We start from the raw sequence: 71,014 nt of genomic DNA on the forward strand, positions 1-71,014 counted from the left end.
GCACAAAGCAACGAGTCATTGTTGTGACACCTGATATGATGAAACACGCAGTCAATTTCTGAATGATCTTCCTGAACAACAGGCAGATAATTATAGAGCTCCGACAGTTCACTGACCAGTCAAGGTCATCCTCTCCCTGCACTCACAGCACACACTGAGAATGGACCTCTTGTTGCACCCTCCATATCTCTATTTTATTCTTTATATCATTATATGTTGCACTGTCGAAGTACTGTACTTAAGTAGGTACTTGTACTTTACTTGAGTATTTCCATTTTATGCTACTTTATACTCTCCATACCTTTACTTTAATTTCATTTTTGAATGCAGGACTTTTACTTGTAGCTGAGTATTTTCTACTACTTCCACTTAATTAAAGATCTCAGTACTTCTTCCACCACTGTGCATCAGTGGTGTCGGTCTCACCTTGGAGGATAGAGCTTCGTCCTCGCATCAGCAGCGAGAGAGTTTTCACTCAACAGGAAACCAGTCGCCACCGTTCCCGCGCCCAAGCTGGCCAACAGCACAGCCGTGTTGCGTCCGGAGATCATACGTGTGAAAGGGCCGGCCATCTTTCTGATAGTTGGTAACTCTTTGTAAGAAGCAAATTAGCTGGAGGAGGAGGAGGAGGAGGAGGAGAAGGAGAAGAAGAAGAAGAAGAAGAAGAAGAAGAAGAAAGACAAAGGTCAATGAGACTGTTGAACTTTAGATAAAACACACATAGAACTAAAACTACAAGAAATGTTCCAATCCTTTACGAAAGTCTCCGATTGAACTTTAGTGCACATCGTTAATTACACCTGCTGCTCTGACGACCCCCGAGGGTTTTACGTGTAATACAGTAACAAGCTTAGAGTAGAGTAGGTGGGGCCGTGGCAGATGCTCTTAGCTTCTTAGCATTATCAGTCTCCCACCAGACGTCTGTCTTAGGCTCACAGGAAAAAGTGGGGCAAGAAAAAGTGGGACTCGAGACAGCTCAGGAAGAAATCAGTCTGTAGTTACCAGGCAAAAAGTACATATTCAGTATTGTTAATATCCTCTAAAGATCCATCAATATGGATTTGAAATGTTAAATGTAATTACTTGTTCTTAATGAAAGGTCATATTCTAGCTTGTCCTTCGCAGAGGGTGGGAAGTGTCCACGAGACTTGTGTCTTAATATAGAAGGAAGCTGCGAGTACATCAGTACTCTCGTTAATCCAGGTCAAAGGAAAGATGGCCGACCTGCACTGCACTGATACCTGAGGAGTAAAACATTCCTCCAATAAGTCACAGGACTTTTCATCTACTGAATTTATCCCACTGACTCAATGTTCCTCTCAGTCTGTGGGGGTTAATGACGGTGGACTGTGTGGGTCAGTGGTAACATTATTTATAGATCACTGGAGGGCAGTTGTGCTGCCAGGATACAGTGCCAAGAAACAAGCCATCCTTGGCTCACATCACAGTGACATTACGAACTAGTCACAAGACCCTCATGAGAGGAAACCAGGACAGAGGTGAAGCAACAAGCATCGACATGATAATGCAAGAAAAAGATAAAGTTTAGATTAGAGTAATTCTCCATAGACATCCAGGGTCTTGTAAAGCCTCCCCTCCCTCCATACGGACTTATGGTCAGGATTATACCAAAACCACCGACTACTGTGACCTTTTGAGTGCGTTCAGGATGTAAGAGCAGTTTCGCCCTCTGCAGAGGACACAGCAGAGTTAACATCGCCTCAGATAGTTAGTAAAACATTAAGGAAAGATGAAAATGTATATACATGTTCATGCAAAGTGCAATAAAAAGCTGCTCGGAGAGATTTGTTTGACTGCAAAGAGTTCTAATTTATAAATCAAGTCATCACTCATTCAGATACATATCAGTTTGAAGTCATCAACACATCCTGTCTTCAGCCTCCATTAACCTTTTCTATCTAAAACATTTAGACTTTTGAAACATGCACTAAAATGATAAACATCCAAAGCATGCTAAAAGATTATAAAGTAAAGATGGTGTATAGCCTGCATCTTCTTTGATACAGGTTATACAAATTATTTTACAAACAACTTGACATGCATGTAGCTAATGAGGTTCTGCAAGAGAAATAAGAAGCGGTACTGTACCTGTAGACGAGCTTCTCTGCCTTCTTGCTGAAGGTCTCTCGTTAAAGAGCTTTTCACTCTCCTCTCTCATTGGGCTCCACCCCTTTTTGCAGGATTAAAAAGTGGAGGCCAATCACAAGTTCAGAAACAAACCAATGGAGGGCCACCAGCATGAGCTACACCTGCACAGACAACTCATGTTGAGCCACTATAAACCAGCAGGGGTCCAATATCACTGTGCAGTTTGACCTTGATATGTACACTCTCTACACACTTCAAAAGACACACAAAAAGAAGATTTTCATCCATTTAAATACAAGGCATAATGAAACGTGCTGCAAAGAAAGACGACAACCAAATAACAAAGACGAGAGCAAATTAAAAATGTAAAAACCTGCAAGTTGCACAGAACAAAACAGAATTATGTTGCAAAACAAAATGAGTTTATAGAAAAAACTAAAGAACATGCACGACACGCAAGTTCTTGCCATGGTTTATGGAGGGAAGCTGGCATCCCATCAGTCGTATTGAAATGACATATTATAATAAAGCAGATATTTGCTGTACAACTAGTATTACCCTTAGTAGCCCCCAGTCCTCATTCATTGTTAGCTCACTTTCCAACAGCATTAACCGGCTTATAGACTTCAGTAACTCCTTGAGCCACAGAGCATGGCAATGGTCGTGACTAGATGGTGATTTGCGCAACTCTCGCAAGATGGTTAAGATTAGGCATTGACATTGAATGGCTTTGTGCTCAACTTGCAACATTTCTGTAGCACGTTTCTGTATTTACTTGCATTTTCTATATCTGTGGTGCGTTTCTGCAGCTCGATTCTGAAACCTATTTGTAGCATTTGTCTGTATTTGATTGTTTAGCTTGTTTTCTTGAGTTGCGTTGTTGAGCTCACAGCACCAAACACATAAGCTCCATAAAACTGTGACCACATTATAATAGAATTATTTTTGCTTTTATTGTGTGTAAATATCTGTACATTAAACAGAGAAATGCCTGGAAAAATACAACAGCAAAGCTGGAATTCAAAGTATACAGTAATGTAAGAAAGCAAGGGTCTTATGATACTAATGCATTGAAGATCCCCGACATCAGGAATGTGCCAAAATAAAAGAATCTAATAAAACTCAGCAACTATAAGGATCACAGTTATGGGACATCGTGCTATATTCATGCTATAAACAAGTTTAGCGTCTATTGACATTCTTGAGAAATCCATAGTGCAAAGATATTACTATTTTACTATTACAGTCAACAAGGTTTAACATATGAATATGATTTAAAGATCACATTGACAAGGAATTAATAATAAAAGTGATACATGTAAAATACATCTTTTACTGTAGGGCTTTGTATGTCGGAAACCTTTTAGGCCGATACTCTTGAAAAAGCAGAATGAAGATTATTCAAAATCAGAAAGTACAAAATCACTAACAGTACAAAACTGAAGAGACATGACTTGTAGCGGAAACACTTTCGATTGTGAAGATTAATAAATCTTAAATTTGTTTGGAATGTGTGGAAATTAAAAAGACTTTACTGTAACATGCAAATGCAATACAATACAATAGCAACTGCAACAACATAAACTTTGCGTGTTAACAGATGAGCAAAGATGTAACAATGCTCAGACATCCCCTGTAAACATCAACGTCACAAAGAACCCGGCGAGCCAGTAAGTATAAAGGTAGATAAAATATTTTAACTGTACTCCGGCCGTTAAGGAAACCCCACGTATCTTACTCAAGGCTGGACTAAACAACAGGGTCAAGTGGGGAACCCCCCCCCCAGAGCTGTGCACCCCCAGGGGCCCCAACTGCTTGAGGTTTACTGTGTGGAGAGTTTGGTTTGTGGCGACTCCATTCGTTGTCGTTTTGTTATACAAGACTAAAGCTCAAAATCAACGGACATGATACAGTAGGGCCTTTAAGATACTTTACTACCTGATCCTCTGTGTTAACCTCCCTGGGTCAAATCCTCATTACATCAGCGGACATCGTGACCAAAGGTCGCCTTTGAGGCAATATCAAAAGTAGTGGCCAGTCAGTATTGCAGGTCACTGTGACCCAAAATACTTTATCCCCGTTCACAATCATAACACAAGAAGCTGCTTTAAAACAGTACGTACTTCTGAGGGTTGCAAATTATTCTTTGTACTCAATTTAAGCTGTTATGTCCAATAAAACAATATTTTCAAGCAGCTGAAATCGATTGTTTTTTCCACACAACAGTGACAAAAGGTTTCTATGATGCATGTTTGCTAATTCACAAATCCAAGACATAAGGCGACATTAATTTGGAGTTGTGTTTGTGATTCATTTTGGTCACATTTTTACTCTTTTAGCTCCATTTTTGGTCTCCATCCATCCATCCATCCATCCATCCATCCATCCATCCATCCATCGTCTAGCGCTTATCCGGGGATCGGGTCGCGGGGGCAGCAGCTCCAGTAAGGAACCCCAAACTTCCCTTCTCGGGGCCACATCCGCCAGCTCCGACTGGGGGATCCCGAGGCGTTCCCAGGACAGTGAGGAGATATAATGCTCCCAGCTGGACGTGCCTGGAACACCTCCCTAGGGAGGCACCCAGGTGGCATCCTTACTAGATGGAGTCGTTCGTTCAGCTCATCGTTTTGAATGTCGGCCGATGTCCCGCAACTTTAAGGTTTGGTTGAGTCTCACCACTCTCATCAACCTCGTTTCCAGCAGCAGCAGCAGGCGACTGTTTACAGTGAGTTACAGGAGTGGAGGACAAAAACAGAGCTAAAAGGAGAGTGGAAGAATTAAAGGTGAATGTTTACAGCTTGTTTCGCTGCCAAAAAGTGGCCAAAAAAAGGTATTTTTCTGCACCCACTCCCAGTGAGCTAAAATAGTGTGGAAACTACCACACAGCAAACCTGGAGCCCAGAGGCTCATTTTGGCCGCCGCCGGGGGCCGCACGCAGGTTAATCCGGCCATGATCATACAAATAATGTAAAACTCATCTGACAATGTTTATGTGCAAGACTACAGAGGCAGATTGTTTAGTATTTACAATGTGATAGCAGCAACATGTTACTCTCTAGTGCCATGTTTAGAAGCTAACATGGTTGTTTCTACAGTCATAACTGTACGCTGTATGGCAGAGTTGTGTATGTTATACAGTTCATTCTGTTTACTAAATATACACATCAGATATTCATACACAAAAGGCACATTTTCTCCCGAGTTTCCTAAGCACAATAACGGGTGGTGTTTTATGAAACAACCCCGGCTTTATTAAGAAAGAATCTCAAGTTGTGGTAAGTCTTGGTTGATATTTCTAAGATGGATGTATATCACGTCTCAGTGAATGTTCGTGTGGGAAATGAAGTCAGCCAGGTGGTACTCGGGGCTCGATCTTCAGCGAGAGATCGTAGAGGGTATCTTCATCCATCACTAGCGTCTTATCCAGGAGGAACTGAGTCACCTGGAGGGAAAAGACTAAATCATTTGGATGAATAGTTCAATACTAATCGCTGTCATGCATTTTATTACACGCACCTTGGGTTGGTGCTCTATCCGGTAAGGTGCTTGCTGAAACTGACGAATCTCCCGGATAATATGAGAAATCTGAAAGAGCAGAATTAATAGACAACTTAAATTGATGGTTCATTAAGCCCCGTAGCTATGCCTGTCAAGCCAGCTAGCTATTAAGCTAACGTCAGCTCCATTGAGTTGCTTGAACATTTAGTCTCCAGCTGACTCATTTCATAACAAGAATCCTGTCAAATTTAAATGTGCTAAAGCAGGCTTTACATTTCTACCAGCAGTGGGGAAATACAGCAATGTATACAAATATTAATCTTAATGCGACCGTGCTGCTCGGTCGTGGAAGTAATGCTTGGTCACTACTGTCTGTAGTAAGCTAGTTAGCATGAGAAGCTAACGATAGCAGATTACATTGGAACAGTTTAATTCATTCCTTACAATTTAGTTGTTGTGTTTTTGGTCTTCAAACTACTTTAGCAAACAGTCAATTGGGCTTTAATAAGGATTATAAAACAACAGGGGAAAGGGAATTAATATATTCTTTACCATCCTCATCTTGGAGAAGTTGACCAGACCCTCCTCCGTGAAGTTGGGTGTTCCCTCCTCGATGAAAGCCAGGTCAGTGAGGTACATGCCCAGGTACGGGACACATGGAGGGTTACAGCTACACACACACACACACAGACACACACACACACACACACACACAGCACATTAGACAGTTTTTAAAAAGGGATTTAGACACCAATTGTTCTGGTAATAAGCAGCATTTACTTTTTCAGTGTCTCTCTGAGATTCTTGAACCTTCCTTCTGTGGACACAGTCTTCTGCAGCCTGTCCATGAGCGCCTTCGTCTAAAAACAAACAAACAAATAACTCTTAAAGGTTTTGTGCAGAGAGTAGGTTGTATTTTTAACAACCTTTAAATTGATTCCAACCTGTTTGCAGACTTTGGCCCACGTCTTCTTCAGCCTGTAGATTGCGCTGCGGTTGAGAGCAGACGTGATCTCCAGAACTCCGTTGTAGTTGTTGAGGCAGCGGCAGATGTCGGCCACCGCGAGCCACTTTTCTATGGAGTTGGCTCGGGAGCCCACGTCAGTGTGGGTCATTATCTGAGACGCCACCAGGTTACTCATCTGTGCACGCAGGATGAGAGGAAGACTTCCATTTTACTGACAAAAAGACAAATATTATTCAAATGTTTCTCACTATGAAAACCCCGTTGAGTCTCACATCATTAAAATGCTGGCTGGTCTTCATGATGTACGGCGTCCTCTCGGTTTTGTCGACCTTCATCCAGCCCTGACCGAGGAACTCCCTGCAGGAACACACTTCAGTCAGACGTACAGTGTGTCTTCAGTGCATTTACTGTGGTGTCTCCTTTATACTACTTATACTTCACTATATTTGAGACTTTTTACAACACTTCGTCACTTTACAGATATGGATTTGACATAATATTTAATATGATGTATTGTTGTACAATATATAAAGTAGTTAAATGATTTCTAACTCAACCAAGTACAGCAATACAAGTATGCTTTTAATACATTAAGTACATTTAGCTTTTCTTTTTTACCTAGATACAATTCTGAATGCAGGAATTTAACTTAAAATAGAGTATTTATATATTGCATTATTAATACTTTGCGTATCTGACTTTAGACAATACATATAGAGTATTATAGTACATATTGTTTACCTCAGCACCTGCAGCTGAAGTTTGACGGATGGTAGGTAAATAATAGCGAATAAAAGAAAAGTTTTATTTTACAGGACCTGAATAACTTCTTAATAATTTCTGTATTATCTGTAATTTAGATAATACTTATAGGGACAGTTGGAATATTCTTGAAAGAAAAACTCAAGTAATTATACATTTTTGTATTATTGAAAAATGTATACTCCATATATCTAAATGCATTTTCATGTTCAGCTGCTGTGAACTCACTAAAATAGTATTTATTTCCCCAGTGATTATTAACAAATAGTTATTAAACTTTCAGGGAAATTATTTGTAGAAATGACAGACCTGTAAAATGTACAATTAGTTTTTTTAAACAACGCTGATGCATGATGTACTCACTCGTAGGGAATACTCCTGAACACAATGTGATCCAGCAGCGTGATCTGTTCAGCCAGCTCCATCGCTGAGAGAGACTCAAAACACTCAGCTTTAGGACTCTCGGCCTGGAAACACACACAAACTATTTGTAGTCCAGACTTCCAGACTGTTTTGGAAGAACTACAATACCAGTACACTAAGTAAACGCCATATACTGGGACTTCACCACACTACTGTAACTACTGTAACTACTGTACAGCTGCAGGGCGTCACTAAGGGAGCAACATTATTCTTACCACAATGAAGTGAAGTAGGGGACAGCTTTTCTGGAGATAAATTATTTCAACAATTGCTTAAATATACTCAAAATAAAGTCAAATCTAAAGTTATTTTTGCTGCCAACAGGTGTTAATACTGACCATCTGTAATATGTCCTCGATCTTCAGTTGAGCATCATCTTGTTCTTCTTGAGAAAGGGCACTGACGAACAACAGACAGCGTCGTTACAGCATGTGTGCTTAGCATTAGTACTACTGTAGTAGTTAAAGAACATTTACACAAGTGCTGTACTTAAGTAAAGAATAAGTACTTGAGATGTGTTGATTTTGAATGTTTGTGATAAACTGGAGGAGGAAGTGTTTCTTCGTGTGTTGGATCAGCTGCAAAATGCATCGTCATAAAGCGGCTTTCCTGAGAAACTCATGAAAGGTTGACTTTTCTTTAGAGACATGTGGTTCTTACAGGAGAAAACTGCTGCAAACACACGATGATCTTATAGAATATGATGCATCGCTGTAGATTAAACGACACAACAAAATATAAAGGAGTTAAAATGAGCAGAACCTTAAATCTACAGCTGTAAAATGCAGCAGTAATATTAATCCAGAAACATCATATATATTAAATAATAAAGCAGTAACGGGGAACATTTTACTGCATATTGAGTACTTTCACTTTTCATACTTTAAGTACACTTTGCTGATCATTGTATACTATTACATAAGTCAGGTTTGGAAAGCAGGAACAATCACAGTGTAGTATTAGTACTTTTACCCAAGTAAAACTTATTCCATGACTGTACTCCTGTAGTAGTGGTGGTGGTATCGTGTACTCATGTAGCACATCACATAAAATGCATGTGTACGGCGCTACATGTTCTTCAGTTTTATCAGATTTCATTTCATAATGCTTGTATAACACATATAGATGTGCTACATACAGAAAACAAGTGTGTTCCTAATTCTATAACACTTTTCTGACTTTGTACCTTAAAATGTTTGACGTTGCTTTCCTCTCCTGCGGCAGCAGGTCTGGGTCTCGCAGCACCTCCTCCAGCAGATTGATCACCCCCATCTTCAGGTCAATGTTCATGTCAAAGTCCTGATGGAGAACACATTATACACATTATACGAGTACAAACAGAGACAGACAAAAACACAACAACAAACAGGAATCAGAGGCAAATCAAGGCACTTGATAAAAGCACACTTCTGTAACAGCTGCTTTTAGAGTATTAAAGTACATTACATTCCCCACTGCCTCTCGGTGTAGCTGTAGACATGAGAAGGGCGCCCTCTAGAGGACATTTACATCCGGTGGCGTATTTTCACTTCAGCCCGAACAGTACAAATCAGAAAGTGTCGTAAATGTAGAGACGTGTTAACCGTTACCACAAACTGGGCTGGCACATTTAACAAAGGTTACAAAATATGTAAAATTATAAAGCATTGTTATTACACTGAATGATGTTTTCTTATGTCATATGGAGAGATATTCCCGTGGATCCTGCAACACTTACACTACATATCATACACTCATACATATATGTTTGCAAATGTGTGTTCGGGTACACGCATACACACTTGGGAGGGAAGGAGCTGCGTTAAAAAGGTCACCAATCACAGATTTAGAGCATTTAAATATCAATTAGTATTTCACATGTGTTACAGCTGGAGTCTCTAAAACACCAAACAGCAGTACAACGGTTGTGTTACCATAATAACTGCTGCTGTGTGGTAACACTGAAGGTCATAGCTCACACACCCAGTGTTCATCAATAGGGACCAATTAATACATAATAAATGTTCACTTTTCAGGCTACAAACATCCAGGTACAAAAATAGGATCTTATATAATCTTAAAAGAAAAAGATAGTCCTTTCAGTGTCCCCGGGAGGACGCTGACCTTTCTGCTTGCCTCCTGGGTGGGAGAAAAGACACGCAGAGCAAAGAGCACCTCCATCGGGGAAAAGAGTGACAGGAGAGGCCACACACACACACACACACACACACACACACACACACACACACACACACACACACACACACACACACACACACACACACACACACACACACACACACACACACACACAGAGGGGAGGGGGGGGGGTGATGGCAATGAAAACAGACACAACAGACTCTTTCAGGTGGGCAGTTCTCGAATTGTCCTCGCTGTGTTCGGGGGTTCTGGACGCATGCGAAGACGCTTTGTTGTGGACTCACCTGCGAGTGCTTGGAAACCCAGTGTCGCAGCACATTGAGAACTCTGTTGGTCGCAGCTCTCCGGATGATGAATTCTTTGTCACAGACTTTTTCAGAGTTACTAAAACCTGGAAGGGGAATAAAAGCTAAAGATTAGGACAACAATTTTAAATGTCTGAGGTCATTCTTGACATTTAGCTCCACGTTTAAAGCCTTTAATTGTGATATCTGGAGATTCAGGTCTCAGGAAAACAACAGTTGGTGGTGGAAGAAGTACTCGTAATGATATTTTACTTTGGTAAAAGTAGAAATACTCTGTTACAATAAACATGCATTAACAATATATTGTATTATAATTATTGATGCATTCATTCGTTCATCACTTTAATGTTGGTAGAAGCTGTGTGTCTTTTGACCTTCACGCTCACCCTGGGAGCTGCTATGCCCCGCAGCAGCGGTGGCGATTGCAAACGCTGAAGCCGACGACATCGTGCAGCGAGAGTTCTCCCCTGGTGTGACTGCAGAGAACAACATGACATATAACATAACAATGGCATTAAGAACGGCATGAAATACCACAAGTGTGCATCTGTGTGTGTTTGCACTCGACGTACCTCCTGACTGTCTGTAGCGGAGATGCCTCGGCGTTGAAGGCGAGCGGCAGGGAGACATGTCGCCCGGCTCGCTGCTGGCCGGTGAGTCAGGGAGAAACTTGTCCAGAGAAACTGTCTCCAGGACAACTGTTAGGGGGGCAGAAAAGTCCCACCTCAAACATCTGCAACATGACATCCTTCATTCTCCTCCTAAACTTCTTCTACTCTTTTCTTTGAGCTTTGCTCTCACAAGTCAAGTTACTGGATTTACCAAAACTCTCTTAACCGGACAAACTTGTCATAACTCGCTCATTTTAGTAATTCCGTCTAATCAACGGCCCTAACATGGACATATAAGGCTGTAAATATAATATACAATACATATGTTACAATAGTGATCTAAAAATACTGTGAAAAAGATTCACACTATAACCTTGGAAGGACTTTTGTTTATGTGCATCTTTGACCTGCTCGGTCATAAGCTGCTGTATTTTGAGAGCTCTCCATTTCACCCATTCAACGTGTCATTTTCCTCTTTGGAGGCACTCCGGCTGCCACGTAAGAGCTTTGTTTATCTCTTCGTTTTCTTTCTCGCCTCCCAAATTAGTTGTCAGACATTTTCTGACCCGGTGCTCCGCCGCTGTTTTTATAGTGAACAAGCCGTCTGCTGGAGCCAGATGGTGATCCGAGAGCACGATTATTCCTCCGTTGGGTAACAGTGACCCATTTATGTCTCTCGCTCCCGAGTCCGTTTGGGTTGGCGGGCCACTATGTGTGACGTGTCAGATTTATGTATAATATTAGTAATTAAGAAGTCATAATTATGCACACTTTTAAGTCATTTTGAAGTTGTGCAGTAGATCGCAGAGCTACCTCAACGCTGGATTAACCTGTTTTCAAACCATCATTCTGTAACACTACAACAGTCGTGTGCCCACACATGTGCTGATGTTCACATGAGACGGACAGAGTGTGAATCATGTGCTTTTGTGTTCCAGCTACATACCCCTGCGGATGCTGCGCCTCAGCTTCCCACAGAAGGCGTCGAGGCGAGGCAGCTCTCCGCTGACATCCTCCCCTGCAGATGGGCTCAGCTCTGGGGAGCTGGGACCGCGGCCGAAGTCTGTAGGGGCCTTGGTGGAGATGGGGGGCGGGGAAAACATCCCAGAGGCCTGGGGGAGGCTGGGAGAGCGCGGGGCGGTGGGCGAAGGGGAGAAAAAGCCAGAGAGGGGCCTGGTTGAGTTAGGAGGAGGAGAGGAGATGAAGGGGCAGTGACTGGAGGTGGGGGAGTTGGCTGCAGAGGAGGTGGGGGTGGTGGACACATCCAAGGCTCCTGCCTTCCCACTGATGGGGGAACTGAGGGAGAGCTTGCGGCAGTGGACAGGGGAGGAGGTGCGAGAGGGGATGGTGAGAGGTGGAGGAGAGGAAAATTTGCGGCACAGCCTCGGCGATTTGTTGTTCAAAGGGTCCGTCCCCCAGGAGCCCTGGTTAGTTGCGAAGAAGAGCTCCAGAGACCTGAGAGACAGAAGAAGAGTTTATCTGTAGATGTGAATCTGACAAATGCTGACACAACCCTAACTCTAACTCTACAGATGGTATTTACTTGGACTGGTCCAGTGCCAGCTGTGTGATCTTCAGACTGTAGTCGGGACAGAGGGACATGATGGACAGACGATCACATGAATGTTGCTCGATCCTGGGACAGTGACAGGAAGAGGAGGAAGAGGAGGTGCATGGCAGAGTGATAGATGAAGAAACAAGGTGAATAATGAGATGAGGATGAAGAACAATTGAAAATGTGGAAATGGAAAGATTGAGTGAATGTCCTGCAGTCTGTTACATGAGAGGAGAGGGAAGGACAATGAGGATGGATGAATGTGCAAACACATGAACACAATCAGTGTTGTTTGTCATGCAGACCTTTACCTTTACCTTTAAAACTCTAATACCACCCTGCACAAGTCCGGCATTGATAAAGCTACTTGAGTAAAAGAATGTATTCAGGAAAAGTACTTAAAGTATTAAGTAGGAAAATGTCCCCTGTGACTGTTTATATTAAATCATTAAATTATTTTTACTCATGCATTAATGTAAAAGCAGGATTTCACTTCTGTAGTTGGTTGAGGTGGAGCTCATTTTGAATTTAAATGTATGGATTGTTTTCATTATGGATTCATATTCGGATTATTTTATTTATTAATTGATTAAATGTTATTTTATTTTTATTATTTTTACACATTTTGTGACACCTTCAACATTTTTGTTTTGAATGTTTGATTACAAACTTCCAATACATTACAGTTATTAAAAAGGAAATAAGCAAATTAAACTCTACGTGTTAGTTCCTTTTGGTTGGGTAGTTTATTTTAGAACAAAACATTATATTTTATACACTCTTTATATACTTTGTGTGTAAAAATCTTAATGTGTAAAGTAACTAAATCTGTCAGATAGTTGTAGTAGAAGTAGAAAGTGGCATCACAGTAGTACGTGAGTAAATCGACTTAGCACTGCAGAAATGTACCTCACCTACAGTCGGTGGGAGGAACGCCTTGGCGCAGTGACATGTACCTGACGGGTATGGAGGTAAACGGCTTCTTGTAGATGTCAGCCAGCTTGTCGATGACCACGGCCGCTGTGGTGAAGATCCTGTACGTGTGGAGGAAGGTGTTGAGGAAATCTATGGAGAGGAATCGCAGGTCCGTCAGTCGTTCCAGGAGGCGCTCCACGCTGGCATATCTGATCTGAGGGACCTTGCAGGAGTTGAGCGTCTTGCTGAAGCAAATGTCGATGTCGTCTTTATGCAGTCGGGCATCGGATCTTAAGGAAACAAGAAGACACGTTCAGTTAAAGGATGAGGAAGAAAATCAACAATGTGTTAGTCCGTCTCTCGGCTCTGAAGTGTTTCATTTCTTTATAAAGTCATTTCCCAAAACTTACTCAAACAGCAGGAAAAGGTGCATTTGTTCGGGAACATTTGCAGATAAATCCACATTTGGTGTCCTAGTAAGTATTTGGGGGCAGCAGGACGATGTATGAGGGATTGTCATTATAAATTACCAGCTAAAAAACCCAGCATACTTAAATGTAATGAGAAATCCTCTTTTCTTACTTGATCATATGTGGCACCGAAACTTTGGAGTTCTCCTCAAACACGCTGGTCATCAGGCCGTTACATCGGATATTATCAATGCACTGAAAGAGACATTTTTGCGACACGTTCAGTCCTCTTTCATCCCACGTTTGAGAGATCTTTAACAGCTTTTTAAAACAGTCAGGCCTACCTGGCTGATATCGCTGGTCCAGGCAGCCTTTTCTTGGCGAGACGGAGCCAAGAGGACGACAGAGAAGGCCTGGCCGTCGGGAGGCTCCACCACAATCTTGAACTCCAGGTGGTTGAAGCCTTGACCTGCTGCGTTGTCTGCAAGTCCACGTCTCAGTTAACAACACATGTTTACGTTAAGAAACAAAGAAAACAAGAAATTATTTGGTATAAAAAGATACTCACAGTCCTCATCGCTGGCTTCTAGTTCTTCGATGAGAGTGCACTCTATCAGAGACAACGTGCCTCCTTGCTGTTTGGGGAGAAAAGATTGAACACAGAGCATGTTCATCATTTGATGTGCAGCGAAATACTACCTCACTAGGAAGTTTAAAAAAAAAATGGATTGTATTTGGATAAATATATCTGTGGCCAGGTGAGGCTGACCTTCAGCAGGTGAAGCTTTCCTCCTGACGTTCGTGTACAGATCAGGAAGTGTTTGGTGAACAGGAAACACTGTCGTTCTCCTTCCTTCCTCAGAGAGAGGGAGCCCAGGCGGACCTTACTGAGCATGCCCCGCTCACTGCTGGACGGCAGCTGGACGAGAGTGCCTGCTCATGGAGACAGACGGGAGTGAGTGAAAGGTGATGGAATAATACGACTTTCTTGCACGTGTTGAAGAGGAAGCTCACCTTGTCGGACGAAAGTCTGACTCGTGTCTAACAGGATGTCACAGCCCTCTACAATCATCCTCTCTATGGCCAGATTCTTCCTGATGTTCTCAGTGTCGCTCACTTCATCGTGCATCATCCTGTCAACACGGCCAATGGTTACCATCGTCAACATTATCACCATCTACCATCATTACATATTGCTCTGAGATGTGCACACGCTTACTTCGACAGCTCCTCCAGTTTGGATTTGGCAAATTCCAGGCTCTTGCGCTCCACATGCTCATGAGGCGTGTGAGCCAGCAGCTCATGAAGAGTGATGATGTATCGAGGAATCTGAAATACAGAACAAAACACACATGACAATGGTGACACGGCTTTGTCTGGATATACTAATATAAAAAAGGATATTAGACACTGGATATTAGAGGATGTTTGTGGATGAGCTCAGGGTTTTTAAAGAGTTTATTTAGCTTAAGAAGTAGGAACATTTTCTCAACCCATAAGGGAAAACTTCATCCTTCAGTATTTGCCTCTGAAATGTTGTGGAGTAGAAGTATAAAGTTGCCTAAAATGGAAAAACAAGAACCTCAAATGTGTACTTAAGTACAGTACTTGCGCAAATGTACTTGTGTCGTGTGGACTAACCTACCTGGAACATGGGATAAGTGAGGAAGGTCTCCAACATCCGGCTCTCACAAGCTGCGTTGGACTCGTACTGTTTGAGCAGCTTGTCGAAGTCTCTGTTCTGCTTACAGTTTGCCAGAACCTGCAGACTGTACTGGTGGTTACGCACAAACTCCTGGTAGATGTTCAGCATCGGCAGCAGGATATCAAACAGGTCCGCTGCGTGTGAAACAAAACATACAATAACTTTGAGATAAAAGGCATCATAACTAAGCGGACGTTATTCACAACATCAAATATGTTTTATGTTTATGATTTCCTTTGATAACTACTCCACTCCACTTTTTTTGTATGCATGTTCTTGTTAAAGTTAATGTTAGAAATGATATTAAGATGATGTGAGCAGGTAATTAATCAGCCACAACATGCAAACTGTATAAAGAGACGTGACAGTCATCTCTGCAGGACTCACCCAGAACCAGCGTGGGCCAGTTAGCGAGCCGAGCGTTAAGACCTTGATGGAAGATCTCGTGCAAAAACATGATGGTCTCACTGGAGAGGAAGAGATTCTTACTGTAACTATAAACTGTTGGAGAAAATATCTAAAATAAATTCGCTGTAATGCAAAATAAAAAGAAGATACCTGTTGAGGAATATGGTGCTGACGTCATCGTGGCTGATGGGAGGCTTCTTGGAGCTGGCCGCCATGCGGAGCGGCCGCAGGAAACAGTTCACCAGGATAGAGAGCTGGTGGACGTATTCTGTCTCTGCTTCCACCATGTTGAAGACAATCTGGTTCCTCTTCCTCATGCTCTCAGCGTGAGGGGAACAGATGTAGTCCTGGACGATGATCTTCCACTTCCTCCGGCACAGCCAGCCACGCATGAAGCTTTGGACCTGCACAGCCACAGCACACTAGACGTCTCTCTTTGTTCTTCCGTCTTTGTTATTATGCAAAATCAACAGTGGTGGCAGAAGCATTCAGATCCTTTACTTAAGTAAAAGGACTAATACCAAACTGTGAAAATACTACACGACACGTAAAGGTCCTGCATTCAAAATACAAGTATGCAACAGCAGAATGTATTTAAAGTACTCACTGTGCAGTTAATGATGCAGTAATTAATGTGCATGTTGTATTTCACTGCTGTAAGTGGTTGTGATATTTTAACTCCTTTATATTCTGTTGGGTAGTTTAATCTACAGCAACGCATTCTATGATGCCCCTATAACAGCCTGTTTTCAGCTTTGTGACGACGCATTTTCCAGAAGTAAGATCCTTTTCTCAACACATCCTTCAGTTCGTCACAAACTTTCAAAATCCTAGTGATCTGGTGGCACGCCTTCCGAACCAGAAGGTCGTGAGTTCAATACCAGGGCTACTGCCACCCCTGAGCAAGGTACTTAACCCCGAGTTGCTCCAGGGAGACTGTCCCTGTAGTTAGTTTACTGTAAGTCGCTCTGGATAAGAGCTAAATGACCTGTAATGTAATAATATAACACATCTGGAGATGTATGGTTTCACTGGACAGGAAGGGAATAAAAAATATTTAATTCGACTAAAGCTAAAGACAAATGTAGTCGAGTAACAAGTACAATATTTCCCTATAAAAAGCATAAAGTTTAGTTCAGCACTTGAGTAAATGTACTTCGTTACATTCCACCAATTGAAACCATCAACTTACCTTTTTGATCTTTTTAATATCCGGGTCTTCCTCCTCTTGGTTGTTCTGGTAAGGCAGCATCCTCTCCTTGGTTTTGTTCAACACAACAATCTGTCTCCATGTGAATATAACGGCACAGAGGTTAAAATATTCATGAAACGACTTTGGCGGTTGAAAACAACAAATATCTTGTTGCATGATGAGAAGGTAATGTTCTGGGAATCACTGGAGCCCTGCTGTGCTTTCATTTAAGAGACACATGCGCTCCAAACTCAAGTGTTTTCCCAACATGCCAGATGCACTTGCTTGCTTTGATCTGCATCCGAGTGTCTGTGCACATGCATGTTTGTGTGTTTGTGTGTTTATGTATGCATGCACACGCAGATGTGGATGCACTCATGCATACCTCGGCTTTAAGCCTCTCGATCTCAGTGTCCTGGTCCTCCAGCTGAGTGCGGAGCTGATTGGCTGCGATCTTCTCGGTCTCCATGATCTGGACCAGGTGGATGTACTTCTGCATCAGGATCTCACGCTCGATGATGATGTCAGAGTAGCTAAAAGGGAGCATGTGTGGAAAGGAGACGAGTGGGTGAGAAACATAACACAACACAAACAAAGAGCTTTGTCTACTGTCAACTACTAATCTACCCAGTAGTATACAAAGTATTTCAAATTGGCTGTTAAAATTAATAGAAAATGTGAAAGGATTCATTCTGCATTACGAGTACTTTTACTTTTTATACATTAAGTGCATTCTGCTGATAAAACTTGGTTGCAGAACTTTTACTTATAATATATTATTTACTCAAGTACTGTATCATTACTTCTACTCCATGTGTTAGTAATAACAAATATATATATTATTTGATAATATAAATTGGTCCATTTAGCTTTTAATTCAAGACTTTCACTTGTAATGAGTATCTGAGTACTTCTTCCACCACTTTCAATAAGCAACAACCTGACATTATGTGTTTATGCAGTAAATGCATCATGCAAGATTAAATGAAGCCGGTTTGAGGTGCTTTATGTTTCCTACCGAATGTTCACAGAGACAGAAACAGAGAAGAAAAGAGGTTGAGTGGCTAAATCAAGTCTGTGATGTAACCAGGGGAGCAATACAGCACCAGTGTGACCTAAATGTGAACCGCTGCGAGCAGAACACACACACACACACACGCACGCACGCACTCACACGCACACGCACGGTCGTTATGTCAAATGTGCATCAGCACAAAAAGCAAGTGGAATGTAGAAAAACAGTTATTTTACACCTTAACTCATAAAAATTTAAGAATGACTGTGTGTTTACCAACGTAAATGTACTCAACTGTAAATTAAACATTTTTTACCTGGCCTGCTGGACGGACTCCACCCACTCGTTGCAGTCTGACTCTTCCTCCGTCCGCAGCTCCAAAGGTTTCTGTCCATCGTGGCCAAAAATCACCAGGAAGTAGTGCTGCAGTAGAGAAAACAGACGCAACATAATCAGGAGGTGAATTTCATTTTATTTAAAAGTTGTAACTTGCAGGAAATCTATACCACTTTTAAATGTGGATATGTGATAATGAGACAAGAACTTACTAACAGCCGGATTTATTAAAAAGGGAAAATGAGGATGAGAGTAGGTTACTGGACTTCAAGTCTTTTATCCATCATCTCTTTAACTTCCAGTAATGACACTTCCAGTATTCTCCTCCATCGTTCCCATTTTACACTCAACAAAACAGCATCCGTCATTTTAATTCCAACATCAGAAGCTTAAACATCTACATCACCAACATAAACATCAACGACGCCACAAGCAGTCACAGCGGCATGTCAACACACACGAAGATTAACTTAAATAGTGCTTATAATATCAAGTGTGGAGCCACAGCACTCCAACAGTCAACACTGCTAAATATACCAGAGCTGAGTGCAATGTCAACATTTCAGCCTTGGCAATATTATGAGTACTGTGAGGATCGATGCTTCCTGCTGCAACAGTAATGCCTATTGCATTAAAATGTTACTTGACCCTTGCAGATCAAGACTTGCATAACGTTAGTGCATTGTCATTCAAGGTGATGATGAAACCTGTCAGCTATTGTAAGACAGTTGAAGTCCAAATTTCGAAGCAGCGTTACCATGCAACACATTTTCTTTAATAAGCTCTTTCAAGATATCTCTGTTTCGTGCAGCAATTCAAACAATCTGACATTCTTCAAATTAAACTGACTGAATCAGTTTATGGAGCTCGTCACTGGTGACAGAACGTTACTCGCTCCTTTAAAGCTTATTTAAAGACTACAAAAGCCACAGAAACGATAGAAAATTAACAGCACTGTTGCAAATACTTGCCTGCTGAGCCGTTATAAACAGTGTTTGTATAGGCCCAGTTTAGCGCCTACAGTAGGCTGTGTGCGTAATTATGTACCTCCACCTTAGTAGTAATTACAGCCACAATGATCTTGTGTTATTCGGCACAAGTTGCTGCTCCTGTCATTTAAATCTCATCGGAGTGACGTCCTGAGATGCTTGTTTTTAGACTATATTTAAACTGTAAACTTCCTTTGTGACTGATCAGAAGGTGCATTCCTGCAGCTCAATGAAAGTGTTAAAGTGCCATGATGTTTTTGTTGTCTTTTGTACGATCAATCCTGCAATGAATAACTTGATTTGACCAAAATCCATCTTCTATTTTCTCCTGCAGAGCTGGTTGTGACGCCACATTGTTGTGACATCTCACACAGTGTCTGACAACATCTTAAGACAAATGTAAAGCGACAGTAATGACTTCATTAATATATTAATAGAATTATTCTATCACCAGAATCTAAATAGACAAGTAAACAACTGAGATAGTGAGCATAACAAAGGACCACCACAAGCAAATGATATACTGTTCGTTCCCAACACACTGCAGAGTGATGAGCATGCGAACAGTAGTTTTTAAACGTTGGGTGTAAACTGGAAAATTAGTAATATGGAAGATAAATATAATATTAATATGCTTTACTTCAAATGTTGATAGAAAGTTAGCAAAATAAATGTAGTTTTTTTTTGCTAATAGAGACTTTTTCTCTGTGTTTTAATAATTCTTTGCTTATTTCAAATAAAAAGTAAGCCATACATTGATAGCGGTAACTTTTCTTTTACGTTGCATTATAACATCTGACAATATACTTTACTCTTAGGCTACCACAGGGATAAAGTAGGCCTGTATAGTAATGATGTAACGATAAGTGGGTGAGAGACACTTGCTAGCGTGTGCCGGCTACGGACCAGAGAGGCTTAAGGGCTTGTTTGTGTGTGTTTGTACGTGCATGCGTGTGTGTGTGTGTGTGTTCAGGGGGAGGGGTTGGAGGGTTTACATAACCACCAGGGCTCGTACAGCTCCTCGCATTGCTAATGCGGCTTCCCCAGCCACAAGCCTGCTTTAAGCTAGAGGATAACAATGAGAGAGAGAGAGACAGACAGACCGAGGGAGCTTTAAGCCCTGCCTTGCTCCGCACTCAGCCTCACTACGCCCAGTCACTAAAATCATCATCGCATCTGTCTGGCATGCACAGACACAAATGTGAGAGCGTCTACTTGCATCCAGCTCACAGTCTTTGAGACTCACTTACAACACGACCTGCAGGACGATGGTTTTGTGTTTGAATCATTCGCTTCATCGCACTTACAGAGAGAGCAGACGACAAAAACTAATGAAGTATTGTGCCTGTATCAAAGCCTGATACATCTTCTTCCTCTGAGCCATAGAGCTCCGCTGTTGTCCAAGAACTATTGAAAACACATCAATGAGCCTCACTGAGGATGACCTGCTCCTTCACCACCATGAACACACACACTGTAGTTTATTTTGACTCATCCCATTTACACCGTCCTGCTGCCCCAATAACTCACTAAAGCACCAAATGTGAATTAATCCGCCGCTGAAATTAGTCCCCAACAAAAACTATTTACTCCAGTGACCAGCAGATCATTGTCAATGTTTTTGCTGACTAAACCAAACCACATGAGTGACTCAGGATGAGGGTTGCACAATATATTGTTTTTTTACATCATCATCGCAATGTCAACTTAACACTTGTGTTCAGTTCAATGTTTAATTAGTTTAATAAAGAAGTTATTTCCTTTTAATTCAACAAGCAAGTAGAAGCAGCAGAAAAGCAAAACGTAACACTTTAATATCCGTTTTATTTATTTTAAGTAATACCGACACTGCGATATTCAACAACGTTATTGCATATCTTCCTCACAGCGGGCAGCCCTACTCAGGATGCAAACCCCGTCCTCTGATACCAGAGTCCAAACATCCACCCTGACCTCCTCCCTGCAACGCTATTCAAAAACATAACACATCCTTCACGGGAAGAAAAAAGGTTGAACATAATCCAGGGAGCAAAAGCATTTACCATCAACATGTAACTGGCTAAACAGATTAGTAGTGATTGGGATTCAAATAAAGAATAAATTAGTAGTATATAAACATTATAGGAGACCGGGTTGCATCTTCTAACTTATTCCTTTTGAGATGTGTTCAGTTCATTTTTCCCCCAACTCATTTCCATTTATTGTAATAATCTTACGTAACTCGACAGAACACAGCATCTGCATATAGTATACGTGCAGTACTTGATGATCCGCAGACTGCACACGCTTCTATTGAGGTTATCGTTCAATTTCAAGTGAAGAAACATAGAGACACAGAGACAATGTTAACACCACTTATGTAAAGTCACTGGTGCATGAAGACGCACACACGCGCGCACACACACACAGACACACGCACAGAAGTCAATGTGTCTCGTGGTTTGGAAGGCTCTACACATGTATTGCTCCCAGAGAAAGACAGACATATCCACTCACTGTACAGTTAAAGATGGGCTACAAATAGCACAGGTACCAGCCGTGTGTAGTGCAGTCTGTGTGCAGTTGTGTTGACTATGTATTCAGACAGTGACTGCAGGCCAGAGGACCAGAAAGGATGCTATTCTTAGTCGAGCACTGCAGCCTCCCAGAGCACCGCCACACGTTAGCTACAAACTCTCAAGCACAGACGGCCAGAATACTGCTTTAATATCCATTTTAAATGTGACTTAACACATTAAACATTTGGTTTTAAATGCAGTAAAATCTAAACTGTTCTCATATATTTCTATAACTAAGAGCAGAGCAGTCAAACTTAAATCCACAACAATTTGAAGCTACATCTAGCACACTCTTAAATTCCCTTTTTAAAGATCAGTCTTTGTGATCACTGATCGCCTCGACTTTAAAATGACTCCATAAGTCTATTTTCACATGTCTCTCTTTGCTTCTACCACGTTTAACTTTACTGTATCGTGCAACAGGACATTAACTATAACTTTGGCGAGGTTGACTAAATATGATAAAAACTAACGGGGACATTTGGCACAGGATTACTAAATAAATAAAAATACTTTTCTCAGGGGAACTAAAGTTGATGAACGTAAAGTACGGAGGGAAGTTTTTATTTTAAAGGGTGAAATCTATAAAAACGTTCCTCCTGCTGCCCACTGTTTTAGCTTTATGCTAACGCTGCTGCCCACTGTTTTAGCTTTATGCTAACGCTGCTGCCCACTGTTTTAGCTTCATGCTAACGCTGCTGCCCACTGTTTTAGCTTTATGCTAACGCTGCTGCCCACTGTTTTAGCTTCATGCTAACGCTGCTGCCCACTGTTTTAGCTTCATGCTAACGCTGCTGCCCACTGTTTTAGCTTTATGCTAACGCTGCTGCCCACTGTTTTAGCTTTATGCTAACGCTGCTGCCCACTGTTTTAGCTTCATGCTAACGCTGCTGCCCACTGTTTTAGCTTCGCGCTAACGCTGCTGCCCACTGTTTTAGCTTTATGCTAACGCTGCTGTCCACTGTTTTAGCTTCATGCTAACGCTGCTGCCCACTGTTTTAGCTTTATGCTAACGCTGCTGCACACTGTTTTAGCTTTATGCTAACGCTGCTGCCCACTGTTTTAGCTTTATGCTAATGCTGATGCCCACTGTTTTAGCTTTATGCTAACACTGCTGCACACTGTTTTAGCTTTATGCTAACACTGCTGCCCACTGTTTTAGCTTTATGCTAATGCTGCTGCACACTGTTTTAGCTTTATGCTAACGCTGCTGCCCACTGTATCCTACCTGACTGATGTGTTTCCATAGTGACCAGGGTTGACAGTTGAAGTGGTTAAATAAAAGTCTGGTGATTTTATTTGTATGTTATTCAAAGAAATACGTTACTATTTTAATATAGTTTAAATCAATGAAAACTCTCGACGTTTGTTTTTTTAAATCATCAGATTATATTGAACATTTCACTCAATCTAGTCTATACAACATATCACCTTGTCTCCTTCTCCCAAGCCCTTTATTTAGTTATTGTCATTTAACACATTCAACTACTTCTCTTGTTAATGAAATTCACGCTGGTTGAATCCACCGACGGTATTTTAAATTGCTTTGGATAAAAGCAGACAGTTAGAGACTCGCTGCTGAACATAGTGGAGCATTAAGCGGTGGTGTTGATGCGTCAAGTGTTTCCGCTGCATGTTTAAGTTTGACTTCTGATATTTAAAATATGTTTAGAGTTTAAAACTTCCAGCAGAGATTTAATCTTCCAATTTATTATGAAATAATTCCTGTTACCTAAACTGAGTAGTGCACAGCTGTCCTTAAAATGTCATGAATCATTGGGGAAAGACTCAATTTGAACAGATTTGACTTTCACCATCACTTCCATATAATCTGTACATCACGACATGATGCAAGTCACTGCACAAAGCAATCACAGGCTTCAATGAGTTACATGAGCTTTGAGCCCCTCTTATAATGTTTCCAGTTAATTAAGCAGTAAATTGTATCGTTACTCACTGTTGTTCATATGTAATAGCCTATTTGACTAATCTTAGTCTAATCCAATTAAAAGGGGATTTTACAAACATTGTGTTCAGTGGGTTAACACTACCTTAGCTGTCGAGTACAACAAAGAAACTCATGTAACATCTATGGCTCTAAGACAAGACCCCACAGATTAATAAAGCACCACAAATACAGATGCTAAAAAGTGAAGCATTTGTCAGATAACATCAAATTGAAAACGAAAAAAACGTACAAATAAAATGTTCCACAGAAAAAGCTTTCCGTCGTTAAACACAGCTCAAGTCTTTTACAATAATCCAGCCAGAAGGATTTATCAGAAAGAGAAGAATTGCCCTTAAATCATCATATAATGAGCAATAAAACAAGTGTTATGCTCTTCTCTTCGAGTGTCATCTCGTCATTCAGCCTGATGAAATATCTATCATTCAGCCGTGCAAAACAACATCGAAACTAATATGGAAGCAAATAATAAGACATAATATTTTGAAATTAAGACCGACTGTGGTGGAATACAATAAAGTATTTTACAGTGTGGTATTGCAAGTAAAGTAATTCCAAAGGAAGTACTTCTCCTCCCACTGCCTCCTAGTGAAATTATAACTGAATTATTCATATTGAAATATTTTATATTGAACATTTACCAATCGGACAAATTAAGTATTGTCTAATCTTCACTTTCTTATACAATTCTAATTATTGTGGCTATTATTTGCTTCACTAACTTACAATTCCTCTCACTCACTCTTAAAATGAGTTAAATGCATATAAAAAGGATAAAAGCCACTTTAAGAGGATGAGATCTTGACTTCTGCTCACAAGCGTCTTTAGTGTATAGAGATCAATGATCTGATCACAGTCATGTTAATAAACAAGATTATTACGACCAGCCACAGATACAGACTGAATAATTAATATCTGTAAAGAGAGTGGACATCAAATGAGCCAGGTTACCAATTGTACAAGAGTGCTTTGATGCCGTCTGATGTTTTATCTGACTTTAATGTTGCTCCATTAGAAACCTGCTTTAGATTTAGCTCCGCAGTGGCCTTCATCAGCCGGAGATCAGACAACGACTGTTCGTGTTGCGAGTCTAGTTACTTTGTGTCAGAAGAAGCTCGTCTCACGTCCAGACTCAAGACGACTGCGTCTCCACACATGAAGGACTACGTTACAAAGCCACTCATTACAATATATACATTTAAGGAATCCTCACACATGTTTACTCATGTGATAATGTAAAAAATTAATTCTGAATATATATTATATCAACATCGGTATCTCAAAGATCCAGGAGTTGAAACAAAAATCTGTTCCCAATGCAAATCAACTTATTGTCTAAAGTGAAACTTCCTATAACTTCTAGTGCAGCGTCTTTCTTTATTCCGAGATACAAACACTTACTTCCAGATAGTGCTTGAAACCAGTTTACTTCTTTTGAAAAATTCTTACAAAATGTATTTAAAGAAAATAAGGTTTATAAGAGATTTGTTGCAGTGCAGGAGAAATAATGAGCCATGATAACTACATGAAGGTAAGAGGAAGTGTTTCTTCTACAAGCATTGATTCATGCTTTGTATGTCGCATTAAGATACATGACATTAAACAGACCAAACACACAGCTCTGTGTGCATGTTAAAGTTTGACTAACATATGACAGAGTTATGTCTTCCTCTGTTTCACAGGTGAGCTGTTAGTCTCTCACACACACACACACACACACACACACATATATATAGAGAGAGAGATAGATATATATATATACACACACATATACATACACACACACACACACACATATATATACATATATATATATATATATATATATATATATATATATATATATATATATATATATATATATATATATATATATATATATATAGATAGATAGATAGATAGATAGATAGATAGATAGATAGATAGATAGATAGATAGATAGATAGATAGATAGATAGATAGATAGATATAGATATATATAGATATAGATATATAGAAGAGTACTTTAAAAGGCCAGTAAATAATGAAAGATATTGTAGATACGAATCAACCTGAAAGGCAAATTGATGCTTAAAATGACAGATATCATTATGTAGGTTGTTAAGAGTAGAAGCTGCCCTTCTGGTTCTTTCCTCATTCAACCAAAATGACTAAACTCCTTCATCTGCAGACGAGCAGCTGTGTGAGTGTTTCTCTGCAGGAGAAAGGATCCAGGTGTTGCCTGCAGGAGACAACAACGGACAAATACTGACCCTGCCGATAATACAGCGATTGCTCTCAACTGGGAACGCACAGAGAGCATTAATCCAGACTGTGTTTCTAATGGCATGTTTAGATGTTAAAAATAACAAGATGCATTTGAGGAACCCCCGAAGTTTGCTTTTTACATTATGGGACACTGACACGCTTGTGAGTCTCAGTCTCCTTTTCTAAAAAAGCAAAGCCCTCACCAGTGTTATTGTCTTTCAACCCCTCCCTTTGAATAAACAAAAACAGTCCACAGCCATGTTAGTAGCTCTGTGAGGATGAAAGTAACTCCAGGTAAGTGTTGAGGAGTTATTAGTTATTATTGGGAATCCAATAGCTGAGACATTTCACTTGAATGTCAATATTATAGAGAAATACGAAGGTTTTCAGGGGCTTCAACTTCACTGTAACAGCAGCTCTGCTTTCTGACGTGATGCAGAATATAGTGAATATACCGTCTTTCTCTGCTAAAGAGTGTTAAACCTCTTAAAGTAATCCATACACTCACATATTGGTCCCATTAGCTCCTTGTTTGACTGTGATGGGGGAAAGCTGTGATACAGAGCCAGGATTATTGTCCTCTGCATACTGTATAGACACACCTTTATGACCCGTGGTGCACACAAAAGTGATTTAATCTCTTTTTTTATATAACAGATCTCACAAGGGGAAGCCTGAAATTAAATATAGCTATGTGGTGAGAAAAAGAAAGAACCTCCCCTGTCAGACTGCTCTCTCCTCAAAAATAAAAAACAGTCTCCTTACATAATACCAAATATTATATCTTAAAATAAAAGGTCTAACCGTGTTGCTTTTATAGTCCGACCGATCCTCGACTTCTGAGGTCGCTACTGATGCAGATGTTTTTAAACTTATGGTAAGTAACCAAGATATGCCCTGAAGAACACGCTCGTCAGTGCTGCCTGGAGGACAAATGCAATGGTGACAACACCCTTTTTCTGACACCCCCTAATTATTGTCATACAGCCCCTTTCTTTGCAATTGAAATGCCCAAAACATGAGAACAAAACGTACAATAACAAAACCGATTTAAGCCTAAATGTAAACATGTGGAGTGATTCTGACTGAGCTTCAAGATTTAACTAAAGCAATCATTAAGTCCCCTTGTGTGTGTCAGCAGATTCTCACCCCACTGAAGCGCGTGAGCACATTAATCGTTGCCACATTAAAAGCTGTGAATACAACATGTCCGCTCTATAAACGTGAAGCCATGACTGAGTCAGGGTGTCAGTGGCAGCGTGTGTCCGACGAGGCGTAAAACAGATTACCTGCGTATCAATGAAAAGATTAGATTTAACAGATATAATCCAGTTTGTATTTAAAAAAAAAAAAAAAAAAAAAGGAAATAAACTGTATCCATGCAGGATCTGTGGACCGGAGAGAAAATGAGCTTTTATAGTTTAGAAAATAAATACGCCAGCTGCTGATGGGATGAAACGCATCTTCAGACCCTGCAGCAGCAAAATATGGGTCATTTAAAATTAGCTTTCACGGAACAAATATTTTCATAAGGGCTAATTCTGTTTACAATTCAATTATCAATATTATGCCGCTCTTTAGGTCTACCTCGTTGCTCCGGACATTCTCTATGAAGGATGTTTCTACACAATACAGACTCCAGGGTATCACAGACATATGAGAGAAGAACGAGATGATGCGACGTGTGCAGGAAGAGGAAGAGGTACATTAGAGAAGTCAGTTAAACGGCACTTATTTTGATAAACTTGTTATTTTTAAGCAAAAAGAGCAAACATTTACTAGTTCCACCTTCTCAAATGTGAATATTTTCTTATTTTCTTCATCTTCTATGATAGTAAATTTAATATTTTTTGAGTTTTAGACTGCTGGTAAGGCAAATCAAGACATTTAAAGAGGTCACCATGGGCTCTGGGAACTTCTGATGGACCTTTTTCACATATTTGCATTTTAAAAGAGTAAATGATTAATCGAAAAGAAGAAAATGCAAATTCAAAACTCATCAAAAAGGTCAAGAATTGTGGTTTTTATTCCCTCCAATTACTATCCTTCACTGATTCTACAAGAGGAGAAACTAAACAATGAAATCAGCTGCTACTTCTCAGTGAAAACCACTTTAATAAAACTGTCATTTTAGTTGTTGCTTTATAGGAGAGATTAAATTAGGGCTGAGACTAAAGATTTTTCTCATTATTGATTCATCCAACGATTATTTTCACCATTAATCAATTAAGTGTCCATCCAAGTTCTCTAATGTTTGGTTGTGTCTGACCAATTAAAATTAAAATGGATTAATCCATTATAAATAGTTGCTGGTTACCTTTCTGTCAATATGGAATACGTGTTGTGGAGTCTAAACATCTGTGAACACACGGAGCATCTTTTCTTAATAGAGACATGTATTTATACTTCACGTAGAGCCATGTGAATAATTCATATTTTTAGTTATTAAAGATGTAGACATTCAATAAATAAGGTGTAAAAACAAGTCACTTTACATGTAAACAGACTATATTGTAGTTGTATTTATATTTTTTGCTGTATGCATAATAGTGAAACTATATTTTTTACAATTTCACTTATAATTTGAGTGATTTTCTCTAAAGATTTGGACATTTTAATAGCAGCATGGGTCATTTTTCTTGTACGTTGGGTTTCTGTCAGCTTTGCTAACTTACCGCTGAGTTTGTGCTGAAATATGTATACGATGCATGTGGAGCAAAGACTGTTTAAAAAGGTAAACAAAGACAGAATGCATAGAAAGTTGGCACAAATGAACCATAAATGAAGCTCCGGATGGATAATTAATGATAATGGAGTGATTAAATATCCTAAAATCAAAAAACAATTGATCAGCAGACTTCTTCAACTTGTAACTGTCCAACTGGGGTCTCTCTCCACTACTGCCCTGCCTCTTCCAGTACAGTTCATGCGCGACTCACCTGCTGTTTCTCCATGGGCTCCTTGCTGATGGCGGAGACCTTGGGGGCAGGTGCCCTCTCGCACGTGCATCCCTCCAGCAGGTATATCCCGGAGGGCCTCGTGCTCTGGTCGTTCTCGAAGTAGAAGAGCACGTTCTGGTAGAGAGCGAAGTACTTCTCGGTCCAGCGGCTGTTCTCCGTGGTCTTCTTGCTCAGGAAGCCGCGCCTGGAGCCCTCTTTACGCGCAACCACCGACAGATACAGAGCGTGGCCCTCGTTGTACCGCACGCCCTTCTGCATTTTATGTCCACCCGGATTTTGGTTTTTATTTTGGTGCCAACTTCAAACAGTAACCCGCGGCATCACATCTCCAGTAGGCGGTCACTGCCGTTATCACCGGGAAGAACGCGGTTCATAATTCCGTTACCAGGGAAAGGTAATCCAGGCTTACCATGGTAGAAAAAGTTGTTGAGTCCGTGGTGCAGCGCACATCACACTCACCAGCTCACCGCCAGATTAGGGCTTTAATGTCGGCTTTCCCAACGAGCAGAGCCGCAGGAAACACTTCACGACGCTTCCATGCTCCAAACTTTGGCGAGGAGTTACCGGGCGCTCGAGCCGACGACTGTGAATATGTATCAAAACGAGAAAGCTTATCGTCCCGGCAGCAACGCAAAACAGAAATAGATTGAGGGAACAGACGGTGAAAACAGAATCACGACGGAGATCAACGGTAATCGGCTTTGACACCAATTTAAAGAGACAGGTCACTGCAGCCTGCCCGCCGCGCGCTGCTGTCTGCCCGCTGTGCCTCACAGGAGCGCACGAGCCCAGGAACGCCCCTCAAGAGTGCAGCTGAAAAGGGGCGCGTGAAGAGGCCAAAAGTTTAACGGTAGTATCGCAGACAGGTGTTTGGCTGACCTCCATTTTAGATTTAGGGTCAGAGTCTAACTTCTCAAGCATGTCGTAAAACAATAGTAATATTCCAATGTGTCATTTTCTTTTATCATTTGTTTGCTAAATACAAATACATATTTTCTTCACGCAGTTTCAGTGCAAGTGCTTGGGGATGATGAGGCTTCTGACTTAATCAAATCAAAGTTACAGTATTTTAAGTGCAACATTCCTTCTTTGTGTTGCGTTTGTGTCTTGAAGCACAAAGAGGGAATGTGTTACTAAAGAGACACTAGCTAAATTTGGATGATATACACTTGATCTTTCAGAATGAAGTTCAAATAGCATTTTCACACAGAAAGGACTGTGGAGGATGACTTTCAGCCATCTGCAGCTCCATGTTTTTCTTCTCACTTTGCATTCATAGTAGACCTGCACAAAGTAATGCTGCCTTTCTCTATGTTGTCTCATCATTGAGGATGTGGTTGTCTTGTTTGAATAAACTTGTGTCCATGGACTATTGGAACTGTTAATGGACAAACGTGACCCGGGGTTAAGTTGTGGCAGGATCTGTACAGTGTAGGGTCTGTTCACAATAGAATCAATGATATTGCCCAGCTGTGACACTAACATAATGTTTAAAAACAATTGCGACATGTTTTTGAGTCTCTCTCTTTCCACACACACACACACACACACACACACACACACACACACACACGAAAGGTGCACAAAAGCAGAAGTTTCTATTTCTGTAAATAGGTGATATGCTTCAGAAGACGGGTGTTTGTCATCCAGCCTGAACGCACTAACAGATGTTGTTGTGCTTTAGTAGACTGTGCGTGTGTGTGTGTGTGTGTGTGTGTGTGTGTGTGTGTGTGTGTGTGTGTGTGTGTAAATGCATGGAGACAGATGTTATGTGTGTGTGTGCATATATGTGTATTTTTTTAACTAAGCTGCCACAGAGTTGTTTGCCTTTCACTTCTCTTCACGCTGCATGATGTAGTGGTTGATTGGGTGGGTGGGCGGAGGCATATTAAACCCTAAACACCCTCCCTGTGACCTCCACCCCCTACCCTCCACCCACAGGTCAAGGTCCGGCTAATGTCAGAAATATGCAACACTTGTGAACATCATGAAACAGAGAACACATGTATCATACCATCAAAAGACACAATGTCACACACAGACTATGCCAGTCTAATCTGTTAGGCAGCTTAGTATCAGTTTACTGTGATGAAGTCTGCAGCGACCTGCTTACAGTGTGGAATGTAACTAAGTACATTTACTCAAGTACTGCAATTAAGTACAACATTTGAAGTACTTGTTCTTTGTCTTTTCTTTTCATGCCACTTTAAGCTTCTACTCCACTACATGTCAGCTTTAGTTACTTTCCAAATTAATATGGTATACAACACACATATGAAGAGCTTGTAAAATATGCTTTTTTATAAGTTAAACTCCAACAGTTTACGAGTGCAGCTCAAACAAGCGACAGGAAAGCAATGGCAACTGTAATAATGCCAAACATTTCATGGTTCCAACACTCAAATGTGAAGATTTGCTGCTTTTCTTCTATTTATCACTTAGTTTTTTTTATTAATTTAATTTTTTTAGTTATTTTAAATTCATTAATTAATTTTTTTACCTACACAAGTAAAATACTGCTTAAAAAATGAATGCATATAATAATAATAATAATAATAATAATAATAATAATAATAATAATAAAATGTTATAATAGTATAAGAGTCACAATTGTTCTGCATTGAGTACTTTTACCTTTAATACTTTGCTGATTATACCTACATCCCTTTACTTATGAGTTCTTCCTCCACCACTGCATGTTGAAGCTTTATTTCATTGTGATAATGTCACAAAAAACACACTTTCAGTTTAAGCCAGAGTGCATCTTTCCCACATCAGCCGATGTTTTGCCACCCACATCAGCAGGGCTGTCGGAGAATAATCAAGCCCACGCTGGTGCAGATCTGTTCCCACCGGGATGCTAAAACAGGACTGCCAGGTAAGGGACGGCACGCCAACTCTTGTAACCCACCTTGATCCTGAAACTCTTCTGCACATGGTTAGATGTATGAAGCATGCTCCAGGAAATAAATGGCAGAACAAATAACAATACATTTTATCTATACAGCACTTTTCAAAATAAAGTTACAAAGTGATTAAAATATTTCAATTAAAATAAAAAGCAACAATCGATTATTTTCATTGTGGATTAATCCGGCTGTGACTTTTAATTTACTGAATAATCATTTGGTCTACAAAATTATTCATTATCTAATGATAGACTACATATAAAAGCAGCAAATCTTCACACATGAGAAGCTTGAACCCGAAGATGTTATTTTGCGTCGATACATGATCTAACATGCTTATATAGATAGATATTGTTTATGATAAATGATTTATCGTTTCAGTGCTCAATAAGAATAAGGTCTTAAAAATTGAGCAGTTAATGTAGAAAGCGAAACAAATGAGAAACATTGTACGTTTCAATCCAGGGCTTTGTATGTAAACAAGCAACTATAAAGTCTTGGTGAGCGATCACATTAACTAATTCGGTAGATTAACCTCATCCTGTCGTGCCTTATCAGTTCCAAAGCTTTAAAGACAGACATCTGATGGCCACAGGCAAACGGTGGGAATGCTGACAAATGAAAAAGTCTCATTGCAGCTTAATATCATCAGTGAAGCTGCACAGGGAGGCGCAGAGAACGAAACAATCCCTCCGAGGTTAAAGGAGAGGGCAAGGACACATTGCATCACAGCCAGGCACCAGACTACTGCTCAGTTTCATCCGCTTTTCAGCCTGAAGGGGAAACAGTTTGACAATCTGTAGGCTTACAGAGCAGAAGGGAAAAAGTACTCCGATCTTTCACTTAAGTAAGTTCAGAAGGGTCACCAGATAAATCTGAGGAATGGTAAGATGATTAATGGGAGAGAAACAAGAAGAAACCACACACACACACACACATCTTTGATTTTGTGAAATATTGGATAGTTTGATCTTTTTGGTATTCAAACAGTTATTTCAATTAAATCATCTTAAAACTTTAGAGGGGAAATGTAAAAAAATACATTTGAAAAGTAAATATAGTATCAAATAAATACAGTGGACTAAAATCTGAAATATACTGTAGAAGAGTATAAAGTATAATAAGTGAATTACAAGTAAGATGAGTTAGAGAAGCTTTTTTTTAGGGAAGATTTGTGCAGCAGATGTAGTAGAAAGCAGCAAATAGTGCAACTTTAAATATGAAATATTGATAAAGATGCAAAAATATAACCAGGTTTACAGTAAGGATCAGTTGTTCAAACATGTAAGCAAAAGGTTTCACAGCCTGCAGGAAACAATGTTGAGAAGAACCATGAGACTGAACCAAAACAACAAGATGAAAGATGCTAAAGAAGCTCCGCAGAGCTGAGGGGAACTGCAGACTCTGCGGATTCATCACTACGAGCGACACCTTACATTGCTAATATAAAATATAGCAATTACTTTACCTTTTAAGTAAAATATCTAAAGTAAGTGTTCAAGTAAATGTGTGTTCAGAGCCACAAAGTTCTTAGTAGTATCTTTAAACTAGTTGTACAAGATAAAAACCTGTTGGAGTGATGACGTGAACAGTTTTATTTGATGATGAGCGAGTGATAACTCAGTGGGTGGTCTTGGGTAGGGACATAAGGGGCTTTAATAACAGCACTCTCATCTGTAGATATAGCCAGCAAAGGATTATGGGGGATTACTATCACTGTGTATCTGCCACTATGACCGCTGCACATAAACCACCAAACATTACTTATCAGGATCTGCATTGTGTGTGTGTGTGTGTGTGTGTCACAATGTAGATCGCAATGTTTAACTTTCTGAAATAGTTTTTATTAGACAATCTTATGTAACACAGTTCTTGTGTTTATTTCTTTAAACGCTTTAAATTCACAGGTGCTTCTGCATCTGTTACATATTTTTAGATGATGTGGAAGCAAGACCAGAGGTGGAAGAAGTATTACATTACATGTACAAGTACAACTACTCAGGTCTTTTACTTGAGTAAAAGTAGCAAAACCAAAGTGTAGAAATACATAGAAGTAAAAGTCCTGCATCTTTTTTTATTTAAGTAAAAGTATTTGCATCAAAATAGGCTTAAAATACCTAAATTAAAAGATGCAGAAGCACATTATGCAGATAATAATATACATTATATCACTGGATTATAATTAGTGAGCTAACTTTAATGACTTTTTCTACTACCAGGTATCTTAATCAATAATGTTACATTATAATTCATTAGTTTATTTATATTTTGTATTAATAACATGAAGTAACTAGTAAATAATGTCAAATAAATAAGAGTAAAAAGTACAATATTTGCTTCCAAATAGTGGAGTAGAAGTATAAAGTAGCTATAAAAGATGTTTACAGGTGAGTGTAGGTGCTGACAGTGCAGGTGATTTCCTTAAGAGGGATGTCTTACGTCGGTGACTAGACGGCAACAGGCTGGGGATATCCCTGATGTGTTGTTTGGAAAATCCCTAAACACAAGAAGAAGACACAACAACAGTTTAATTACAAAAGGAGACATGCAAATTAATCATTAAAGCAACTATAATGTATATGCTCTTGGAGTAGTAGATGTCCATTCTTGTCTCCAACATCTTTGGGGCCGGGTAATCCCCACAATATACACATTTGGGCTCAAAATAATACCACACGAATTAAACATGTCTAGATAAATCACATCATGAGCGTATTATTGACAAAGGAGACAAAACCAAAGTGTGACATTCTGCTTCTCTCCTTATCTGCTGCACCTCAGTACTTTTCCACTCACCCTGCCTCCACCTCACCAGCCACTCCCACCTCACCTGGGCTCCAGCTGCATCTCCTCTCCAATCAAGCCAGTATAGAAGCGTACCTTCTGCCTGTTCCCTGCTGGGTCGTCTGCTTCAACTTCTGTATTTACCCTGTGCTTAATATCTGTCCTGCCCTGTACCTGTAGCTCTGACATTAAACGTCATTATCAACTGTTCCTGGTTTCCTGTGTGCTGCTGCATTTGGGTCCAAACACGTCCCCTGACACACACTTTTGTTTTCGGGGGAACCCTGTTTCTTTTCTTTTTTTTACCAGTGCTTGGCCCCTCCTCTAACACGTGTGTTGGATCATATAAAGGAGATGATCCAGGTGTCTGTATTCAGCTTCAAACTTACTGACATTACTCTTATACCTGGATATTAATCTTGTCAATAGGGATTTCAGCCAGCAGAGGAAGGAGGACTCAGATACAGGTGCAATGTAACAGGACCACAGATCAAGGCAAGATGCAACTTTGACAAGCTGTCCAGGAGTGAGTGACTGTTAAATGTCTGCAGGGCTGATGAGGAAAGTGGTAACAGGTGGGTGTGGAAAGTCATGTGACAATGAAAGACTGAGGGCATCTGTTGGAGGGAGGGGCAGAAATACTAATGCAACAGAAAACAGACCAATAACAAAAGAATGCATAAAGACCTGCAGATTCAGATCTCTGCATTGTGGTTATCTATATAAAAAAGATTCTCCAAATAAAAAAGCATGTTGTCTCCCTAAGAGGGCAATCAAGCAGGTGCCTGGTGGTTAGTCATAATGGCTAAACGTACAGTCCCGTGGGTGTCTCCTGGTTCCAGCTGAGAGTACTTGTTCACTGTGTTGATTTCCATCAGAACAGGGCCGAGGAGGTGCAGGTGGCAATGGCTGCTTGTTTCACTTTTGTGCTTCACATTCAGGATTCACAAAAGATCTTCTGAAATAAAGACCAAACACTCACATTAACTGCATTTCTTATTTATTATACAAAGTCACCCACAATAACCTCCCCAAGCTGGGCAACAGGTGATTGTGTGGCTCTGTAAAAACAAAAGGTTGTTTTATATACAGTATATAAATAATTATTTTTTCTAACTTTTATTGTTTTTGGCAACTTTTTAAAAAATAAGATAATGAAAAGATTTCCAGAGAGTTAGTGGATATCATTTCTAATCCTGCCCTTTATAAGTATATTTTTAATTAGGAAGTTTACACACAAACAACTTCCTGTTTCAGCTAAAGGATTACAATATTTGTATCAAATATTCAAACTTTTTTATGTTTTGATTTTGTTTTATTCTTCTGTTTCTTGCTATTGTTGTTCGAAAGTCATCTTTCACATTGTATTTTCTGCTTCCTTAGGTTTTGTTTGTTATTGTGCAAATACACTCAGACTCAAACTAATGAAGTCTGAAAGTAAAGGTCATTACACGTGATGTAAAAATCTTGTCAGATGCTGACATCTCGTGTAGGATTTATGAACTGCGCCGTGAAGTCACAGTGTTTCTATGGCTACAGGTCTGCACAATTAACAGCTTGGTTAGTAATAGTCTGCAAAGGATACAAAGAACAGTGTTGTTGGTTTTTATTTTTTTAAATCATGCAGCAGAGAATTTTGTTTATCACGATGCCCAAAGCGGTCTGCGTTTACTCCTGCAGTTTAACAAGAACTCTTTAGAAATGATCTTCCATATTCGGTACATTCACATAATCTAATGTTAACAGCAAACAGTGTTTCTCATTTCACTCTACGGATTCTTTCTTATGTTTCAATATGTTGAGTCACATTTACAATCAATCAATTAAGGAATTGCTCACATTCTCCAAATGTTTCGTATAATTAAATCATATGCATGCAAAGTATATGCACAGGATCTTATCCACACACAGGTGCATGCACACTCCCACACAGACACAAAGAACAGTTCCTCTAGCACAATTACAGCATGTGCCGTCATTCGGCCTCCTTGATGGTTGTCATGGAGATGTCATTGATAAGGTGGACAAAACAATTTTCCTTTCTGTGTGTAACTAAAGAAAAGTCCTGTGAGGCAGCTTCACAATTAACAGGCCTTTGCTGAATCAGGCCGTCCTGTAATGAAAAGACAAATCAGACATGCTGTGGCAGCCGGGTTGCTATAGTGCTTCACCTTCAACGTGTTTCATCTCTGTCAACCTTTCCTGTTCTGCCGCTCTGTTAACTCTCCAGAGCTGCTGCTGCTACTGTTGCTGCTGCGCTGATGGATTAACCATTTCGTAGACCTGCCTGACGACAAGCCTGTATCACTCTACTTTGTCTGAGGAGCAAACACAAGCTGGAAAACCTTGACTGCTGCAGCTACTGTCTCCTCTGACTTACTGTTTCACACACACACACACACACACACACACAGACACACACACACACACACACACACAGATACACACACACGTATACACACCAACTCAGCACTGCCTGCTCACAGTCAGTCGTAGCTCTTCAACAGGGGAGTAAATGTCTGCAAGAGAGGACTAATCCTGACTGAAGGTTGGTAAGTAGTACACACACAGCACAACATTTATTATCAACTTCATTTTGTCTTCTCGTGACAGAATCTGATCGTAACTCTGAAGGAATCCGAATGTACGGACGATGTTAAGCTTTGTGGTATTTAACATGTTGCGTGATGCTGTTTTTAATCTTTTTGTTTGTTGGAGAGCTGTTACAAAGCTCGGACATGTGCACCATGAACACACACTGGCAATGAGAATATGCGTACACACACACACACACACACACACACACACACACACACACACACACACACACACACACACACACACACAGTGAGGTGAGTGGGCTCTTATAGAAGATGAGTGTTGTGCAAAGCCTGTTCAGGTGAAGTGGAGTTTTCTATTCTCAATCTGCAGGCAGGGTGGAAACAAAGCGCTGTAATATACTGTACAATATGAGCGTATAGTAGTGCAGTGCAGTTTGTAAGTATTAAGACATTCCAAGGAGTGACTACTGTTTGGGGATAAAGCCGACTTTCAGTTTCAATTTAAAGAAATGCACAGTCCTTTTTCCACACACAGTACCCTCATTCTCGGGGACTCTAAACACCTGTAATAAAAAGGTCTAGAGCTGATTCTAAGTGTGACATTTCAATCAATCAATCAAAAACTTTATTGTCATTTAGAGATTTATACAATGTACAATTCGTTGTCCTGGCTGACTGTAAAAGTGAGTAATTGGTCATAAATATTTAAAAGTGTCGTGGTGCTGATGCATAAATATAAAATAAAATGTGTACTTAAAATATAAATGTACTTTATATAAATAACATATATACACTCTATAAAATATATACATTTAAGAGTCTTAGGCTCAGGAGAAAAAGTTTCTGGTTCAACAGTCTGATGGTTTGGGGAAAGAAGCTGTTGCAGAGTCTGGTTGTTCTGCTCCTTATGCTGCAGAACCTCTTGCCAGAGGGCAGCAGGGAGAACAGGCCGTGGTGGGGGTGAGTGGGGGTCTTTTATAATGTTCTGAGCTCTGGTGAGGCAGCGTTTATTAGCAGTGTCTCTGGTGGAAGGAAGAGACGTCCCGATGATCCTCTCCGCTGTCCTCACCACTCTCTGCAGAGACTTCCAGTCTGAGGTGTTGCAGTTTCCAGACCAAGTAGAGATGCAACTGGTCAGTATGCTCTCTATGGTGCCTCTGTAGAACGTGGTGAGGATGGGAGGGGGGAGCTGTGCTCTTTTCAACCTGCGCAGAAAGTGCAGGCGCTGCTGTGCCTTTTTCACCAGTGAGGAGGTGTGAAGGGACCAGGTCAGACTGTTTGTGAGTTGCTCCCCCAAGAACTTTGTGCTGTCTGTAGTCTTCACTGCTGTGCCCGTTGTGGAGGAGTGGTACGTGACAGTGCTGTTTTTTCCTGAAGTCAACAATGATGTCTTTTGTTTTGTTTGTATCGTAGTCTGTTGTTTTCCAACATGACGACCAAAGAATTCAATGTGTTGAAATAAATGGCAGGAAACTTTAAGTATTTCTATGTTATGCCACCTCCTGCTAGTCCTACTACATTTAAGAGGGAACTATTACCTCACTACGTTTATCTGAAAGCTATATTTAAAACCTTTATGAGCACATGAAATATGATGCATTGTTATTCAGTAAATTAAATCACCCAACATTATATAAAATAGCAATAATCAGCTCCACCTAAATGTCCTTAAAGCATAAAAAGTAAAAGTATTCATTGTGCAGTAAAATGTTCCCTGTCAGTGTTTTACTATTTATATATATATATATATATATATATATATATATATATATATATATAAATATAAATATACAAATATATATATATATATATATATATATATAAATATATATATATATAAATATAAATATAAATATAAATATAAATATATATATAAAAATATATGTATATATATATTTATATATATATATATATATATATATTTATATATTTATATATATTTATATTTTTATATATATATATATATATTTATATATATATATATTTATATATATATATATATATATATATTTATATGTATAATGTTTATGGATTAATATTACTGCTGCATTAATGTGTATGTTGTATTTTACTGATGCAGATGTTTTAAGTTGTCAGACAAGTGCAGTAAAAAGTACATTTCCCTCAGAGATGTAGTGGAGTAGAAATATAAAGTGGCATAAAAAAGTAACTCAAATGTGTACTTATATAGGCAACATTAGGAGGTTAGGCAACGATCAGAAACCTGTAGAGCTCTGTAACAAAGTGTTGATTCAACGATTGTTCTCTGCAACAGTGATGAGACGAAACTGTCAACCAAAAAAAAGGAACAGCATGAATAAATGCACACCACCTCCATCGCATCTGTCAAACACGGTGCCTGCAGGTGGTGTTTTGTCTCGGACATGTGTGGCTGAGAGCTCAGTTGTTTTTAGTGATGATGTCATCGCTGACGGCAGCAGCAGGATGAAGACAGAAAACATGTCGTCTGCTTATATTGTATATGTATATATGTAAAAGTATTAGCATACTTAAAGCATTACAAGTTTAGGTACTCATTATGCAGAATGGCCCATTTCATAATAATAATATTATATTACTAGATTATAATTATTGATGCATTAAGGTGTTCATCACGTAAATGTTGCCGCCCGTAAAGGTGGAACTCATTTAAACTACTTTACATACTGCTGGGTAGGTATCTATATTAAAACATCACTATTTTATTAGTTGATTTGTATTTTGTATTAATAATCTGAATATACAAAGTAACAGATTTTGGTAATATTAAAATCTATGGCACAGAGGAAGAAGATTTGTCAAGCTTTGATACACACACACACACACACACACACACACACACACACACACACACACACACACACACACACACACACACAATACTTGGTAGTAGATTATAGTTGTTTTTTGTCTTTTTATTGGATTTACTGACAAAAAGAAAGAATATAGATGTCCAGCCCACCTAGCCTATTTATGTAATGTTTGATTGACATTAGCATAAACATGACATCGATTCATTTCTGTCCCTCACACTACATTGTTTTAAAGCTCCTAAAAAGTAAAGTATACATTTATGGGGCCCACACAAATACACACCAAGTGACTGACACTCCGGTGCAACATGCATCATCATTTATTTCCTTAATAGATGTAAATCTTTGCCGTGTTTCAGTTTAATAGTCTGTGAGTCATACAGGAAAATGTTACGTTACCGTCTGAGACATTGGTAACTGCCACCTTATCGGGTCTAATAGAGAGAAGCAAGGACACACAGTACAAAGGCTGATAGAAAGTGGCTGCCTCTGCTGGTGCTGTGGAGGAGGAGTGCATGAAAAGGAACTGTTCAATGGACCCTATATGCAAGAAGAAAAGACAAGAACTGTACATGTTCTGCTTTTCCAAAACCTTTCACATGCAAATAAAGAGGATCAAAGATAAGCACTGGAAATAAATTATAAATAAACAAAATAAAAGTGGGGGGGTTGCTGTTGTGTGTAATGTGTGTAATCTGGGAATGCATGTGTGCCCGTTTCACAAATGTCACAACTTTTGAATCAAAGGTTTATTTGGGGCTTGCTGCTTTACTTCTACATAATTCCCTAAAAGTGTTTTGTTATTATCCACAGAATCCTGTCCAACTACATCTCTGAAACCCACCAGCTGGGTCCAAGAGGGATGGAGGGAGAAGGCATTAATCCTGGGGTAGCTATGGATTCAGGTAACCCTTTGTTAAGAGCAGTCTTCCTTCGGCGCCTGCGTCTCACGCGGCTGCTCCTGGAGGGAGGTGCTTACATCAATGAGAGCGACAGCCAAGGCCAGACACCCCTAATGATGGCCTGCAGGACCCAGCATACCGATGCCCAGAGCGCCAGCCGGGTCAAGCTGGTCCAGTTCCTTCTGGAGAAAGGAGCGGACCCCAACATCCAGGACAAGGAGGGTCGCTCTGCGCTGATGCACGCCTGCCGGGAGCAGGCCGGCTCCGAGGTGGTGTCCCTGCTGCTGGCTAGTGGAGCGGACATCAGCCTGGAGGATCAGTCCGAGACATCAGCGCTAGTCTACGCAGTCATGGCTGGAGACTTGAAGGTTCTGAAGCTGTTGCTCGACACTTGCAAGGCCAAGGGGAAGGAAGTGATCATCATAAGCACTGACAAATTCCCATGTGGGAAACTGCAAGCCAAGCAGTACCTCAGCATACCTCACCTTGGTCCTCTTTATCAGACGAACAAAATGGCATCAGCAGCTCCGGCGTCTCCCTCTGAAATCCAGCTCATCACCTCCCCCCAGTGTACTTCCTCTGTCTTCTCCTTTAAAGAAGGTTTAAGCTCCCATCCATCTTCCCCATCACGGTTTCAAAGGCTTGGCCAAGTGGCGCCGTACGGCCTGCAGCAGCCACTCATGAGGTTGAACTCTGAGCCCTGGCTAAAGATCCCAGTGTCTCTGCTCAGCCAGCAGCCTCACGCAGCCTTGTTTTCAGAAAACAACAAAGACCTCCACCAAACTGAGGATATCTCTGCCAGAATTCTCAAACTGGACAGCACAAATTCCACAACTGACAGCTTCAAATGGTACGAAGAAAGATTGGCAAGGGACAGAGCAGTAGACGGAAAGAATGAATGTGCCAAACATGTTGGACAAAAGATGTCCTTACCAGGTCTCCTATTATCCCACTCTGCCTCCCACCCTAACCTCCATGCTGCAAACCTTGGAACAGATTCACTCGCCTCTTCTTCCTCCTTTTCTGGGGGCAAAAACCTTGGCACTCCACTTCACAGCATGGCCTCGTCAAGCCTTCAAAGCATAATCCAGAGGCGCAAGCTTGGGGCGGACATCTACAGCTCTGACCCGCAGCTAGCTAGAGACATCCACAATCTGCCTGAGGAGAGAGCAAGAGACCTAATAGATGGCAAGAGGCTGGCCCCCTTACATTGCTCCAGCACACTGGGCTCCAGGGAGTCACTGTCAACCTCGGGCCCAAGCAGGAGAGTGTTGGCTGGGTATGAGCGCAGAGGGTCTGGAGCCTTCTTGTTGGACCACAACTCCCAGGCCAGGCCTAGATCTCTGCCACCTCTGGCCCTCAACTCCCACATCCTTAATGTTTATAACCTCAGCTCCAGTGCTGGAAGTGGTATCTGTGAGAAAGAGTCTGGTCTTAAGAATTTCCTTCCCTCTGCTCCTCCTGGGCACCCCAAAGAGCTGACCAGGAGGATGCTGCTGAGGAGACACTCAATGCAGACTGAACAGTTTAAAACCACAGCCTGAAATTCAGCCAGGAGGGAAGTTCGTCTGTGTTCTAATGTTTTGTCATGTGATGTAGTGTCTGTGGTGAAATTCAATGAGGGCAACCAAAGAGGATATACAAGAAAAAACAAAGCATCCTAATTGATGTAACATTCAAACTGTAGGTACCTTCCTTTGCGTCAGTGTGCCGTGCGTCACTGTGCCTGTGGCTTTAGTGTGCAGTTTTGTGACACTTCTTTAAAGCCGTATTAAGATTTCTCAGCCACTTGGGGCCAGCAGAGCAAGCTCAAAACATCTGATTCATTGCCACTTTTTTTTAAAGTTGTTTAAGCTAACATGTTAGAAAATAGTTTACATATCCAGCAGACTCTGCTAACAACATTAGCATTCATCTGAACACCTTTTAGTGCTGGTTTTGGTCTCTATAGCTGCTAAACGCTCCACTATGTTCACCAGTAAGTTACTAATCGTTTCTGTCTGTGGTTTAGTGCTGGACAGGTTGTATACAGTTGTTTATTCAGAAGTTTGTTTTTGGAAAACGGGGTTGATGAGCAGAATATACGGGTTCAAAATAAAAACAATGCTATAAGAAGCTAAAAGGCTTCACAGAGCTGAGGGGAACTGCAGTCAGGCGATACTTATCTGCGAGTTTGTCTCTACAAGCTACCCTTTTAAAATTATACAGTCATTTTATCCATTGTTAATGTATTTAAAATGTTAGTGTGGCTTTAAACTTGTATTTATTGATCATTTGGAGGCTGTGATGTTTATATGGTAAGCATGTTAGCAAACAATGCCCATTTAGCAGATAAAGAGCATTTATTTAAAGAAGTTTCTGGACAGCTGATAAATTGACGTTTAACTCTTCTCTCAGCTGTTTTGGTCTCCACCACCTTCAGAGAAAAATATTTGTCTCTTTAGTGAGATGTTACTATTCGTCTTTCTTCAGCTTTGTATTCGACAGGAAGTGTATATAGTAGGTTTAACTGAGCTTTTAAAAAATAGAAAACAGGGTTGATGTGAGCGTTAACTTGTTCAGAACAAAAACAATAAGCTAAAAGAGAAGGGATCATCCTAGTCTTGGATTTTTCACTTCAAAACGACACCTTTCGCATTATGCATGGTCATTTTATCTATTTTTAATATAACAAATATTGACTAGTGCAGCTTTAAAATCAAAATGTGTAGAATTAGAAAATTCCTGACACTTGCCTCCCCCAGTGGTACCATCATAAAGGTCACTGTGGAAGAGGGCAACATACCGGATCAGAATGAGTTGAAAGCTGCTATTATCACATAACACTTCTACAGATTGTGGCAATGAGTCCTAATTTATGTCTGTTAGAAGCCATCGTCAGCCACATTTACTGTGAAAGAACAGCAAAAAAAAATGTCAATAAATGAATTTATTGTAATAAAAATGTATCACAAATCATTACTATTCATTAAGCATACATTTAAAAGTGTCCGTCTGTTCTACCATCCATAAAGTAACACACCGTAACACACACACACACGTGAACTTACTGCTAAAAACATAAACAACTGCAGTGTTTCCCACATATTTACACATTTATGTCGCTTAAAATGAGAAAAAAAGAGCTTACAATTTAAGAATCTCACGATGAGTCAATATAAAAACAGCTTTTAAAAACGAACGGTCGGGGTATCAGTTTGTGTCCCCTCCGAATAGATGATTTACGATAACATGAGGCAAAATAAATACAGCTAACAGTATCTATGGCATGTGATACTGATAATACAAACAGTGGCTTAATACAAGAAAGAATCTTTGTTTACTTTGCATCAACACTATAAAAAAAAAAAAAACATTGCAATGTTGCACCAGCTACCAGACTGTGGAAACCTGGGTGTTCGATGGACATCAGTGAAGCTCCGCCCTCTGCTGCGGTCAGAAAAGCCTCCAACATTACCCCCAAACCAGATTTAGTCTCTTCTGTCCCGTCTCGGAGACAGGAGTTGTTCAGGAGTTGTTCAGGCCTTGCGGTCGTAATCGCTGACCATCTTCTTGATGTGGTTCAGTTTGGACTTCAGATATTTACACCTGCGCTTCTTCACCATATAGTCTGGAGACTGTAGCGATGATGGGAGTAAAGTGGAGACACAACGAGTGTGAGTTACACGATCAACAGCGAGTGAGTTGTAAACAAATAACTAGACTGCCATGCTAAATCTGTATTCTGATCCCACATACCTTTTTAATGTTCTTTATCCTGTTGTACTCATCCAAAGCATCCTGGTAAAGAGTGCATCAACAATTTATCACATTGCAAAATGGAATTAGGTCATCGAAATCTCACATTTAACAATATTTCCTATATATACACAGTATATATAAAATATGTTATGTATAAGTTCTCACCAGGTACTGTGGGCTGCCCTCCTGCAGATCATCCAGCTCTCTGTCGACATCTGACAGATTCTTATTGAGGGCGTCGAGCTCCGCCTGCAGGTCTTTGTACTCCTGGTGGTCGCGATCAAACTCACGCTTGTAGTCGTTGCGCTCCGGCTCACTTCTTATGGTCGGGTACTCACTGAGGAAGAAAACCAGAGAGAGTTAGCTACCTTAGCCGACCAGTTTCAGCTAGTAAAAAAAGGTGGAAAGTAACTAAGTACATTTACTCAAATACTGTACTTAAGAACCACTTTGTGCTACTTTATACTTATACTCTCACAATCACAAGTTCTGGAAACAAGATGTCTTCTGTCAGAAACAGGTTGAAATAATCTTATTTAACTTATTTAGTGGACTCAAATTAATTATTAACAAAATATGATCATCATATAAAATATATAAAATCAGCTCCACCTGTGGTGATAATTCTTTATATTGTGTTGCATATTAAAAACATTCTGCATATTTTTTTATAATTCAATTACATTTGGTTGATTATATTTCTCAGCTTGTACTTAAGTAAACCTTTAAATGCTGGACTTTTACACTGTGGCAGCCGAGAAATTAGTCTTTACTTCCTCCTTACACGTCAAAGTCATTGTCGTCCAGCTCGTCTCCGGAGGAGTTGTAGTCGGTTTCATATTCCTGTCCATCGGCCCGACGCGGCCGGCCTGCACGTCTCTTTTTGCGTTTTCCCTGGGAGCTGGCCACCTCTGAGTTACTGCTGTAGGGAACGCCATTATGCAAAGGCAGGCTCTCTTCTGCAGGCCTGTTGGACAAGGTACAGTATTCATATTGTTAGATTAAATTGTACAGAACCTAAGTGTTTCAGTCCTCCTACACCTGCAACTTGTTTTACAGTTGGAGATGTTGACCTTACACGAGGAAATAGTGTCTGTACATCATAGACGTAGGAGGAAGTAAAATATATTGTTCAGTTTATCAGTTCGTCTTGAATGAGTAAGCGGGTCAACAATGACTGCCTGTGTCCCTCACACATACGTCACATTCCCTAAATTGGCACAAAAGTATTTCACTTCGTTTCAGTCTTGCAAGAAAATGTGATTCATGAATTTTGGCCAAAATGTTTATGACCACAGCAATAAAAAGAGAAGCTCATTCTGCAACACTCGTGCTATCTGTGTAGTATATTTGCCGACTCTCCTCCTTGAAGAATAAAAGACAGATTGTTCCACATTTTTGCTGAACAACAAGTTCCCGCTGGTTTTTCTGACGGCAGCTATCTAAAGAAAAAACGAATTAAGGCCCCAACTCACCTACTAACTATACACTAATGCTCTTAACATACTACTTGTTTATACTTGATGACATTCTGTATTAACAGGAAACAAAGCAAGATGTGCAGAAAGGGATTTAAATTTTGAAAGCTACGTCTACCAATTAGACTTGACGCGGCTGTAATCTATATTTTTATAATAACTATTAAAGGTTGTTGCTCATAGTGATGAATCTGCAGCTCCCCTCGCATTTACATTGTGTCGTTGCTGTAAGAAGCCACTGTACACGACCTGCGCAGCAGCAAACAGCAGACAGACAGTTAGAGACTAGCTGCTTAACATAGTGGAGCATTTGGCAGCTTAAGAGCCGGATATTAGCACCATGGAAGTTGGTAGAGACTAAAAACAGAGCTAAAAGAGAGCGAATATTCTTCAGGCGGACACAAACAAGAAGCCAAGTTAATCATTATGTTGCTCTGTAACTGCTGGATGTGTAAATAAGAAACTGTTTGCAAACAAGCTCAACGTAAAAAAAAAGGTAATGATATGTCAACGTTGTGTTTCTGATAAAAAAGTGTTTACTTTAAAAAAATGTTTCTATCCTGTGAGAAACTTTTCTGTGTTGCATTCAGGGACCCTTGTACCCACCAACATCACACTAAACATTCAGTATATTCAAAGGATATTCAAAGATTGCAGCATGAGCGAGCACGCTGACACAAACACGAGGCATCTCTGGGGTCTTCTGGTGTAACACACATACCATGTAACTGCAAAGTCCTACAGTTTGATTGCAGCTGTGTGACCTTTGTTGTTGCATGTCACCTTGCTTCTTCTTTCTCTCTACAAATAAAGGCTAAAACCCTTTAAAATGTGTATGTAGTATTGCATTGGGACAGAGTGTAACTCTCTCTATGCTGCCATCTGCAGTGTGCTGGTGCACAACACACACAACACACACACACACACACACACACACTTCCTCTTCACTCATTATAGTTGTTTGTCCCAGTGCATACTCACTGTGGGGTGTAGCTGTGCGGGGGTTTGTCATAGTTGGTGCTTTCGTCATCTAGGTAACTCCTGGAGCCTCTCAGCTTCTCAGGGTAGTCCGACAACGGGAGAGCTTCTGGGTTAGCGGACACATTGTTCACCTTTAGGAGAAAAAATAAATACTTGATAAATACAAAAATATCAAATATCTTCTAGTTCCAGCTACTCAAATGAAATGAAAAACTGACTACATGACAGGTTTGGGACTGTTGGTCAGACAAAACGAGGACATTTGACAACTTTAACTTGGATTATAGCAAATTATAACAGGCATTTTTCACTTTTTTCAGATCAAACAATTAAAATCTTTGCAGCCCTAAAATGCATGAGTTCTAACGTTACTTTAAACTAAATAAAGCTCCACCCAAATAATCTACAGTATAAAGTACAGTGCTTCCTCGAACGAACATGTTGGATCTCTACCAACTCTGGTATGATAAGCCTGTGTGGACTTGTCCTCTGAAAGTGCAGCATATAGGAGAGCTACACCCGGCTGAACAACTCCAAAACAACATGCATGTTCTGCAGGTCGCTACAGTCCTACTGCCTCAGCACTTTCCAGATGGGTTCCCACAAGCTCCAGTAAAAAATAAATGCCTCTAGGTTTCCCAGTATCATGTTACTGGTGTTATGTGTCTGCTTGGGTTTGGTTGGTTAAGCGTACCCGTCCGACCTGTTCTTCCTCTTCATTGCTCTGCAGTGAACTCAGAACTCTGCTGCGCCGACTGTCATCATGACTTACAACTATTAACAAAATGACTCACCTACTCATCGCTACACTTGGAGTGTGTCAGATGTGAAGCTTGTTGCAAAACACTTCTAAAAATGGCTTCAAAAAGTATGATTCATCGTGCAATGAAAATAATGTTTGACTATGCAGACAGTAAAAAGTCCAGGTTTTTATTGTTGGGAGTTCTTTCTACCAACACGACATATAAGCATCAGATTGAAACTGTCGTCTGTGTACATGCCACACCTTGAAACCAAGAGGTTATTGCTTTACACTTCCCCTCCCCCAGTGATAAACAGGTCTCTGCCACTAAACTGGTTGTACCACTTCACTGCTGCTTCTCCAGAGAGACACTTTACCTGAGACGAGCTTTTAAAAGATCAGCTTTGATAGCTTATTCTGATTCTACCTGTTGAAAGAGTTCATATCTGACAGGATTAGTTGTCAATCAATTAACTGGCAACTATTTTTTCATTAATTAACTTTTATTTTTGATTTATCTGCTGATAATTTTTCCATTTCAAGGTCTATAAAAATTCCCATTAAAAAAACAGACTAAATTGATTGTTTTGTCCAAAACCACATACATGTTCAGTTCATGTGTGAAACAAGAGGCTTGGATCATCACTTTTACTACCAAATGTCTGGTAATTGTGCTTAAATAATTATTATTCAAATCATCAAAAATAGTTGCAGATTTCATTTACTATCAATCAACTCGTTCAAGTCGATCATCAAGCAAAAATTACAAATATTTTCTTGTGTAAGCTTCACAAATGTGAGGATTTTAATTAAATTCAATATTTATTTATTAATTCATAATAATTCTTAATATTATTTAGTGATTTATAAAGTCAGTGTTAACTTCCAACACAACATTTTACACTCAATATAAGCTACAATCTGAAAAAAAACACATTTCACGGTAAAAAAGCTGCAGGGAGAAGAAACATTGTATAATATATTACTTATACAGAAATATCTCTGAAGTAATCTGAATACTTTATTTTGGGCTTTAGGAAGTTTAATTATTTTCTGACATTTTATTGATTGATCATTTTCTTTCTTTCTGTAAATATGGCAAAAACAATGATTAAAACATTCACTCGTCTAGAGAACTAATTATTTCAGCTCTAAATCAGGTCCAATAATTAACTCACCCATGCCTCTACATCTTGAGGCGGCTGATCTTCGAAAACCTTCACCTTCTTCCACAAAATGTTGCTCTTGCCGTAGTGTTGGATTTTCTGGCGAGTCTTCAGAGCGAAGACGAGCATGATGATGAGAGCGATGGCGACCAGGAAGCCGAACACCACCGCGATGGCCTGAAAGGAGACACAAACCAGTGAGTTACAAACACAACCAATCCTCCTCTACGGATAAAAGGCACGAGGAAATTAAAATGTGTGTTCACCTCTTGTGGCTCCACGACACAGTAGTGGTACAGGTACTGATTGACAAACACTCCTGAAGTCTGTGGTTGTTGGTACTGAGCACATAGACCAGCAATCTGGCTGCCGTAGGCTGATCCGGAGGACTGAGCCGTGGGGTTCACCGCTACCAAGTAGACTATAGCAGCTATTAGCATTAGCAGCGCTAAGATGGCACTGATGATCACGACAGCTAGGTAGAACTTCCTGCTCTCCGATAGGCTCTGGTGAGACACGACAATGATGAAGATGGCCAGGCAGGCGATGAAGGTGATGGCTGCCATGGCGATGATAAACCCTTTGCCCTTCCGGGGGTCATTGTAGTTTCCTCCGAGCCCACCATAGCCATAGCTGTTTCCAGCTCCATATCCACCACCACCAAAGCTGCCGTACCCGCCACCGCCTCCGGCTCCGTAGCCTCCGGCTCCGTAACCTCCGCCTCCGTAACCTCCGCCTCCGTAACCTCCGCCTCCGTAGCCTCCGCCGAAGCCACCCATAGCTCCTTGACTGTCCCAAGCGAGCGTGGAGGCAACACAAGCAAATATGGCCACACACATCACGATGGCGATGATGGACATGATTTTGAGGATGCCTGGTGGAGACGTCCAGCGGTAGAAATGCTGGAACTCGTCATCTGGGTAGTAGGAATAGGCTGGCTGGGGAGGGACGTTACTGTGAAGAGAGTAACAGGAACATCCCTGAGTTTCATGTATTAAATCAACATGGAAGTAAAGAATCTTATAAACAACTTAATGTTTAACTGTGGAATTAAAACACCACTGAAATATGTAGAAAATCCAACTGTCCAATACTAATACTATTAAAATTGATGAAAGTCAAATTGGTTATTTCCAGATCTGAAAAGCTAAAAACAACAAAGTTGCTCAAATTGGCAACGTGAAAAGTTTAGATGACAGACTGATACTGATTGCTTCCATACCGAGGGTGGTCATGTCTGTCGTTAGCTTGAGCTCAGTGAATATTTGAAGCATATACAGTAAATCAAAAACAAGAAGGTTTACTGTATATTCATTAAAAGAGACTCACTATCCAGTATCTGACTCGTAGGGAGGTGGACTCCCATTGGGCCTCGAGGACATGACTGCTGGATCCACTGGGTGCTGCTCGGAAGAATCTGCAAGAATGTTTCTGTTGTTAGGACAGATTTACTTCATAAAACATATTTGAAATAGAGCTGCAACTAATGATTCATTTATTGATTGGTCTGTAGAATGTTTTTCCAATAAACCCTCCAAAACCTAAAATATTAAGTAAGATAAGTCTACTATGACAAAAGCAGCAATTGCTCACATTTAAGAAATTAGACACTTTTTTGCCATTTTGCTTGATAAATTACACACCACGTTAAATACATTATAAAAACAGGTGCCGATTATTTTTCTGTCAATCAACAAATTGACTAATTGTATCAGCTTTGCTGTAAAATCATACTGGTAACATCATAACATGCTGTGTGATTTAAAACAGCCATTTTCACTGCCAGGTTAGGCGCGGCTGTGGATCAGATAAGACTGAGACATCTCTTCTCTTGAATATTCACGTCATTTAAAACTATAAAAACTACAAAAGTTCCGGTTTAATCCGAAATAAAGTGTCAGACAACATATTCAACCAATTGTTACGGTTTAATTCATAATAATTCCGCACTTTTAACACAATTTAACACATTATTTTGACAGCACAGCGGAGCTGCAGCTCGTGAGATAAGTGATTTAAGGTCGTATCTAACAACACACCTGTTTGCTGTCGCTACAGGTAACAACTTATTAGGGATTTATAACCTCAAATTCAAAGAAGCCTCTGGTGCTGAAGTGTAGACACTCACCTGTCTGTCTATCTGTCTGTCTCTCTGCTCCACCTGAAATGTTTCAACTGAAACTGCAGCTGCTGATAAAAACAATCCAGGCCACACCCAGGTGAGCGCCGCTCTCGGTCAATTTAGCCCCGCCCCAATGACAGGTGTCGTATTTCCTAACGACACCGGAAGTCTCCACTCAGCCTCCATTGAAGTAGCTTGCTTCAGTAAAGGGCAGTCATAACAGTGTGTGTGTGTGTGTGTGTGTGTGTGTGTGTGTGTGTGTGTGTGTGTGTGTGTGTGTGTGTGTGTGTGTGTGTGTGTGTGTGTATGATACCGTGTATGTTACTGAAGCAGGTCAAGTTTTTATTAAAGTGTACATTGCATTAGTATGGAGTCCATTGTTCATAATAATACTATTGATCATTGAATTATTATATAGAGCCCGAGAGATTACATGGCGATAAAATCAATTCATAATTAACTTGTTACAGCAGCTCGAGAGTAAAAGAATAAAAAAGGAAAGGAAAAAAGTGATAAGAAAGAAAAAACAAGATAAAAAACAAATAAAAGTGTATTGACAAGAACAAGGAAACGGGATCATATTACTCCTGTATTAGCTGCTCTGCACTGGCTCCTGGTAAAATACAGAATAGAATTCAAAATCCTTCTCCTGACTTACAAAGCAATTAATGGTCAGGCTCCAGCATATCTTAAAGATCTCATAGTACCTTATAAACCAACTAGAGCATTGCGCTCCCAGACTGCAGGGTTACTTGTGGTTCCTAGAGTCTCTAAGAGTACAATGGGAGCCAGAGCCTTCAGCTATCAAGCTCCTCTCCAGTGGAACCAGCTTCCAGTTTGTGTTCGGGAGGCAGACACACTCTCCACATTTAAGAGTAGGCTAAAGGCTTTTTGATAAAGCTTATAGTTAGGGCTGGCTCAGGTTTGCCTTGGATCAGCCCCTAGTTATGCTGCTATAGGCTTAGACTGCCAGGGGGACACCTCCCTGCTCTCCTCCCCTCTCTATCTGTATGTATTTATGTAAATGTATGTTACTAACTCAGCATCCGGGCATCATCCCCAGAGTTTCTGTGTCTCATGTGGCAGGTTGCCACTGATAAAGTTTACGTCAGGATCATGAATCGTGACTGAGGTTCCTTTAATTATGGGGTTTCTTTTAGGAAGTTTTTCCTTGTGCGATGCGAGGGTCTAAGGACAGAGGGTGTGGTAACCTGTACAGTCTGTAAAGCACACTGAGACAAATGTATAATTTGTGATATTGGGCTATATAAATACATTTGATTTGATGATTTTATTTGATAAAATAGCATAGCTATATACACATATCACTTATACAGATATGTCCAATGATATATGTCCACCAATCACTTAAGATGGCTATTTTCTTAATGAATCCATGAATGGTTTGGTCTATAAAATGTGAGAGAAATAGAGAAAAGTCACCAATCACAAGTATGCAGAATTAAAAGTAACATATACAAATAGACCCGATCCCGGATAAGCGGTGGACGATGGATGGATGGATGGATATACAAATAGCTTGTTTTTTTCCACTAAAAGTCCAAAACACAACAATTTGCAATAATAAAACACTAATGGATGTTTTGACATTTTTACAGAAACCTTAATTTACTTATTTTGTCTCTGGATAAAATCTTTCAACTTTATTCAGTTTTTTCTTCTTCCTTTTCCCAGTAAAAGAAAGTGTGCCTGCCTGCTGATGAATAAAGAAAGACCACAGACCATCAGTAGAGAAGCAAAACTGTATTCTTGCGACAAAAAGCACCAATTGATCAGTTTAAATTATGAAAGAATATGGACATTTACAGCAACATATGTACAACTTTTCTTGATAACATAATAAAAAACACAGACCTTATGATAACATTTCCATTCAATCCAGAGGTCCAATGTTTACAGTGGTATAATGAAGATACAATGGAGATATTTAGGCACTTAAGTGACTATAAAGTACATTTGTAATCTGTGAAATGGTGGAACAAAGTGTTACAACACACACACAACATGAAATATTTAAAATTCTACAATAAGACATGCATATTTCCAGATTGAGACAAACACATTAAAGAAGACAAAGTGTGCAATTAAAACGATCCGTTCAATAAACCAGCTAGATGGGGATTTGTCCGGAGAAGCAGTGGTTTTCGTTTCAGGCTTAAAAATTGTGAAATTGATGTAAACAGACAAACATGTGGACTAATGTACAGCAGAGAAATAATGCAGCATCTTTCATTTTAACCTTCTTTTTCCATCTCCCACTGCTTAAAAGCAAACATTCACATCGGATACCAGTGTAATTTTATCATATTAAGTGGTGAGACTCGGCTACAATCATAGTCACATTATCATTAATATATATATATATATATATATATATATATATATATATATATATATATATATATATATATATATATATATATATTAATATATATACATTTTGGGAAAAGTGCTTATTAGCTTTCAGGCGAAGTGATAAACATCACGATCATATAATTTAAACATAAAACTATAGCCAGGAAACAGTTAGCTTAGCATAAAGACTGAGAACAGGCTGTCCAACAACCCACCAACTAGCACCTAGCTTGTTAATTAACATCTTATATATTGTTTGTTTAATCAGTAAAATTACGTGTGCTGGGCTATTACTATTTCTAAGACAATAGTCCTGCACATAACTCCTTTTAAAAAGGCTAATTGTAATGTTTATACTGAAAGTAGACACTCAAGAGCCCCAACAGCTTCCAGTCTTTGTGCTAAGCTAAGCTAACTGGCTTCTGGATGTATCGTTATAGTTTTCCTCCAGACATGAGAGCAGTATCTACTTTCTCTCCACCAGAAAGTGATCAAGCTTATTTCCCAAAATGTCAAGTTATTTCTTTAAGAATAAAACTTTCTACCCCTTTGCTTCTACTTGTGGGCTTTAATAAACACAGACGACATCCGCTGCACAGATTTAAAAGACCTCCCGTTTACTCTCCAGTCAAAAGTTTCCCCACCAGCACTGCTCAGCTGTGAGCTACAGTTCTGTATTAGTGTTCGGTGGTGAGCCAGAGTACAGACGCCTCAGAGGTTTAGCTGAATCCGTCGTTCCACTCCATCACTTTATCGTATTCTTGGATCTTCTGTTTGATGTGTGACAGTTTGCTCTTCAGGTACTCGCAGCGCTCCTTCTTCTCCAGGAAAGTCGGGTCCTGGTTTGATATAGCAGAAACACAGATGAGAATAAACATTAAATTAACGGGGCTTTTTTCAGGCTTTTTAATTTAATTATTATTTACTTATTATTTCAGCTGTTCAAAAGGCAGTTACTTATTTTGACTCGAACCCACATTCACCGTCCTGCTGCCCCAAAACTGTGGATTAATCTGCCACTGAAAGTAGTCCCTGACAAATACACTACTGTTTAATAAAACCTACTGTGATCAGCTGATTAACTAAATTACTGAGGTTATTTTAATGAAACTATATATTTGGGTTTTTAAAGATTTATGTCTTCAGTATGAAACAATGGGCTTGGAGTTGAGAGCCACAGGAAGTCAGAAAGTACTGAATCACGGACCAACACATTGTTGGTTAACATCAGACGTTAATCTAATACAGTATTAAGGTTCTGTGTGGAAATGATCTTCACTGAAAGACAATGCATTGATTCAGCAGCCGCTCTAGAACATAAACATGGGCAGCAGATCGTGTATACAAAGCATCAACAATAGGCTCACATTCTTCTTCCTCTGGTAGTCCTGAAGGATTCTCTTAATGCGATCAACCTCCTAAAGGAAGAGAAAAGAGACGTTTAAAGAGTGATCTGCAGGACAACCATTTAACATGTATGGAAATCAGGTGCTTCTGGATGGAGCAGAGAAGAAATTCGAGGGTGTAGGGGAAGTTCAGCAGGAACAGGAAGTGCAAACAGAGGAAGTTATGAGATGGGAAATGGGGAACATTTTAACAACAAAAAGGACTGGGTGCAATATTCAGACACACAATCAAGTCTCTGACCAAAATGTTTCCCCCTCTCATAAAACCAAACACTGATGCAATCAGTCTCGCAGGGTTAATTATAACTTTTGTATTTCAATGCAAAGCACAGTCCAGTGTGCTTCTCTACTAAGAGAATAACACGATTAGTATTATTTTGAGTGCGTAACCAATCACCATCTGGCTGGTAGGCTGCTGGGGCAGACTGCGCATCATGGCGTCCATCTCATCGAACTTCTTTACGGTAACTTGCACGTCCGAGTGGAGCTCTTTGTACTCTGCGTACTGGTCGTTGAACACGGCTCGGTACTGGTCCCGTTCCTCGTCTGAGCGGATCGTTGGGTACTTCCTGCAGGACGGAGGCAAAGAACAACACTTCAGTAACGCAATGAGAGTAAACTGTATTACAAGTATCAACACAAAGAAGTTACTCAGTATCTTACCAAAGCAGTAACAGATAAATGGGGTCGTAATAGATCAAAACGTCAATTATGCATCAATTTTGATAATCGATGTATGTCTCTGTCAATTTTTATCAATAAAGAATGTCAAAAGTTCACTGGTTCCAGCTCCTTAAATGTAAATATTTGCTAAAACTTCATGTACTTTGTCAGTTCACTAAGTCCATTCAAGGTTTTTTGACAGGGGTGCCCCTGTAGCTCACCAACTTCATATTTTTTACAAACACAAATCTGACCAGAAATGAAAAAGTAGCAACGTTTTATTTTTCCCTTGGTCCAGACCAAATCAATTCGTATAAAACTCTATTTCTTTGGGGTCTAAAGGCCAAATGATTAATTGAGGAAACAATCTGTAGATTTATCCATAGTAAAAAATAATCATAATTTGCAGTCCTACTGTATAGTGTATCTACTGTACATCTCCTTGCATACGCAGCTCACCACACAGTATATGGTATTTCTTTTGGCAGCACTTACCCAATGTAGTCAGGCACAATAATAGGTTTTGGAATGTGTCCTGATGGTATCGTTCCCTGCAAAATGTGTGGTGGAAGTGCTTTTGGAGCAGCCCGGATGGGAACCACTGAGGAGTCTTGGATCTGCTCTGGATCTTTGGGAGCAGGAGCTGAAACTGGAGCAATCTTCAGAGACACAGCAACAGAAAAGATTACTAAATATGTCAAACTAGTTATTTCTGTATTATGCTTTTTATAATGAACAGCATTACAGGATGCTCACCAATGATCGTGCAGCTCGCATGTCGTAGGGATGCATCTGTGCATACAAAACATACAAAAATAGAATTCTGTTAAGCTAATAATGATGATTTACTATTAAGGGGATAGTTTTGACATTTTAGGAAACAGACATTCACTTTTTTGCAGTTAGATAGGAAGACCACTCAAACGTCAGTCTGTTAAATATGAAGCTACAGCTGAGAGACGGTTAGCTTAGCTTAGCATAAAGACTGGAAACGGGAGGAAACCGCTAGCCTGGCCCTGTCCAAAGATCCACCATCTTTAAAGCTCACTAATTAACATGTTATTGTTTGTTATATCTGCAGAATAAACCAAGGGCTAAAAACATCATCTTGTGGTTTAACAAGGGGGACTACTTTCTGTGACCAAAATACAAAAAAAAAAACCAAGACAGCAAAACAGGAGTTTTATATATATATATATATATATATATATATATATATATATATATATATATATATATATATATATATATGTATATATATCAAACAGTGTGAATCTCAGAAACCAGCATTTGTTAAAACTAGTCTGTGTGTGCACCACAGGTAGGACTCACAAACTCCTCCTACTCATTCCTCCACAGCAGTAAGCCTGTGTGCAAATGATCCGGTTTGTTGTTGTATTGCAGTTTGTGTGTGTGTGTGAACATGTTTGTATCCTGTTTTTTAGCCATTAGTGATAGATAGGGTTGGAATAGTCCCCAGGACCAAACCCTATAAACAAAATAAAGCTGTCAGAGGTCTCACCTCCTGGCCGTGCTTCTCCTGGTATCTGCGTGCAGCTTCTTGTCTCCACAGCTTGAGACACACGATGGCTCCGATCAGATACACAACCAGAGTGACAAACAGGAAGATAATGGCAGCAGTCTGGCCTGCCTCTGTTCTGCAAAACGCCCCATTGATGCCATTGTTGAAGACCGGGTAGGAGCAGAGCCCTCCACGGGTCGTGTCTCGCACATAGACAATGCCTGGTAAACAAAACGCAAACATTCCATGAAGAGGCAGTTCTTGTATGGAAAGAAATCCTTGAGTGATCTCTACGAATAAAGATAGTTTTGGTCTTATTTGTCCAGGCTTTGAGATATCCGTCTTGGAAATTATGATAAAAAAAGAAAGAAAAAAAGAGCAGCTTCTCTTTCCTGCAGCAGCGGAAGAAGTTCTCCGATTCTTTACTTGATTAAGCCCCACATGGACATTTACAACGCTACATGTAAAAGAACAGCATTCACAATGTTGTTTAAGTAAAAGTATGCAACTGTTGTAATAGGTTGAGGTACTGCACCCTTCAATGATCATATTTAAGAGGCTGAACTTATCCTTTAAATATCTTGTAGTTATTATGGATCCAAATCTTAATTTTAAGAAAAATCATATTAGAATTAATCAAATAAAAAAATTGAGACAAATTAGGAACTATGATCCGTAAAACCGTTTTGAGTCTGCAAAATAAAAAAGGTAACCAACTCTGTAACCACAGTCTGCATTTTATTATTGAAAATAACCTGTAATCTAAATCTGTATATATCAACTGGTGACAGTATGTTTAATATTGTACACAGTTCCTTACAAATAAATGAAATACATAAATAAAAAAACCTGAACAACTATCTGCATAGATGCATCAGGAGTAAAAGAGGATATGCATTTGTAATTTAGGTGTTCAGCTGCGTTACCTACCTGCTGACATGTACAGCACTGCCAGCGCCAGGTTTGTGGTAAACTCAGTCAGAGGCCACCAGTTGGAGTCCAGCAGGATGGTGCGATAGTACATAGTCATCCCCAGCACTAGCAATATCACAGTCACCAACCAGGCCAGTCCTGCCACCACCAACACAAACGGGGTCTTAGGGCCTGAGTAGTAGGACCCACCTGTGCCACCACCGTATGCACCTCCTCCGTATGCACCTCCTCCGTACGCTCCTCCAGGAGACGAGTATCCAAACATGTTGAACCACTCGTTGTCTTTATGGATGTAAGCACAGACGCAGGCAAACACAGCTGCTCCAAGAAGGAGCTCCACACATCCCAGAATCCTCAGCAGCCCTGCCCAGGACTTCATGTAGGCGTAGCGCAGATGGTACTCATCCACCCGCTCGCTGTAGGTTAGACCTGTGCGGTAGGTGCGCCCTGACACGGACTCATTGGCATCCCGTAGTTCCAGAAGCTCCTTGCGTGAGTTGTAGCTGCCGGCTGATCCGCCATAAGGATCTCGGTATGATCCCGGAACAGGGGACTGTGGAGGAGAGCAGCGCACTCCGTCAGTGGTGCTGTTGTTGTTGTTACTTGAGGACGAAGGCATTGACCACGCCTGGTTACTGCTGCGGTTGCTTCCTCTGAAGAAGTTCTTCCAGGAGTCAGGGATGAAGCGGTGGACCGGTTTAATGTCGAGGGCGGGGTCGTGGTCGGGGTCTACGTTGTACTCGCTGCCACTTGGATCAAACTCAGGGCCCACTGGAGGCTGGTCTGGCAGAGGCGGAGGAGGGAGGGGGTCTGCGCTCTGAGCGAGTCGAGCCGCCGTCTGCTCTGTCAGCGGCTGCAGATCGTAGGAGTCTGATCGGGGTAAGGAGCCTGGTGGCACCTGGTCATAATAGGGCGACTGGCGGATGTGCTCAGTGCGTCCGTAAAAGCCTCCTCCATTGGACATGAGGATGGTAATGGTCCCTGAGAGCACACACATACACACACATTCAGTATTGCTTAAATGTGTTTCACTTTGAACTGCAAGTAATTCTTTTTTTTTATTATAAAGCTGAAACAATTAGTTGCTCAACAGAAAATTGTTTGTAAACTATTTTGAAGAAATTACAAACATTTGCTGCTTCCAGATACTCAAATATGAGGATTTGTTGCTTTTCTATGTTTTATAACACTGTTAATTAAATATCTTTGGACAAAACAGGACATTTAAAGATATTTCCTTGATCTCCAGTCTAGGTAAATGCGATGGCCATTTTTCACTGTTTTCTAATGTGTAATAGACCAAACAAATAAGCGGTTAAAGGATAGGGTAATGTTTTTAGATGATATCTTGTTTTGCCCAACCAACAGTCCAAAACTCAAACATGCTCAATTTACTATCATAAAAAAATATAGAAAAGCAGTAAATCCTCACAAATGAGGCAGGAACCTTTTTATGTTCCTGTCAATCAATGAATCGTTTAAGCTGTCATCATATTATCATCAATTCAAATCATCAGCAGAACTGAGTAAGCAAAGAAAGAGGAAATATAAAGAGATAGAAACCAGAAGATAAAAACAAATCCCAGACTGATGAAATTAGACATTCAAGATTATCATTCATGCAAAGTCTGTTTACTCCACATACCTAACAGATACAGTTAACCCCCAAGTACCTGAGGTCACCAGAGAAAAAGCCCTCATGAGTGAAGATGTTATCCCAGCATCCTCCATGCAAGCTGAGTCAAGAATGCATTTTTGTGCTGCACCCAAATACGTAGCACAATTTCCCCCATTGTTGTTGTTGTTGTTGTAATAAAAAGCGCTCATGTGTTATGCACAGCAATGCTCAACTTACCAGTAGTTGTTGCAGACAGCACAAAAACACATTCTTGACACTCAATCAGCCCTTAAAAGCCCATTTCTTTCATGATCTCGAGAGGTAAAAAAATAATATGAACTGTGCTTGAATACCTCTTTCATACGCAGTCACTCAACACGACTTACATTGGCCTGCAGGTCAGAATGCAAACCTTGTATGAACATACAGAGTTCCGAAGATTCACCTGTAAAAACAAAAAAGATATGAAGGTCTGAGATGTGAAGACGGTGCCGCAACCAATGAGAATAAACACCATCACAATTTTCCAAAGAAACGTCTTCTTTGTTTGTTTTGTCCGACCAACAGTTCAAAAATATAATTTATATAATTTCAATGCATTTGTAATAATGTTGAGGTTTGGACTGTTGGTTGGACAAAACAAACATTGTGAACTTGTCACTTTCAGCTCTGGGTAATTGTGACGGCAGAATCTTTACAAACCAAACAATTAATCTGGAAAATAATCAAGAAGATTAATCCATAATGAAAATAATCATTAGTTGCGGTCCTATACCAAATAGTTCAAAGCTCAACTCAACCAACTACAACAGTAAAATCCTGCTTTTACATTAATGCACATGTAATAATAATGTAATGTTATAATACATATAATAGTATAACAGTCACAGGGGACATTTTTCTGCATGGAGTACTTTTAATACTTTAGGTAAACGTTTAGGAAAGTAACATTTTCAATGCAGAACTTTTACAGTGTGGTATTAGTACTTTGTATGTAAAGCATTTGACTATTTACTCCACCTCCACTGATGATTTCACTATTCTACCCAGCAGTATATAAAGTAATCAAAATGATATCCACCTTTACAAGCCGTACAATTAAAGTGATGAAGACATTAATGCATCGATAATTACAATCCAATAATATAATATATTCTAAAATGGGCCATTCTTGCATGATCAGTACTTGAATTGACATTTTCCTAAAATAATACTTTTACTAAAGTATATTTTGAACACAGGACCAGAGTACACAGAGTACACAGAGTACACAGAGTACACAGAGTATACAGAGTACAGAGTGTGGTGTTAGTACTTTCCTCTCAGGATACCAGCTCACGTGCAGGACAGTTAGGTGAACAGTTGTGCACTAATTAATCATCAGGTTGAGTCAGACAGACGCCTACTCCTGTTATGAGGAAACTGCTTTGTAATAATACAGGTGTCAGCTCTGATATAACAACGTGACACTTACATACAGACAATATATATATATATATATATATATATATACTATTCAATCCAAAGCATATAGGTAATAAATGTGTCTGCAGTCAACGAGGCCTAATAACGTTACAACAAATGTTGGCTCACAGCCAGAGGGCTCGGTCAAGGGAAAAGTAAATTTAACACATGAAGTCCACTTTTTTAAAGTTATTATCGTGCTTTAAGTTGTTTTATAAAAGTGATACAGACTGAAGCTGTCTAAAATGTCGCTATGAGTGACTGTTTTTAACAAGTTGTGTTACGACAACGGCGGTTAACTTCCCTCGAGCTGCCCGGAAAGATAACAAAACGTTACGTTTAGTTGATTTTTCGATTTTAAAAGTTCACGTTTCAATCTACGAACGACTCTTAATCGATGTCTAACTCACCGCAGTGATTAATACTTTTGATTATGGGATGTAAATGCGGTCTTTCTTCTGCCTAACTTACCTTGCTCGCCTGCCTTCCTTCTCCTCCTCCTCTTCTTCTTCTTCTCTCCCATTTCAGTAACATTAAACCAACAGGTTTCCCTCTGACGCGACCACGTGACCTGCCCATCCCCATGACGTCACTCAGACAGTTGGGGAAATGTACCTGTTAGAAAAAAACACCTGACATAAAGTGATAATCACCTGTGACTAATTAACTCACTTATAAACGGAAATGAACTGCACTTAACGAGAATGTTGACATACTTGTACTATACTTGAGTATTCCCATTGTATGCTACTCTATACGTCTACTCTATTACATTTAAGATAAACATTGTACTTTTTTACTAATGTACAGTACATTAATTTTTTTATTTTATACATTTAGTACATTTATTTTACATGTACACTAGTTACTTTTTTTGTCTGATGGTTTGGGTTGATTTCTAGTGCAAACCTCTCAAAAATCAAACTTTGTTTAAATATATGTTTTCTAGAATAAGGTGCCATTTTTCCTGATTTCTCTTTCAATATTTATTTATTAACATTTATTAACTTATTTCTAAAAAGTTCATGAAACAAGTTTTTTGTTGTTGTTAGAAACAGGTGGAAATAATGCCGGATTTGATCATCTTATTTTGTGAAAAATACTTTTAGACTCAATAACCAGTAAAAAAAACAAATTGAAGTGCAAAACAGAATATGATCATCATTCATAAATGGTTTAAATCAGATTATCAGAAAATGCTGCTAACATGTTAATGCATATAGGTGATAACTTCACCACTAATGGACAAAATACACTGTTAATGTGAAATCTTTAGAAGTGCTGGTCGGCCAATTTGTTTTACCTTCACACAGAACCAGACTATTTACTGTTTAGAATAGTTTTTATTTACCATTAAATGTATCTTTCCTGTGGTTTTCATACTCACGTGCACAGTGTCTGAAAAGAAACAGCTGCACAATTGAGTTAATTTAGTCAACATTTGTTCCTTTTCTTTAAGCAGCTGTCCCACTTCCACTACAGATTATCTGGGTTACAAAACTGCTTGCTGAGCACTAGATGGAGCTCTGGAGTTGCTGAGATCTGTTGTGAGGGAGATATGTGCTCTGTTAGCAAAATATACAATTATCATTAATAAGAGTTTCAATGGCAAAAGTCTGAACACAAAATGCTGTACTTCTAATTCTTTGTTTTTTAAAATCAAAATCGGTAGTATATCATAAATCAGTGCACTTGACAGCAATCCAAAGGAAATAAATTGCATTTCTAATTATGAAGCCACCGCAGGGAGACTGTTAGTTTAGCTTAGCATTAAGACTGGAAACTGCTATATGCAAACATATAATTCTATAACATTTGTGCAATACTTTGGTTTATGACTAAAAACCTGCAGAACTAACAACATCAGCCTGAGCTGTACTTTGTGTTTAGTGTGCTAAGACGTAGGAGCTACCTTACTTTTCGGAGTTTCTCTAAACTCGGCCAGTTAGGAGTTATTTCTAGTGTTAAGAAGTTTTGTGAAAATGTCCCCAGGGGCCCCGGCCCTATACAGCTCAGTGGGGAGTCGGGGGGGCCTTTGTGCTCAAGCCAATGTTTTTCTCCCACTGCCGTCTTTGCCTTTGTGGAACAGGCATACATTTCGCTCTTCGATAGACGTCTTGCTTTGTTGATAAAATTAGAAATAAAATGTTTTTTTTTTATCTCCTTGTTATCATCCGATTGTACAAAACCAAACTTTAACCACATTTTATAATTTCTTACACTTTTCTCAGTCGGATTCGTCCTGATTATCTCAACCAACAATGTTCTGCGTCCGACCGTCGAGCACGGGACGGGCCCCTCGGGTGTGAAGTGGGCCCCTTCTGTTGTGTCGGAGGTCAGAGTTCTACACAACTGGCTGCATTCTCATTAAACTCTCCCCTCTTTGTTTGTCCTCATTCACACGACACGGAGCAGCTTCCAGGCGGAGACAACAGAATATGATCAGCAGAGTTTAAGCTGCTCAGGGTTCCTTAAAGCATTTCTGTCTGCGTTTTAGTGTAACGACACAGATTCAACAACATGACTGTGGACAGGACAGAACAAAATACACTATAACTATACTATAAACTATAATATTTTCAATATACAAGCTGTATAATGTCATATGTACTATTAGAAGTAACTATAGTACAAGTTATGGAACACTTCTCATGTAAAGTGGCATTTGTGAATGGGTATTCTTTGGTTGAAAATGCAATAGAATCATAATATATAGACATAATAGCAAACACCACCTCATACATATTAGACTGTCCTCCAAAGTTAATATTCAATATTAACCCCCCCCCACTTAAAAAGTCTAAGACACATCCGGAGCCTGACTGTTGAAATGTTCACACATTTAATCTGGAAATAAGAAGTTTTCACATGATCAGAACAACAGATGGGATCTCATCTGAACCGGCAATGATGTCGCCACAAACTGAGCAAATACAAACAAAAAACGGCACACATACATTTATATATTACATATCTGATTGACATAAGCGATGACTAACTTATTTAAAATACAGCAACTGAATATAATCCACTACATTAAAATGGCTTTGTAAAGGAGTTAATCACAGCAGCGTCAACTCTCTTTTTATAAGCTATCAAACAAGTACTTAAGTAAATACTGTAACGACAGTAAGTCAGAGAAACACTTCTCACTCAAGGATCAGGATGGAGGGAATTATAGCAAGTTCATTTGTTGAACGCAACACACAAATACAGCATCGATATACACGGATATATTGCATAAGGTAAGGTTCGTTTGTCAAGTATTACTACAGTTGTGTTTCTACCTAAGGGTAGGAGAAATGGCTTTTTAGGTATCATCATCATCTGCATCCGTAAAAGCACGATCGTCCAAAACACAACCCAAGAGATTCGAGTCTACTCAGATACACAAAGAGGAATGTTTCTAAACAGGGTCACATGTACTGTAAACACATTGTATTAGACAGGACAATAAATCTGATATAGAGCAGTCAGTGAGCTCCTGGTCCTCCCTTTGTGCCGTCAGCCGGGAACGCAACTAACAATTCATCATCGAATAATCTGCAGATTATTTTCTAGATGAATCGTTTGGTCTGTAAAACGTCCGAATATAGTTTCTCATATTCCAAGGTGATGTCTTTATATGTCTTAAAGATATTCAGTTTAACATTATATAAAACAGAGAAAAGGATGAAATCTCTATTACATATTCGAGAGGATATTTTTGCATGAAAAATTACTTTAACGATTAATCAATTATCAAAATGGTTGGTGATTCTTCTTCTGTTGATCGACTAATCGTTGCAGCGGTCATCTCTCTCCTGAAGTCCTTTTTCAATACAGGAACTTCACATGAAGCCACTTGTCACCGGTTCTGCTTTTATTTCCACTGTTAAGCTGCTCAGGAGGTGACTCTGAAGCAAAGTCTGGAGGTCTCTCATGAAGGGTAGATGACACGGCGATTATTAAAAGGGGAACTCCCATTGATTGTACACAACAGGTCTTTGGGAGCATGAAGCCTCGTGTGGCTCCAGAGAGAGAGAAACCGTCACATTCAAGTCATAAAGCTGAGCATTTGATTTTCTGGAAGAAATAAACACGCTGCGATCTGAGGATAATAATCCATTTCATAATTGCCAAGATAATTCATTCTGGATCAAAGTGGTGGACAAACCAACATGGCTGAAGAGGTTTCCAGAATCCTTAAAAACGTTTTTAGCCATTCGGATGAAAAGATCTGTTGCACCGTAAAAAAACTATTTTTTGTTTCTATATTTACAAATCCAGGTAACTGGAAATCAACATCAATTTCTACCACTATATGTAATCATAATATTTAGGTTCACATTGAGCGACATCATATTTAATTTCCAGCCACCATGTTTGTTTGGATTAGCAAAAGAAACAGGTTTAAATCTTTTCAATTGGTAAAGCAGACTAAATGCATTTCAATCCAGATGGTTATAATAAGTGTGTTTTTACTTTTTGAAAATGAATCTTTCAGAACATCAGATGCTTAGTTCTGTGACTTGAACGTAATGGTAATACACGAAAAGCCGTTTATTCCTGACAAACAGCAAATACAAATGTTGTCTTTTTAATGAGGTAATATCAAAACGACCCGGTTTGTGAAACACAGTGGAAACAAAAGTCCGAACCTCGCACCGATGCTGGACAGGTTCTTAAAACTTCATGCTGCGGGGCGATAGATTCCCGTCTACATGACCAATGTAGGCTAAAGCTGACTGATTAATATGTGAGACATGACTGGCTTTTAGGATAAGCATCAAAGCAGCAGTTATTAAAATCTTCTTCACATATAACTCTACAAGTTCCACGTAAATCACAGAACGAAACCTGCGATGTTGATGTGATTCAACAGTAAATACTACAGCATAATAACGTTTTGATTCTCTACCATTACATTCCTAAAGACTACCGTTAGATTAATGCTGATTGATTCTTGATCCAACTACCGGCTCGTATTCTACTAAATCAAAAAACACTGCGATTTTATTAATCAGTCGATTAAACTGCAGAACGCTTTTAAATCACCGATTTCTGATTTATAATCTCTGTTTAAGCTCGTGATCATAGGCAGGAGAAGCCGATGAAATACTGTGATTTATAAAGTGCATAAAAGTGGATAACAGCATAGAAACAAAATGATAACAATGACAACAGCGGCTTTGACAAACACTATAAATCGGCTTCCTCTAGTTAGTGTTAGTAACAAATAACAGCGTCAAGAAGAAAATACTTAAAGGGTGATTCAAATACCTCTTTTGGTTAAAGTTGAACATGGTTATTTACTATCAAGTAAAATAAAGACGTACTTTAAAACATAGAAGTACATTATAAAATCCAAAAAACTTACAGTATGCTGAATAAGATCAGAGCATAAGGATCAAAGTGCCATATTGTTGTCTCACACAGGAGTACAGAAACGGCAGGACGCGCATGGAAAATGCATCCGCCGCCGTATTAAAATCATCCAAAAGAAGTTTTGCATTGCAGTTGTGGAGACGTTTGTATTGGACGTACAGTGGAGGTCCGGCACAAGACTTTCAGTAAGGAATTTGGTTCTGGTAATACTGCAGCATGTCGTACGTTTTGCTCCTGTTGGAAACAAGTTCACGAAAATACAAAAAAGTTACAACAATGTTACACGGCAGACGCGTTGGTGTTTTGCATAATGTTGATGTCGTGTGAGCGAGTGAGGACTTTTCTTACCTGCTGCTGAGGAAGCAGCTTTGGATGACTTTAATGATGAACGCTGCGGCTTCTTTCTCACTCATTTGAGGATTAAACCGTCCTCTGATTGAAAGAAAAGAAAAAACAATTCATGTTTAGAAGTGCATTCATTGATTTAGTGGCCAGTAAGCAGAAGTTGTTTATGGTGTCCACTTAAAGCAGGTACATTATCATATTAAAACATCTTTAGCTTCTAAATGCTCCCCTATATTCACCTGCTTATAGTAACATTTCTCTGTCTGCGGTTTGATGTGGAGCAGGCACTGATAATTGTGTTTGTACTAAAAACAATGAGCCAAAATGTTACAAATAAACTGTAGAGCTGAGGGGTTGTGCAGAATTGTCACGATGAGCGACAACCTTCATATTACACATCGTCATTTCCTCCATTATTACCTCTGTAATCTGAGTATTCTCAGAGACATAATATATTGTTGAAGGTTATGCTTACAGAACAAGTGCACGGTGTCAAAACCAAAGAAGAAAAGATTACAATATAAAGGAGTATAGTAGTAACTAAGTATTTATACACACTTTGAGTTCGCCCCACAAACATCTTACTGTTGGACTTACTTGAGGAGTTTGATGGTTTGTCCTCTGAAGCATGGCAGCCCAGTGTCCAGCATGAGGGTCACTAGAGAAACCACTGCATCCATGTAGGGTCTTCATGTTCAGAGAAGACGCAAATAATAACAATTAATGAAAGTTACAACTCAAACCACAACATACAAGTTTCTCCAAGTGGATAACAGACTGTTCTTTATGACTTTAACGTTAAACAATCTACAAACCCACTGCTGACTTTTCTTACCGTACAGCCAGATATCCTCTGACGCACATCTCCATGAACCATTTGAAAGGCGTGGCCTCCATCTTGCCTCCCATGATCATCACCATCTCGTCGGTCAGCTTGATGTCCGGCTCCCAGCCCAGGTTCCCTCCGGGAGAGCTCTCAAACATGAAGCCAAAGTCTGCAGACGACAAGGTCGACATGAACAGATGACCACCACGACAGCTTAGTCCGTGTCTTAATATATATATACACACACACACACACACATATACACACACACACACACACACAATACCTATGTGGATGAGGTGGCCCTTGCTGTCCAGCATGATGTTGCCATTGTGTCTGTCTTTGATTTGCAGCAGGAACAGCAGAAGGCTGTAGGCGGCCATGCTGCGGATGAAGTTATACCGAGCCTGTGGAAGGAAGAAGAATAACAACACTTCTGTGAAATTCTGCTTCCTGTTTATTCACACGGCATCTCTGGCAGAACTGTGATCAATGGTCAGGAGGAACACATCTTATAAGTAAAGTTTCATAAGGAAAATATACCCATTTAGTGATTCACTGTTTCACAATCAAAGAAAGCGATCAGTTGATCCACGACCTCACATTTTACCACAGCTCCTTCTAGCTCCACTGACGGACTCTCCCCTCACTTGTCCAACCTTCCTTGCATTAATCTCGGACAATACAAAAGACGACTACGTAAGACAGGGTTGAAAGTCATTAACAGCGAGTAAAAAGAGTATCGCACCTTCTGGAAGGCGAGGGTGGATTCATCTCCGTACTGGTTGCGAAAGTAATCGTACATCCCGAAGTCCGTCTGTCTGCCGAGTTGGTCTCTGGACTTGCAGTCTGGGATGCACTCGATCACGCCGCACTGAGGAAAAGAGGATCAGTTAACACGTACCCGAGTATGAAAATAAAATGATACAGTTGCAAAGTTTCGGCCATCATTTACCAGTATAATTGTTGAGGGATGTAGCAACATGGAGTAAAACAAACGTGAATACAGATATTACTACACAAACTTTGAATTAAAGACATCCTTGTATTGCACAGATGCTCTGAACCCACCAGTTTTACAACACAAAGAACGATTATGACAGATTTCTTTGGGTATTTTCACATTTGTCTTCACTAAAGTGAACCTGATGATAAGCTGTGTGTAGCAGAGATGCCATGTTTGTATGTCATCATAACTGTAAGGAAATGATGGCAACAAATACAAAAATAATATCCAAGCTGTGAAAAATTGTAAGTGGAAAGTAAAGTAGTGGCTTTGGAGCGAGTAACGGGACATGGAGTCTTACCCCCGGTGCAGTGGCCACCACTCTGTAGGGGAATACAAACAGATCCAAGCCCACCAGCTGGAAGATGTTCTTAAAAAGACCGATGATCTGCAGAGCGAGCATATCCTGGAGACAGAGAAACGCAGGAGGGTCACAAAAGAAGTCAGCGTTTCCTCCCGCTTCCTCGCAGTGATTGAGTTCAGTGGGGTACCTGTCTGCAGTCGTCTCCCACTTTAAAGATGGCAGCCTGCCAGCAAATCCTGCGTGATCCGTCTGGATTCTCCTCTCCTTCATCCACAGAATCCGCGGGACAGCGGAGACCCTCCCTCTCCAGTTCACTCACTCCACAACGCATCACCTTGAATTTGGCCAGATAGGGCGCCTTGGCAGCACTGTGACGACAGACAACATGAGACAAACACAATATGTGGAAAGATTTGTACTGATGTAATGATGCGCAATCTCCTCCTTTACCTCTGCATGGGAGTTCCAGACTTGTAGTCGATGTCCAGCACTATGGCTTCAGGGTTACTCGGTAGGTAACAGCCTAGAAAACACCAAAAGGAGTCAAATCACACTTTAATAAAGTGTTTTTAACAGAGACACTTTCACTTGGATGTGATCTGTAGATGGAAAAACAGGATTCATTGTAGCGTTCAGGCTCAACATACACTACAGATTAATCTTAGAGAGGGTTTGGGATATTAGTTAAAGAAAATATAAAAGGTGTTTGTGGCCTTTTTTGTCCAGTCATGCTTTTATTCTGTAGTTTGTTGTTTGATTTTCTTAATTTTCTTTTCTTTAGATTTTCAAATATCTCTTCATGATTACACTAGAAGGCTGTGATCAATTTGTATTTTTGAATGTTGTATAAATGTTGACCTAAAACGCCCTCATGTTTGTGCAGCTGTGTCATCATCCCTCCAGACAGACTGAGGAAGAGTACGTTACCTGGCTGGACTTTGATATCCGACAGAGCTTTGAGACAGGCCCTCTTCCTCTCCTCTCCCTTTGGAACAGGCCTGAAATAATACAAAAAGTTTACATTACACCAAAACATACCCTTGTTTGCTCATCATTTGTAAAGTAATAGGTGGTGAATTTACTTGAGAATGGCGGACACGTTGGTGATCTTGTTGAAGAAGTCAAACTCTCTCTGGTAGAAGTCTTTGGCTGGACCCGACAGAGAACCCGTGATCTCCTCGACCATCTGCTCCAACAGCTCCCCGATGTCAGCTACAGATTCATGAGGCAGGAATTCATGTGATTACATCATCTTCATTTGATTTAATTAGACCTGATAAGGATTTCCCCATCAGGCAGAAATGTGTATATTAATGATTAATGAACACAGGGAATGACAAATTAAGAATTTTAGATTTCAATAACACATAAAATGACAGCAACAGTATTTATTATACACTATTTGTACCGTTTCATACGTTAGATACAGTTCCAACCATAGATTAGTTTGATCCTCTGTAATTTTGCATATCCTCTACTAATTTTATCTTTACAGCCCTGACCTGAGATTTTTATTGCATTCACTGTCAGAGAAGAAAAATCCTTTGCATGTAACCATTTTGGTGCGTTCTTATCGGAGCATCTTCTGCACGTGTTGTTCCATCTGTTGAAAGCCGCTCTGCAGGCCTTCATGTCAACTGCTTGCATTGACATTGATAAGCGCTGGAGTTCGCTGAGGTGTGGAGTCTCTACTCACGGTCTTTCTGGTGTCCCTCCTCGTCCATGAAGATGTTGGTCTTCATGTTCCAGATGAACTGGTGGGCGAGAAGCTGAGACTTCTGGGCTGCCCACAGGATGTACTCTCTCACATAACCCATCTGAGCAGGACAGAGCATCAGAGTTTAGTAAGGCCGCTTCATGAATGAAAACAGCTGCTGAGCAGCTCTAGTAGTTCACGTTTACCTTATCATAACGG

General features: G+C 39.9%; 6 protein-coding genes across 11 annotated transcripts in view; 1 reads left to right on the forward strand and 5 right to left on the reverse strand.

Annotated features, from left to right (window-relative positions):
- The window catches only part of ckmt2a (creatine kinase, mitochondrial 2a (sarcomeric)), an 8,103-nt gene extending 5,874 nt beyond the window's left edge, over window positions 1–2,229 (reverse strand). Inside the window, exons 1-2 of one of the 2 annotated variants that reach the window (XM_029444177.1) lie at window positions 2,110–2,229; window positions 427–612 (exon numbers count right to left, since the gene is read on the reverse strand). In XM_029444177.1, the coding sequence (XP_029300037.1) occupies window positions 427–572 (146 nt within the window). In that variant the 5' untranslated portion in view covers window positions 573–612; window positions 2,110–2,229. Of the gene's footprint in view, window positions 1–426; window positions 613–1,083; window positions 2,010–2,109 lie in introns of those variants that run through there. The other variant, XM_029444178.1, reaches the window with a different exon arrangement.
- Window positions 2,230–5,311: 3,082 nt separating this feature from the next.
- rasgrf2a (Ras protein-specific guanine nucleotide-releasing factor 2a) lies at window positions 5,312–29,822 on the reverse strand. The gene is made up of 28 exons (XM_029444176.1): window positions 29,050–29,822; window positions 18,331–18,437; window positions 17,385–17,532; window positions 17,000–17,089; window positions 15,958–16,211; window positions 15,787–15,866; window positions 15,340–15,533; window positions 14,914–15,023; window positions 14,709–14,827; window positions 14,464–14,627; window positions 14,263–14,329; window positions 14,039–14,175; window positions 13,867–13,949; window positions 13,326–13,574; window positions 12,358–12,450; window positions 11,761–12,269; window positions 10,776–10,901; window positions 10,590–10,679; window positions 10,183–10,289; window positions 8,946–9,058; window positions 8,098–8,158; window positions 7,700–7,803; window positions 6,847–6,931; window positions 6,552–6,749; window positions 6,388–6,467; window positions 6,160–6,277; window positions 5,626–5,694; window positions 5,312–5,551 (listed from the first exon to the last, which is right to left on the reverse strand). The coding sequence occupies exons 1-28, from the start codon at window positions 29,326–29,328 to the stop codon at window positions 5,456–5,458; spliced, it is 3,930 nt and encodes a 1,309-aa protein (XP_029300036.1). The 5' UTR covers window positions 29,329–29,822; the 3' UTR covers window positions 5,312–5,455.
- A 7,256-nt stretch (window positions 29,823–37,078) lies between these two features.
- On the forward strand, window positions 37,079–44,448 carry ankrd34ba (ankyrin repeat domain 34Ba). 2 transcript variants are annotated; one of them, XM_029444321.1, is made up of 2 exons: window positions 37,079–37,315; window positions 40,951–44,448. In XM_029444321.1, the coding sequence occupies exon 2, from the start codon at window positions 41,000–41,002 to the stop codon at window positions 42,581–42,583; it is 1,584 nt and encodes a 527-aa protein (XP_029300181.1). In that variant the 5' UTR covers window positions 37,079–37,315; window positions 40,951–40,999; the 3' UTR covers window positions 42,584–44,448. The 2 variants fall into 2 exon arrangements, with proteins under 2 accessions (XP_029300181.1, XP_029300182.1); XM_029444322.1 differs by having other exon boundaries at window positions 37,079–37,311.
- Window positions 43,954–51,346, reverse strand: oclna (occludin a). The gene is made up of 9 exons (XM_029444323.1): window positions 51,276–51,346; window positions 50,477–50,564; window positions 49,414–50,101; window positions 49,160–49,324; window positions 47,240–47,370; window positions 45,565–45,747; window positions 44,946–45,117; window positions 44,778–44,819; window positions 43,954–44,656 (listed from the first exon to the last, which is right to left on the reverse strand). The coding sequence occupies exons 2-9, from the start codon at window positions 50,527–50,529 to the stop codon at window positions 44,558–44,560; spliced, it is 1,533 nt and encodes a 510-aa protein (XP_029300183.1). The 5' UTR covers window positions 50,530–50,564; window positions 51,276–51,346; the 3' UTR covers window positions 43,954–44,557.
- A 2,357-nt stretch (window positions 51,347–53,703) lies between these two features.
- On the reverse strand, window positions 53,704–61,779 carry marveld2a (MARVEL domain containing 2a). Of its 4 annotated transcripts, none has more exons than XM_029444319.1 (9): window positions 61,723–61,779; window positions 60,174–60,232; window positions 58,167–59,150; window positions 57,237–57,457; window positions 56,471–56,506; window positions 56,210–56,373; window positions 55,449–55,620; window positions 55,013–55,063; window positions 53,704–54,484 (listed from the first exon to the last, which is right to left on the reverse strand). In XM_029444319.1, the coding sequence occupies exons 3-9, from the start codon at window positions 59,131–59,133 to the stop codon at window positions 54,365–54,367; spliced, it is 1,731 nt and encodes a 576-aa protein (XP_029300179.1). In that variant the 5' UTR covers window positions 59,134–59,150; window positions 60,174–60,232; window positions 61,723–61,779; the 3' UTR covers window positions 53,704–54,364. The 4 variants fall into 4 exon arrangements, with proteins under 4 accessions (XP_029300179.1, XP_029300178.1, XP_029300180.1 ...); XM_029444318.1 differs by having other exon boundaries at window positions 60,141–60,232; window positions 61,723–61,763; XM_029444320.1 differs by lacking the exons at window positions 60,174–60,232; window positions 61,723–61,779 and adding an exon at window positions 59,843–60,107.
- A 2,291-nt stretch (window positions 61,780–64,070) lies between these two features.
- pi4kaa (phosphatidylinositol 4-kinase, catalytic, alpha a) overlaps window positions 64,071–71,014 on the reverse strand; it is a 22,681-nt gene continuing 15,737 nt past the window's right edge. Inside the window, 13 exon segments of the mRNA XM_029444468.1 lie at window positions 64,071–66,852; window positions 66,967–67,050; window positions 67,561–67,650; window positions 67,799–67,958; window positions 68,076–68,196; window positions 68,538–68,663; window positions 69,097–69,201; window positions 69,287–69,467; window positions 69,550–69,622; window positions 70,027–70,097; window positions 70,182–70,311; window positions 70,796–70,916; window positions 71,002–71,014. The exon segment at window positions 71,002–71,014 is cut by the window's right edge and continues 41 nt beyond it. Of these exon segments, the coding sequence (XP_029300328.1) occupies window positions 66,801–66,852; window positions 66,967–67,050; window positions 67,561–67,650; window positions 67,799–67,958; window positions 68,076–68,196; window positions 68,538–68,663; window positions 69,097–69,201; window positions 69,287–69,467; window positions 69,550–69,622; window positions 70,027–70,097; window positions 70,182–70,311; window positions 70,796–70,916; window positions 71,002–71,014 (1,327 nt within the window). The 3' untranslated portion in view covers window positions 64,071–66,800.

This window comes from Cottoperca gobio, chromosome 12 (genome assembly GCF_900634415.1).
Source record: "Cottoperca gobio chromosome 12, fCotGob3.1, whole genome shotgun sequence".
In the NCBI taxonomy this organism is placed as follows: Eukaryota; Metazoa; Chordata; class Actinopteri; order Perciformes; family Bovichtidae; genus Cottoperca; species Cottoperca gobio.

What these genes read in the sequence shown, in the direction of transcription:
- rasgrf2a (XM_029444176.1), bottom strand. Translation starts at nt 29,328, where the DNA reads ATGCAGAAGGGCGTGCGGTACAACGAGGGCCACGCTCTGTATCTGTCG. An exon ending in AGAAGCCAGCGATGAGGACT is followed by an intron (nt 14,176 to 14,262) that starts GTGAGTATCTTT and finishes GTGGACTTGCAG; the next exon opens with ACAACGCAGCAGGTCAAGGC. An exon ending in TCGAGGACATATTACAGATG is followed by an intron (nt 7,804 to 8,097) that starts GTCAGTATTAAC and finishes GTGTGTTTCCAG; the next exon opens with GCCGAGAGTCCTAAAGCTGA.
- ankrd34ba (XM_029444321.1), top strand. Translation starts at nt 41,000, where the DNA reads ATGGAGGGAGAAGGCATTAATCCTGGGGTAGCTATGGATTCAGGTAAC.
- oclna (XM_029444323.1), bottom strand. Translation starts at nt 50,529, where the DNA reads ATGTCCTCGAGGCCCAATGGGAGTCCACCTCCCTACGAGTCAGATACT. An exon ending in CTCAAGATGTAGAGGCATGG is followed by an intron (nt 47,371 to 49,159) that starts GTGAGTTAATTA and finishes TTTCTCCTAAAG; the next exon opens with GTGAACAATGTGTCCGCTAA. An exon ending in GGATAAAGAACATTAAAAAG is followed by an intron (nt 44,657 to 44,777) that starts GTATGTGGGATC and finishes TCATCGCTACAG; the next exon opens with TCTCCAGACTATATGGTGAA.
- marveld2a (XM_029444320.1), bottom strand. Translation starts at nt 59,996, where the DNA reads ATGAGCGCTTTTTATTACAACAACAACAACAACAATGGGGGAAATTGT. An exon ending in TTTTTCTCTGGTGACCTCAG is followed by an intron (nt 59,151 to 59,842) that starts GTACTTGGGGGT and finishes GTGTGCTCTCAG; the next exon opens with GGACCATTACCATCCTCATG. An exon ending in AGTGCTGTACATGTCAGCAG is followed by an intron (nt 57,458 to 58,166) that starts GTAGGTAACGCA and finishes TTTGTTTACCAG; the next exon opens with GCATTGTCTATGTGCGAGAC.